This window comes from Saimiri boliviensis, chromosome 8 (assembly GCF_048565385.1).
Source record: "Saimiri boliviensis isolate mSaiBol1 chromosome 8, mSaiBol1.pri, whole genome shotgun sequence".
In the NCBI taxonomy this organism is placed as follows: Eukaryota; Metazoa; Chordata; class Mammalia; order Primates; family Cebidae; genus Saimiri; species Saimiri boliviensis.
Genome location: NC_133456.1, coordinates 3,576,983 through 3,641,306, shown reverse-complemented (window position 1 = coordinate 3,641,306; position 64,324 = coordinate 3,576,983). Strand labels below are relative to the sequence as shown.

At 45.6% G+C, this 64,324-nt stretch overlaps 1 protein-coding gene across 8 annotated transcripts; it reads left to right on the top strand.

Moving 5' to 3' along the window:
• Positions 1-4,836: 4,836 nt before the first annotated feature.
• ABHD6 (abhydrolase domain containing 6, acylglycerol lipase) lies at positions 4,837-54,459 on the top strand. 8 transcript variants are annotated; one of them, XM_010346978.3, is made up of 10 exons: positions 4,837-4,950; positions 17,287-17,337; positions 23,948-24,091; positions 35,603-35,759; positions 38,084-38,197; positions 39,691-39,823; positions 43,765-43,922; positions 47,729-47,783; positions 47,978-48,078; positions 53,310-54,459. In XM_010346978.3, the coding sequence occupies exons 3-10, from the start codon at positions 23,973-23,975 to the stop codon at positions 53,484-53,486; spliced, it is 1,014 nt and encodes a 337-aa protein (XP_010345280.1). In that variant the 5' UTR covers positions 4,837-4,950; positions 17,287-17,337; positions 23,948-23,972; the 3' UTR covers positions 53,487-54,459. The 8 variants fall into 8 exon arrangements, with proteins under 8 accessions (XP_010345280.1, XP_010345278.1, XP_010345279.1 ...); XM_010346976.3 differs by having other exon boundaries at positions 17,273-17,337; XM_010346977.3 differs by having other exon boundaries at positions 4,837-5,241.
• Positions 54,460-64,324: the final 9,865 nt, after the last annotated feature.

The following is a 64,324-nucleotide window of genomic DNA, read 5'->3' as shown; positions in this document are numbered from 1 at the left end:
CCTAGCGCTATGCTTAACTGCTATTTTCTTTTCTTTCTTTCTTTCTTTCTTTTTTTTTTTTTTGAGACGGAGTTTCACTCTTGTTGCCCAGGCTGGAGTGCAATGGCGCGATCTCGGCTCACCGCAACCTCCGCCTCCTGGGTTCAGGCAATTCTCCTGCCTCAGCCTCCTGAGTAGCTGGGATTACAGGCACGCGCCACCATGCCCAGCTAATTTTTAGTATTTTTAGTAGAGACGGGGTTTCACCATGTTGACCAGGATGGTCTCGATCTCTTGACCTCGTGATCCACCCGCCTCGGCCTCCCAGAGTGCTGGGATTACAGGCTTGAGCCACCGCGCCCGGCCAGTTTTTTTTTTTTTTTTTTTTTTTTTATAAAGACGGAGTTTCACCGTGTTGGTCAGGCAAGTCTTGAACTCCCGACCGCAGGTGATCCGCCTACCTTGGCCTCCAAAGTGCTTGGATTACAGGCGTGAGTCACTATGCCTGTCCTCAACTGTTATTTTCAAAGAATGAATCAATACAGTAAGAATGGCAATTCTAGAACTGTCCTTTCTATGATCATATACTACGTATGACACATGTTGACATATGTTGACTTGTCTTATGACATGTTCTTATTACGTAACTCTTGCATGGATGTTCTTTTTTCCAGTGTACATAATTTAGACTGTTCTCCTTAAAGGAAGGAGTAAAATTGTATCTTCCACAGCTTGAGTCCTAGGCATAAGTAAATGCTTGATAAACATTTCATTCACAAATAAATGAATATGCAATATTTTGAGGTATTTGGAAAGAAGTTTTTTTAGCCTAAAATGTTATTATTTTATAAAATGCTGGGTACAAGTTTTTCAGGTGAGATTTTGTTTTATCTTTCTTATTTAATTCCATTACATGTCATGACAGCAGGTGGCTGAATGGTTAGAATATAGATTTTGTGCTTAGACATGTAAAACTTCGTTTGAATTCCTGCAGTATCACTGACTAGTGATTCACAGTGTTGGGGGTGGACCTAATGAGGTATTTGGGTCATGAAGGCAGGCCCCTCGTGAATAGATTAATGCCCTTTGGTGGAGAGGGGTGGTGGGTGAGTGAGTTCTCCATCTATTATATTTTACAGGAGAGCTGGTTGTTAAAATCAGCATGGCAGGTGATTGGATCACAGGGGCAGATTCCTCATGAATAGCTTAGAACCATGCCCTTGGTGATGAGTGAGTTCTCAGTCTGGCAGTTCACATGTGATCTGGTTGTTTAAAAGAGTGTGTCGCCTCCTTCCTTGCTCCCTTTCGCTCTCACTCTCTCTTGCTCCTGCTCCCTCTTGATCCCACTGTCTCGCCTGGTGACATGCTGGCTCCACTTCACCTTCTACTGTGATTGTAAGCTTCCTGACGCCCTCACCAGAAGCAGATGCTGGCACTATGTACAGCCTGCAGAACTGTGAGCCAATGAAACCTCTTTTCTTTATAAATTACCCAGTCAGTTATTTCTTTGCAGCAATGCAAAAACGGACTAAGAGGCCAATGTGGGGAAACCCCACCTCTACTAAAAATACAAAAATTAGCTGGGCATGGTGGTGAATGCCTGTAATCCCAGCTACTTGGGAGGCTGAGGCAGGAGAATTGCTTGAACCCGGGGAAGCAGAGGTTGCAGTAAGCTGTGATCTTGCCACTGCACTCCAGCTGGGCAACAGAGTGAGTGAGACTCCGTCTCAGCGCGCGCACACACACATACACACACACAAAAACAGACTAAGATATTTAAGTAGGTTATTGAACACATTTGGGTAGATTTGAGGCTCACAAACTCTCTGAGCCTCAAAATTTCCCTCATTTGTAAAATAGAGCTAGTAACAGAGTTGCTCGAGGGAGTCCATGAGATAATGCTTGCAAAGCACTGAGCGCAAGGTGAGGAACACAGGAAAAGCTCTACACGTGGGAGCTAATTAACATTTGCCTGCTCTGTGCTACTCATCATGCTTTTCCCTGGGGAGGTGGAAGTGGAAAAGGACTTCACAGCTCCATGGAGTTGAGAGTTGCCTAAATAAATAAATATATCCTCATGTGTAATGTGCTACAGGAGTGTAGACGATGGAAAAATTAATTTTGCCTGGATAGTCAGGTAAGGCTGCTGCGAGGCACTGATACTGGAGTTCCATATGGGACAGAGGGCTCACTCATTGGCTCAGAGTTGCCACACAGCAAACGCTTGGGGAATGGATGGTACGAATGACTGATAAGCTCAGTGGTGCTGCCCAGCTGGTGTCTGTGTACACATGGTATCCTGTGTTTTTTGCTTTTCTCCTGTATACATTTCCATGTGCTGACATGGCTTCTGTGTGATTCCATCATAGCTTGTGTGTGATTCCCTGATTAAATAGCTTCTAATATCTTTTTATTACAAATAGATTCGAAGTCTTTGAGGGCAAGAAGTGTATCTCTGTTCATCCAGACAGCACCTAGTATGTAATAGGTTCCCAGTAATGTTGGATATATAAATGAATGAGTGAACTCTTTTGACTGCTGGCCCTGCCATGTGCTGGCTGTGGGATCTTGAGCGAGTCCGTTAACCCCTCTGCACCTCGGTGTGTCTGTAAAGTGGGTTAGTATTATACTCACAGGTGGGTATATTTCACTGTGTGTCGTGAGGACTAAGTGATTTGATGCCCCATGGCTGAAGGTAGTAAGTGCGCATTAAACAGTGGCACCCTTCAGCTCTGACAGCTGTGCTGCCACATCCAGGAGTCTGCAGAGTCTTCATGGCAGGCTGAAGCCTGGAGCGTTCTGCTGCAACTGCTGGCAGAGGAGACATTTCAAAACTCTTTCTTCATACTAGGGTGAGAGCTGCCCACCGATAAGGAGTTTCTATTTGGGACGCCCTCTGGAAAGCACCAGGCCCCTGGGACGATGGCTCACTGGCCGCCCACGTACGCCTGCTTCCTCAGTGGCTACACTCAGGGGCATCGCTGACTCAGGGAGTGGCCAGAGGTGAGTTCCCTTATCTTCTCTTGACTCCTTCACTGTAAAACTGGAGCTAATAAGGCTTCCTTCCAGTCAGTCATCCAGTGGAGAAAAGTCACTCAGAATGTGACTCCCACATGGGGCTCAAAAAGGTGTTTTCTAAATATAAAACTCTGAGGAAAAAAACCCTCCAGATATAGAAATTCCAGATCCTTGGAGACTCCCAGGGTCATGGGCTATGAGTTAAATAAAAAACCCACCAAACTGATGAACTCCCCATTTTTGAGGTTTTAGAGAAGGAAAATTAAAAGACTAAAGAGCAATTATTTTCAACTTCAGACCAGGTACTGTATTGACGGCTTCCAGGCTGGGACTGTCCAGGAAGTCATTCATCAGTTTCATTCACCCGCTGGACTCCTGTTTTGGTGAATGTTCCTGAGCCCAAGATGCCAATCCAAAGGCTGGCCAGTAGTGACTGAAGGGCATTTAATCCCCACATTTCATGCTGCCTCTGTGGACCTGCTCTGGGGATGTTGGTGGACTGCTGGCTTGGAAAGGTTCTGGTTCCGCCATGAGAGAGAAAGCCAGAGACTGGGCAGCCCACTCTTTGGGATTAAATTGCCACTGAAACTCTGGGGCCATTCCCTGAAGTGAGTCACATTCCCTTGAAGTCTGAGTGATAAGGCAGCCAGCACTTTAAAGGAAAATGCTCCAGCCCCAAGCCAGGGGGACTGTCCCAAAGCCAGCTCAAGCCAAGGGGGACTGTCTGAAACTTCGGATGAATTCCACCTGGCAGGGTTTACAGGCATGGGGCTTACTCGTGGCTTCAGAGATGTCCCTTTGCCACATCTCTGGGACTTCTTGATCGTGTCCTATTCTTAAAACCCAGGACCTGCCCCACGCAGCCAGACTCTACCAGCGTGGAGGCCTTGGCAGGCTGAGGCCCAAAGGCTGCCTTTGTGGGGGATTTAAATGGCCAAGAGAGTCCTGCTGGGCCCTGGCCCCTCAGTGTCTGGAGTGGCAGGCAGACAAGCGGGCCAAGGACTCACTGCGGCAGGAAGACCTGGGTGCTACGGCCCCTAACAGGTGTCAGTAAGTATCTGTTAAATGAACGAATACATGCTTTGATGGAAGAAGCCCACAGTGCAGTGTGAACCCAAAGGGGGCTTATTGAAGGCTTCCTGGAGGAAGAGGCAGCTAAACTAAGACACGGAACACAGGGAGGACTAGCCTGGGTTTAACTGTCCCTAAAAGAAACGACCATAGCTGGGGTTTAACCAGAGGTGGCCGAAGGCCTTTCCGGATATCCATGTCCCCTGTATAGCTGTATAGCTTTGGAATCAGACGATCCTGAGTTAGAATTCTCAGTTCTGTCCTTACCGGGTGACGTCCTACAAAACCCGACGCTGGCAACTGTCTCCAAGCACCTGAGAGCCAGGGCGAGAACACTAGCGCCTACTGTATCCCCCCATTTATCTCATTTCCTGGACTGTCCAGGGCAAGCCCTGCACCTCCCTGAGCCTCGGTATCTTCTGAGAAAAGAAGCCGATCCCAGTGCCTACCTCATAGGATTACGTGAGACAACAGATGTAAAGCGGCGTTGCCTTGCCTGCCTGAGAGCCCCTGCCTGTCCGTTTCTCTCCGATGCCTTTCGGGGCAGAGACCCAGAGATCCTGCCTGAGTCACTTTGGCGGGTGTGATGCCCAGCCGCGCCAGGCACACAGTAGGTGTTCAGTAAGTGAAACGGTGCCGGGCGGACTTCGGGCCGGGGTTGTGGAGCTGAGGGTGGCTCCGTGGGCTCAGAGGCCCTCCCCGCGCCCCGCCCCACTGTGCGCTCCCCACGGGGCGAGGGTGGGGCCGGGCGCTCGGGCTCCGCCCCCGGGAACCCAGTAGGCGCTGACGTTTCCGCCCTGGCTCTCGGGGACTTGGAGAGGGTTGCCGGCTGCTTGCATCTGCTTGTGCGGGACGCTAACTTTACCCTCTGCGTTTACCGCGGTGAGCACGCACGCGGAGGAGCTGGGGATAAGCGCCCCAGAACCCCCAAACCCAGCGCGTCCGCCGGGGGACTGCGCGCGGCGCCGGGTGCGGGCGGGGCCGGCTTTTCTGTCGGAGGACGCGGGCCGGCACGCCGCGCCTTTAAGGAGTCCTCCAGACCGGGCGCCGGAGCTGGGAGCCGCGCGGGTGGAGCGCGGCGGCGGGGCCGAGCCCGGGGCTAGGGATCGAGGGCCGGGGTCCGGGTCCGGGTCCGGGTCCGGCGGCGGAACGCAGGCGGCTGAGGGCGGTCAGGTGAGCAGGGGCGGACGGGCGGGGGTTACCCCTACGGGGATGGGGCGCCCCGATGGCCCCGTGACCGTCCCCGGTTGCCTCCAGGCAGCGGCGCACCGGGCAGAAGGATTCAGGGACCTGCCCCTGGCTTTCCACGCCGCTCCCCGCGCGGGCGCTGCCCCCACCTCCTGCTGCCTGGAAGGGTTTGAGATGCTCGAACCCCGGCGCCCCCCTTCCCAGGTCCAGGCTGCCAGTCTCTTGAAGCCGGAGGGGGGGCGGGGGGTGGACAGAGTGAGTGAGGACGGGTCGGGACCTGCACCGCCGGTCTGCTCCGCCTCCCCGCCCCCTGCTCCCGCTCCAGCCCTTAGGCGCCCCTCGCAGTGCCGAGAGGATCTGGGGGCTCCTGCACCACCGTTTCCTCCGTGTCCCGGAGGACTGCAACTCGCCCTCGCAGACAGTCTCTTGCTCCGTGTCACGCGCTGCCCCCGCGTCGCCCCCAAGATCTCTCTTCGCTGAGACTCCCCTCCCCCAGCAGCCTTTCAGCTCCTCTTTCCTCAGCCTGCCCCGGCTCCCGCGCCCTTGCGCCCCCTCCTAGTCGGCACCCTTGAGTCTGGATGCTGTCCGGCGCGGTCCCCGCCTGCGGCGACACAGGATTCCTGGTAGCCTGGAAATGCGGATTGTGTAACGCCGGCTGCAGGGCAGTGCACGTGTAGGGTTTGCGCCCCTGAGCCCACAGTGAGGCCCCGTGACCGAGTGAGGGGCACGGGAAGTGTGTGGGAGGAAGAGGGTGCCAGAGGGTCTAGATACTGTGCATGCAGGGAATGTGTATTTTGAGCCCTTTTTATGCCCCGGGATCTGGGTGGTTAAGAAGAGGAAAGGTCTTACTTCCTCTGAGACTTGGAGGCCAGCATTTGGCTCAGCGCGCTCCCCTCCCCGCTGTTCCCTCTTCCCGCCTCAGAAATCCCTGGTGGCTGCACCTGGCTAGGAGTTTAAAATAGTTTATAATGAATAATTGCTGACATTGAATAAGCCAGTCTTGTGTGCCAGACCCTATCCTAAGCCCCTTAAAAGAATTACCTGCCATACTTCCCCCAACAGCCCCTTGAAGTAGCTACCACCGCTGTGCCCGCTTCTGAGAGCAGGAATATGAGGCTTCCAGAGGTGGTCCCTTCCCGGGACAGGAAGTGAGTCTGACCTTAGAGCACCCCCGCCCCTGCGAACCACTAGACTTTTTACCCAAATTCAACAAATTCTTATGAAGAACATTGTTATAATATAGGAAATTAGAAATAAGAGAAATTAATCACTGTGTTTTTAGCACCAACTTATTTTTCTAATATTAGGTTCTCAGAGCAGCAGGGGCCTCTCAGCTTCTGGTAATAGTACCCACTTTAGAGGGTAGTGGCAATATTTAGATAAAATAATTCACAGGGCCCAGCATGTGGTAAGCACTCAGAAAGTAGCAGCTATTATTATGAAGAGTGGTAGTTGACCACTACCTTGAATTTCTGGAAAAAAATCATTAATAAATGGCTCACGCTGACTCTGCAGACGTTAATTAAGCATTTTTTGTGCTCAGAAAGGCCTATGAGACTTTCTTCAACTCCATTTCAATCTTTATTATTTTTATTATTTTGCTTGATTTCAACACATTCGGTGGCTTTCTTTGACTCTAAATTATCAGTTGTCTTTGTAGTTAGAGACAGAATTGCCCTTCTATTTTTTTTAGCTTTTAAAATGTATGACCTTTGAGTTCCGTGAGCATCTGCAAACCTAGAGTAAAAGATGAGAATGCAGTTTGTGCCACTGGAAGTAATTCTGAAACTTGATATGAGAAAAAACCTGTCCTTAGAGGTGATCCTCATTTGCAGTATGTGTTGGGTGAGGTCTGTCCTGTGGGCGAAAGGTTAGACTCAAAGATTATCTTTGGGTTTGGAGGGAAGAAAACCAAGCATGAATGTTCTCGCTGGGTGTAGTGTGCTGACACCTCAAAGTAGCCAGCACTTTGAGAGGCCAAGGCAGGAGGATCACCTGAGCCCAGGAGTTCAAGACCAGCCTGGGCAACATGGCAAAACCCCATCTCTACCAAAAAAAAAAAAAAAAAAAAATTAGCTGGGAGTGGTGGTGTGCACCTGTAATCCCAGCTACTTGGGAGCCTGAGGTGGGAGAACTGCTTGAGCCTGGGGGGTTGAGGCTGCAGTGAGCTGAGATTGTGCCACTGCACTCCGGCCTAGGTGACAAAGTAAGACTCAGTCTCAAAAAATAAAAAATAAAAATAAGTAAAGGATGAGTGTTTATCCTAGTAGGCTAGCAGGCAGCTAAGAGTGGAAATCAGCTTCACTATGTCATATTCTTTAAAAAAATTTTTTTAGAGATAAAGTATCACTGTTTCCTACCTAGGCTGGCCTGGAACTCTTGGGCTTAAGTGATTCTCCCACCTCAGCCTCCCAAGTAGCTGGAACTACAGGTGTGCACCACCACACCTGGGATACTCTTTATGAAATTCCTGGTTATTTTGGTGATTAATTATTACCGTGATGAGTCTTCAAAAGAAAAGGGGTAAGGATGTCCCCCTCGAAGCTAAGTGTTTGGAAAATGCCAGGAAGCTAGTTCTGCAAGTTGAAAAAAAATTCATTTAAAAATTTCTTCTAAGAGTCTTAATTTTTTTTTAAGAGACAGGATCTCACTCTGTTGCCTAGGCTGGACTGCAGTTGAGCAGTCATAGCTCGCTGTAACTCTTAACTCCTGCAAGCAATCCTGCTACCTCAGCCTCCTAAGTAACTGGGACGACAGGTGTGCACCACCAAACCTGGCTAATTTTTAAATTTTGTTGGTGGTGGTGGTTGTCACAACTTGTAGGTAACATCAAGTGAGTAGAGGCCAAGGATGCTGCTAAATGTCCTACAATGGACAGGACAGTGCCATGACAAAGAATTATATGGCCTCCAGTGTCACTTGTGCCACAGTTAAGAAACTGATCCAGACATGATTTTTACATTAAAGTCCCTTCTGACCTTGCGTGTAGTTGCCTCTTCCAAGAAGATCGAGATATTCTTCTAAACCGGACCCTCAGAATCCCTCTGGATCCTATTTGACGCTTCCCCACCCTATAGACCACTGAGGCTGTTGCTGCCTGTGGTTGGGTGGGTGTGGGGTCTGTCATGAGCTTCTCTGCAGCTCTCTGCTGCTGTACCAAGGAAACTGCTGATTCAGGGGAGCAGGACAGCACTCAGGAGGTGTGGGCAGAGATTCTCACCCTGCTACAGGTTGGGATCCTCCTCTTTTTAAGCAGTAACCTGAATGAACAGCAGCCTTTGCTCTTAGGCATTTTTCCAGAAGCTGTGGCTGTTTGGCTATTGGCATTGGATGTTTGCCTTGTGGTATACCCAGAAAAGGATTCAAACTTTACACATGATGAAGTCTGGGGATGGGACTGAGCTATGGTCTGAATTCTGAGAGTATAAAGATGGCAATGCAGACCCTGCCCAGAGACTCCTCAAGCATCTCCACAGACCTGAGCAGTGGCCGTGCAGGGTGGTGGAGGTGTGGCAGGGCTGCCTAACTGCCTGTGAAGTCAGGCAAGATCCCGGCAGTGCAGAGTCATTGCTTAGTATCTGCCTGTCACTTGAATCATCTCATCTCATCTCATCCCTACACCGAGGTAGAATGCCAAGAGGTTAGGCCACTTGCTGCAGTCACATGGCAAGCATGTGACCAGAACAGAGTCCCAATGGTCAGTGGCAGAGCAGAGATTTGAACCCAGGTTGTTGAACTGCAAAACTGAACTGTCAGAGGAGCATTTACAGAGAGGGGCAGTGCTTTCATAGCCAAGACTTTTAGGATGGGCTGGAGCTCACCAGGCAAGAGGGAGAATAGGTGTGCCGGGGAGAGGGGAGCGGGTATGCTAAAGTCCTGGTGGTGTGGGAGAGCACGGCATGCTGGGGGTTGCAGATCATTAAGGGAAGGGGTGGCGGGCAGGTGCTAAGGAGTGATGGAGGAAGAGGATTCTTGAGAGATGGGCAGGCACCAAATCCTAAGTGGCCTTCAACATCATGCTGAGGGCCACTGCCAGCCACTGGTGACTTAGCAGAGAGGAAGAAGCTGTGTGACATTGAGCAGCTTGCTTAACTTCTCTAGGACCCGCTCCCCATCTGAACTACCACCTCTAAAACTATACTGCCCTGATGAAGGTTTCTTTCATTGGTGGCCTTGTGAGCAGGGTGAAGAGATGACCTGTGTTGACACTGGTGGGACACCCCACCAGTTGATTGATGACTTCTTCCCGCAAGGCTGTGTGATGGGTGCGGGGACTTGTGTCTTCTCAGTCTGAACAGTTGGTTCTGTTTTGACTCCCCAGCTTATCATTTGTCATTGACCAAGTGCCCAGCAAGGACAAGCGACAGTGGGTGCTAAGTATCGTGACAGAGGCAAAGATGTGGTCAGACTTGTTTTTGAGGAGCTTGCAGCCTAGTGGAAGGTCCAGCCAGTGTTCTCATAGCAAGATACAAATCACAAGTGTCTTGAAAGGGAAATATTCATACCAAATACTCTGGGGCATGGAGGATGAAACAGAGGTTACTGGGGTACTGAGGAAAGGCTAAGTGAAGGAGATAACTTCTAGCTCTGCCAGAAAGATTTCTTTACAGGAGTACTGGGGGAAGGCAGAGGATGTCTTCAAGGAGGTAGAAGATGTCTTAAAGTGGAGAAAATCGAGAAAAAAAAAAAAACCAGAAAGCCAGTGCAGATATAGTCATGAGAAAGTCAGATTATTAAGTGTACCTAGAATCTGATTCTCCAGTTTCCAGATGGTGGATGGGAAGCAGAAATTTTGTTTTCTTTCTTTTTTTTTGGACAGAGTCTCGCTCTGTGGCCCAGGTTGGAGCACAGTGGTGCAAACTCAGCTCACTGCAACTTCTGCCTCCCGAGTTCAAGGGATTCTTGTGCCTCAGCCTCCTTAGCAGCTAGGACTACAGGAGTGCACCACCAAGCCTGGCTATTTTTTTTGTATTTTTAGTTAGAGACGGGGTTTCACCATGTTAACCAGGCTGGTCTCGAACCTCAAGTGACCCGCCTGCCTTGGCCTCCCAAAGTGCTGGGATGACAGATGTGAGCCACTGCACCTGGCTGGGAAGCAGAAGTTTTCATAACAAGAAAATATTCATTAATGGCTTTGCCATGTGTAAAATTAGGTCCTACTTCATCATCCCTCCCTTTGTCTTCAACCCTGGCAGTTAGCCGGGCTCCAGGAGCATCCGTATTTTAGCTCTGGGTCTCTCCCTGGTGGTCAGATGTTTTGCAAATATGAGACAAACAATGGAAAGTATAATTGCAACTCTTAAGAGAGGCAATATCTCATGAAATCAAAGCCAGTGATGTTGAAGAACTGCTTAAATGACATGTCAAAGCAATAGCAGGATCTGGCAATGTGAGATCTGTCAACAATTGATGAAGAGAAAGGATGAACGCTCCTTCAGGGGAGAGACTTGAAAATCAAAGAGTTGAGAAGCCCTCCAGAAATCAGTGAAGCCAAAAGATATTTTTGCAAACATGGCTTCTCTATGATAGCACAGCGATGACCAAATGTTGATTAGAAGGATTTGCCATACTGTAAAACAATCTCCATGAGATGAAGTCTTTGTTCTAAGAACTGACACAGGGCTGAGCATGGTGGCTTGCGCCTGTAATGGCAGCACTTTGGGAGGTCAAGGCAAGAGGGTTGCTTGAGGCCAGGGGTTTGAGAACAGCCTAGGTAACGGAGAGACCCCATCTCTACAAAAAATGAAAACTTAGCTGGGTGTGATGGTGCATATCTGTGGTCCCATCTACTCAGGAGGCTGAGGTGGAAGGATTGCTTGGGCCCAGGAAGTTGAGGCTGCACTGTGCCACTACAATCTAGGCTGGGCAACAGAGCAAGACCCTGTTGCAAAAAAAAAGGCACAGAAGTGTAATTATAGCCTAAATTTTGTTTAGCCTAAAATTTGCTTAAAATTTACTATTGCTTTTAAAATGGATTTGATTTTTGTTTTGTTTATTTGGATAAAGCACTAAACAAAACTGTATTTTACTCTTAACAATGATATTCTGAGTGTGGCTTTACCACATATCCTTTTTTCTGGTGCTTATCTTTTTTAGGTCCTGGGGAGGAGATTCTGGCAAGAAAGAACATGGGCATGAGTTCACGAGGGTCCTGAATGCTGGGGTCCTAGACTTTGTGTTGGGAGTAGGAAATCTGGTCCTGCTAAAGCTTGCCAGTGTTTATTAGCAGGGCTTTTTTGTTTGTTTGTTTAACATTAACTTTGTTCCTGCAGTTGGGAAGTACTGCAGACCAACTTCACCTTTTGGAGATGGAGTCTTGCTCTGTCACCCAGGCTGGAGAGCAATGGCATGATCTCGGCTCATTGCAACCTCCGCCTCCCAGGTTTAAATGATTCTTCTGTCTTAATCTCCCGAGTAGCTGAGATTACAGGCACCTGCCACCATATCTGGCTAATTTTGTATTTTTAGTAGAGATGGGATTTCACCGCACTGGCCAGGCTGGTCTTGAACTGCTGACCTGAGGTAATCCGCCCACCTCAGCCTCCCAAAGTGCTGATATTACAGGCATGAGCCACTGCGCCTCCTTTCGAAAGGCAAAACACTGGGCAGGGCATGGTGGCTCACGCCTGTAATCCCAGCACTTTGGGAGGCCAAGGCGGTTGGATCACTTGAGGATCACTTGAGGCTAGGAGTTCGAGACCAGCCTAGCCAACATGGCAAAACCCTGTCTCTACTAAAAACACTTAGCCAGCGTGGTGATTCACATCTGTAATCCCAGCTACCTGGGGAGGCTGAGGCAGGAGAATCGCTTGAACTCTGGAGGCAGAGGTTGCAGTGAGCTGAGATCGTGCCACTGCACTCTAGCCTGCGCGACAGAGAGAGACTCTGTTTCAAAAAAAAAAAAAAAAAAAAAAAAACAGCTGGGCACGGTGGCTCAAGCCTGTAATCCCAGCACTTTGGGAGGCCGAGGCGGGTGGATCACGAGGTCAAGAGATCGAGACCATCCTGGTCAACATGGTGAAACCCTGTCTCTGCTAAAAATACAAAACATTAGCTGGGCATGGTGGCGCGTGCCTGTAATCCCAGCTACTCAGGAGGCTGAGGCAGGAGAATTGCCTGAACCCAGGAGGCGGAGGTTGCGGTGAGCCGAGATTGCGTCATTGCACTCCAGCCTGGGTAACAAGAGCGAAACTCCGTCTCAAAAAAAAAAAAAAAAACAAAAAAAACAAAACATCTTTGATCTACCTGCTTTTCCTCTTTTTTTTTTTTTTTTTTTCTTTTGAGACAGAGTTTTGCTCTTGTTGCCCAGGCTGGAATGCAGTGGTGTGATCTCGGCTCACCTCAACCTCCACCTCCCAGGCTCAAGCGATTTTCCTGCCTCAGACTCCCAAGTATCTGATATTGCAGGCATGTGCCACCACACTCAGCTAATTTTGTATTTTTTGTAGAGATGGGGTTTCTTCACGTTGGTCAGACCTATCTTGAACTCCCAACCTCAGGTGATCCGCCTCCCTCAGCCTCCCAAAGTGCTGGGATTACAGGTTTGAACCACTACACCGAGCCTATTTCCTCTTATCTAAAAGTGCAAGTTTGGGCAACAGAGAATGTTTTGGGTGCTGAGGTTCTGTTTTTGCCCCCTGCTATATAGCATACCAATAAAGGGCTATTTTAATTCCTATCTGTCCTGTGGCAAATAGTCACTTACATGATGCTCCTTCTAGCACTTTACCTTTGAGGGGTGACCTGGCTGATGACAGTATGTGTATTCGTGCTAACCCAGTGAGAAATGTTCAAAGCTATTCTGGGCTCCACTAGTGCTTGAAGACTGGGCTTCTTGAAGGTAAAGAGTCAAGTGGCTTTTGGCTCCTGTTTCATCCAGCGGGAGACTGGCTTATAGTCCTGTAGGGTTGTCTCATTTTAAACACATTCAAACAGGCGGTTATTCCAGGCTATCACCATAGCCCACATCTTGACCAGAGGCTGATGTTGCTGGGTGAGGTCAGGGCATGTGTGACATGTTTCATCGCCTTGCTTCTTGGCCAGTGTGATTTGTTAAAAGCTGTACCACAGGATGCACAACCCCCTGCCTTCCAGCCGAGCCTCGGACTGATCTGCCTGCCTGTCCCTCCTCTGGCTGTCACTTCTCTAGAGGATCAGGTAGTGAGGCTTTCTGGTTCTCTCTGATCCTCCACCCACAAGACCAGCCTGGCTTGGCTGGATTCTCTTTCCCACAGTGCTGCCCAGGTGGCCAAAGCAGGGAGGGGACTGTGGGCTGGGCTGGTTCTTCATCAAGAGCCCCCATGTGGAACCAGTTGTCTGAGCTTTGGTGCAAAGCAGGAGAGAGCGAACCATCTAATCAGTACCTCTTCCAGAACCACAAAGGAGATAAGAATGTAAGGTTTATGGACCGTCATGTGGTTCCAGGTTAGAATGATAAGAACGTTTATCATTTGATAAATTCCTATTCTCTATCTTAGAGTAGTGGACTTGGAGTCTTAAGGACGAAAGTTCCTGCCATGGAGGCGTAACCTTTGGACAGTCACGTGGGCAGTAGTCCCCAGTCATTGAATGTTAATAGAGTGGGCTGCTAGGCTGCGTAGAGTGGGTGGAGATGGAGGGAGTTTCATCCTTCCAGCATTCATGTTTGTATTCTTTCCCCTTATAATGGGAAGCAGTTAATGTTTGGTGGCTGTCTCTAGTGGGCATTTATTTTTCGTTTAGGTGGAGTCTTGCTCTGACTCCCAGAGCAAGAGTACAGTGGCACCATCTCGGCTCACTGCAATGCCTGCCTCCCAGGTTCAAGTGATTCTCCTGCCTCAGTCTCCTGAGTAGCTGGGATTACAAGGCATGTGCCACCATGCCCAGCTAATTTTTGTATTTTTTTTTTTTTTTAGTAGAGACGGGGTTTCACCATGTTGGTCAGGCTGGTCTTGAACTCCTGACCTCATAATCCGCCCTCTCGGACTCCCAAGGTGTTGAGATTACAGGCATGAGCCACCATGCTTGGCCTTTTTTTGTTGTTTTTGAGACATAGTCTTACTCTGTCACCCAGGCTGGAGTGCAGTGGCATGATCTTGGCTCACTGCAACCTCTACCTCCCGGGTTCAAGCGATTCTAGCTGGGACTACAGGCATGCACCACCATAACTCATTTTTGTATTTTTCGTAGAGATGGGGTCTTGCTATGTTGCCCAGGCTTGTCTCGAACTCCTGGGCCCAAAGTGATCCTCCTGCCTCGGCCTTCCAAGGTGCTGGGATTATAGGTGTGAGTCATGGTGTCTGGCCTCTTGAACTAGTGTAGAGTCCGGGATGGGCCACTAGAACTTTTGTGGTAAGGGAAATGTTTATATTTCTGCTGTCCTGTATGATAATCACAAACTACAGGTGGCTATTGAGCATTTGAAATGTGGCTAGTGCAGCTGAGGACCCAAATTTTTAATTTTATTTAATTTCAATTTAATTTTAAGCAGCCCTATGTGACTAGTGTTAAACATGTGCTGAATGAAGAGGACCCCCCCCGCCCACCACCACCACCACCAAACAAACAGGCTTTGTGTGAGCAACATGGCTGTTTATTCACCTGGGTGCAAGTGGGCTGAGGCTGAAAATGGCATCGGCAAAGGATGGTGGGATAGGAGTGGTTTTATAGGTTTGGGGTGGGTAGTTTTTTGCAAGCTGGGAGTGGAGGGTCATAGGATATGGAGTCAACATTGGTTACAAAGTCCAATGGCCTTATCAATTAGGGCAGGAATAAGGAATAGAGTCTGGCTCTGTCACACAGGCTGGAGTACAATAGCAGTCTTGGTTCACTGTAACCTCCACCTCCCAGGTTCAAGCGATTCTCATGCCTCAGCCTCCTGAGTTGCTGGGACTACAGGCGTACACCACCATGCCTGGCTAATTTTTGTATTTTTAGTAGAGTTGGGGTTGCACCCTATTGGCCAGGCTAGTCTTGAACTCGTGGCCTCAAGTGATCCTCCCGCCTTGGCCTCCCAAAGTGCTGGGATTACAGGCATGAGCCACAGCCTATATTGTAGTTTTTAATTAAATATGCGCATGGTAGCACTTCAAAAGGGAGAAAAGGTATCAGGGAAAAGTCTCCCTCTCATCTTTGTCCCCAGCCCTGCAGTTTCCCTTCCAGTGCTAACTATAACCGTGGTCGATTTCTTCTGTGTCCATTCAGAAGGATTTCACACATATGTAAGCATAACAAACATATTTTCTCTCTTATTCTCTGTTTTTCAGTGTTAGAGGTATTACTCTTATTCTTCTGTTCCATGCTTTCTTGAGTTAATGTACCTTGAAAGTTGTTACCCATAGCAACAAATAGGACTGTTTCATTATATAAAAGGTTTATATCTAATTTCTATTTGTATTTAATGGCCATATGTGTTTCTTTGTAAAGCTACGCCATCATTTACTTAACTATAAATTTGCTATATGTGAGCATGTGAATTATTTCCAATCGTTTGTCATTATGAATACTATTGTAATACTCTTACACAAACATTTTCACACCTAATCAGGCATAAAATAAATGAAGTCCTAGAAGAAGAGAAGATCATTAGGTCAAGGATATGTGCATTTTACACAGCCACAGATTTTGCCAAATTGCCGTCTGTAGAGTTTGCTGATGAGAATGCAAATTGGTACATTATATGAGAGCATCTATTTTTCCATAGCCTCAGCAGCACTGTCTGCATTAAACAACTTATTCTTTGCCAGTATGATAAAGAAGGATCACCATCACCCTGTAGATTTAATTTGCATGTCTCTTATAATAAATGAGATTGAGCATCTTTTTATATAGTTAAGAGTCATTTGTATTTCCTTCCTGGTAAATTATCTGTTCAGATCATTTGCTCATTTTTCTATTAGGTTTTGTTGGTGGTGGTCTTGATTTGTAGAAACGCTTTATAGATTAAGGAAATTACTATGTTTCCTCTGATACGTATTGACAAATTTTATTCTTACTTATGGTATCTCTTTCCATGTGGACATTTAAACACTTTTAATGCAATTAATAATCCTTTTGTTATGGCCTCTGGATGTTAGACATTACTTAGAAAGCCCTTTTCTATGGAGATACTTTAAAAATAGAATTCTCGTGTTTTTTTCTTAGAACTTAATGGTTTTGGTTTTGGTTTTTGAGACAGACTCTCAGTCTGTTGCCCAGGCTGGAGTGCCGTGGCACAATATCGGCTCACTGCAACCTCCGCCTCCCGGGTTCAAGCCATTCTCCTACCTCAGCTTCCTGAGCAGCTGAGACTATAGGCACCCACCACTAAGCCCAGCGAATTTTTATATTTTTAGTAGAGATGGGTTTCACTATGTTGGCCAGGCTGGTCTTGAACCCCTGACCTTGTGATCTGCCCACCTCGATATCCCAAAGTGCTGGGATTATAGGCATAAGCCACTGCACCCAGCTGATGGTTTTATTTTTTATACTTAACACTTTGATTCATCTGAAACAATTGAGGGGTTTTGCTCATTTCATTTCCTTTGCTCCTCTCATTCTCTTGCTGCTGAGCAGTTGTAGTGCCTCCCTGCTTCTGCCCAGCTCCAGTTTTGGAGCTGTGCAGCCCCCTGGCTGTCCCAGTGCTATCACTCTGGTAACAGTATTATCCTCACTTGCCCGTTGGTTGCTGCTTTGCTTCCATTCCTTTCTGAACAGTTTAGGTAAGCCCTAATCGCGATGGAGGAGAGCTTTAACTATCATGCAGCACATTCCAGGCTTGGCTACTCACCAGATTTCTTCTTTGAGCTCCTTCAATCCTTTATAATCCTCACTTGTTATCTGAGATGCCTGCCCTTTGTGCACATTTGCCTAATTGCCTTATGGGGGGAGGTGACCTGAACAAGAGGCGTCCTATAAAGCCACAAGCTGTTTGTACTTTGTGCTGAGGAAGAGAGTGCTCCACCTTCACTGAAGCTGGCAGTCTGGCCGGCTGTTAGCACCTCATTCATATTCCCTAGTATAAGTTAATGCTTTGTCATTTTATTTTGTGTGATTCCAGAATCTCATTTGCAGCTCCTGCCAGAGCCAGTAGCAGTTGGGAAAGAAGGCTGTGCTCTTTGAAGAGTGAGTATGGATTTTTACCACCATAGATTTCCCCCAAAAGTCTGCCTTTAATTAGACTGGGACTGCTGTTGTAAGCCCAGCAGGCCAAACTGTGCTGCCTGATTTCTCTGATCAGGTCTAGTGGGAAAGGATTCGGCACATGAAGGTTTTCAAAGCTCTGATGCACACCCTAAAAGCCCCCTACAAATAGTTCTGAAAGAATATGCAGGGAACCTGGCTCTGAATTTGAAGGGGGTCTGGAAGGCCTGCACTCATGGGCCCCGATGTTTTCTTGGGAAGGGGACACTTCTCCCGGCCTTGAAGCCAGGGAAGAGCTCACCAGGCAGCCAAGATGTGTTCCACACCAAGGGATCGGCAGGAAGGAAGACACAATGAAGCTGTATGGGGCTTGCCTGGGGGCTGGGAACTGCTTATTTGGAGTGCAGGCAAAGACTGCGAGTCAGGACTGGGAAGCTGAGCTGGGATCACATCGGGTGGTCAGAGTTCACATTTTATTTGGCGGTCATGAGACCAGCACAGCCTGATTCCTGGTGTGAATTCAGGAGATTCCTCTGGCAGCTGGTGGTGGGAGGACTATGGAGCATGAAAGAACAGCCTTGACAGAAATAAAAGGGAGAGGAAAGGAGGCTCTGGAGCCAGTGTGGTGGCTGAGGGGAGCTGTGGTCTGACTCCTACAAAGTTCCACACCTGGTGATAATTTTTCTTCTTACCTTACATTCATAGTAAATGTTGAACCCAACTGGCCTAAGGGATTGGTGTTTAGGGATGTAAGTCCCCTAAAGCTGTGCTGTCTAATATGGTATTGCTTATCCACATGTAACTGTTGAGCACTTGAAATGTGGCTGGTGTGACTGAAGAATTGAGGTTTGAATTTTCTTTGGCTTTTATTAAATTACATTTAAATTGCCATATATCGGGCAGCGTAGTTTGTTTAGATTTGGACAAGTTGATTCCAGTGCTGGTACCTCTTTACCTTTGCCTAACAGAAGGGGTGAGCAAGTAGGACAATGAAAGATGCATTGGCATCTAGGAGGTTAGACTGATGCAGTTACTGTCGGCAGACATCAGTAGGTTGGCTGAGTGCAGTGTAATCCCAGCACTTTGGGAGGCCAAGGTGTGCAGATCACCTGAGGTGAGGAGTTTGAGACCAGCCTCTGAAACCCCATGTCTACTAAAAGTACAAAAATTAGCTAGGCATAGTGGCAGACACCTGTAATCCCAGCTACTTGGGAGGCTAAGTCAGGAGATTGCTTGAACCCAGGAGGCGGAGGTTGCAGTGAGCTGAGACTGTGCCATTGCACCCCAGCCTGGGTGGCAGAGCAAGACTCCACCTCAAAAATAAAAAAAAATAAAAAAAAGAAATCAGTAAGTCTGGAGAAGCAAGGAGAGATGTGTCTATGAGATTCTATGAAAGTGTTTTACATTGTTTATTATTGGATTTTACTTTATACCCTTAAGATTAAGATATCGGAACTCAAGATCCCACCTTTCAAAATCAGTGAGAACATTAAAAGAAAATAGTCAGATGTGCCTTACTCCTAACCCCAGATTAAACTTGATTTCCTTGGTGCAGTGTTTATCTGGATCCACTGACATGTCCCCTATCCAGTTAATCTTTGCCACTGCGTTCAGACATAAGAGCCCCCAAATGCACAGCTTGGGTGTTAACCAGTGGCAGAGGACCCTGAGCCTGGGATGTGAGAGTGTGTTCTCCCTGGTGCCATCCTGGCCAGCTCTCCTTCCTGGCATTGTCTGCTTCACATTGTGCCACAGGGCCACCGATCACTGTCTTTAACCCTTGGGTGCCTCACTTGACATGATAAATAGATAAAATGTATTGTTTTTCAGTTTATTAAGTCAGACAATAAATATGATCAAGCACCAAGTCTTTGCCAGGTGATGTTTTAGGTTCTGGAAGCTCTAATAGGGAAGAAGATGCTTGTGGGGGCGAGCCAAATCCTACTCTTTCAATTGCCTGTCATAATTCCAGAAATGTTTAAATAACCAAAGGAAGAAAGAACAGACATGACTATTTGAATGTTCTCGTTAAATAGATGAGGAAACCAAGGTCTCCCAGCTGATGTGTGGAAGAGGCAGGTTGGAGAGGGCCAGCTGCCACACTGGTGCCCCAGCCTGGTGCCATCTATCGCACGAGTTTGCCCCTCAGTGGCAGCCATTCATGTGTAACCATCACGATTTTTGCTAGATTCATGTATCACCTACTGAGCATTTTTTCTTTAAATTGACTTTTTTCCCCCCTTGTCTTTTTTGAGATAATCTCCCTCTGTTTCGTAGGCTGGAATACAGTGGTACATTCTCAGCTCACTGAAACCTCAGCCTCCCGGACTCAAGTGATCTTCCCACCTCAGCCTCCTGAGTAGCTGGGACTACAGGCACATGCCACCATGCCCAGCTAATTTTTGTATTTTCTGTAAAGATGGTGTCTCTCCATGTTGCCCAGGCTGGTCTCAAGCTCGTTTGCTAAAGCAAGCCACCCACCTCAGCCTCCCAAAGTGCTGGGATTACAGGCATGAGCCACCATGCCCAGCATAGAGGCTGTTTACCACCACCACCCTGAGAGTTTCTCTTTGACCCAAGTAGGACTGAAAAGGACTGAAAAGGGATGACTTTCCTAGTATATATGTCAGTGTTATCTAATGCTATGTGACCCTGAAACGTTCTTTAGTCCTCCTGCTTGCAAAAGTCATCTTGCAAACTCTCAGTTGTATGGGTCCCCTGCTTTGGGAAACTCAAGTTACACTTCTTAGTTGAGCTCTGATACTTGGCCATTGGCAGTTCCTGGTTCTTAATGCTTCAGTTTTTCTGCTTCCAACCTCTCCCCTAGGTACACAGAGTATTTAGAAATAAACACCAGTATGGCAGGGGAGCTGTCTTTTTAAAGGAAAGCTGAAGCAAGTCCTTTGTAAAATGAAGGATGTTGTAGAGATAGGAATAAACTGCCTACTTATCTGTACAGAAAATTCAGAATCGTGGTTTCTTCAATTAAGGTCTGGATTTATTTGACCTTGTCAGGGAGAGTGTGCAGGGTTTTCTGTAATAAGTCCAAACATTGCTAAATTAATCATGTTCTATAAAAGCTCCTTATGGAAGACTTTATTTTGCTGCTAAACAGAAGATGGAGCCAGATGAAACCTTTGCTGAAACTGACTGTGGCATCATGGCAGGCACTGACAGAGCAGAGAGGGTTTTTCGTTGTTGTTTTTTGTTTTTTAATGATCATGCCTTCATTTTGGGGCTGTCATCTCCAGTGTCAGAGTCTATGATATTATGTGGCTTTGGGCATAAACTGTTCTAATTCTTAGTCCAAAGGACTCCCTGCTGCTCAGTAATAATTCACAGTGGCCCTCAGCAGTTTTTAAAGACTTTGTGGAAAAGTCTTCTCAAAGCTGACAGTTCCCATCTTTGTCAACTCATTCACAGCCCACGGTGTTCAAACAGATCTGTACAAATTCCCTTCAGTCTACAATTAACTTGCATACCCCTTGATGGTGATGCCTTTTAGCAGGGTAAATTGTAGCCAGTGTTAAATAGGTGAATCATTCAGGGATTTAGGTGTGCTGGGAAAATTGTTTACAGTGACTAAGAAACTGAGAGGGCAGTTGCATCAGAGACAGACAGTGCTTATGCCCTGGGAAGATGGCAGATTTCATCACTGTAGATGCAGGACTGCACTCAGAGTATGTCTATGTAATGAAAAGAACCATCTAACCCACCTGTGGATGCATCTGTCTCCTTTAGGCTGGGAAGTACTTGCTAGGCAAAGCCACTTGAAGATGGAGAACATGTATCTTCATGGAGAAATTAGGGATGATGAATGTAGATGCCTAACAGCAAAGAGGTTTCAGAGACTGAGGAAAGGCCATTTGAAAAATATAAAAAATAGACAAAGTCAAGCTTGGTGCAAAGGCTTGGAGTTAGAAACCTGTTTGGTAGTCATGACTACCAGCTGAGTGACCTTGGGCAAGTTATTTAGCCTCTCGGAGCCTCGGTTTCCTCAGGCTATAAAATAGGATGAAACACCTGCCTTTCCTATGTGAAAGGGCTGATGTGCTGTATCAAGGGTTGGCAAATTACAGCCTTCAGGCCAAATTTGGCCTACACCCTATTTCTGTGAAGTTTCACTGGAACATAGTCATACCCATTCGTTAACGTATCTTCAATGGCTGCTCTCTCATCCAGTGGCAGATTGAACAGCTGTGATAGCGATTCTGTGGCCCACAGTGCTGAAACAGTCACTGTCTGGCCCTTTACAGAAAAAGGGTGCTGACCCTTGTGCTCAGTGGATGTGAGGTTATACTGTGCTGCCATGAACTTGTTATAAAATTGAATTAAGTATCAGTTGATAGAAGCATATGGGAGAGATCACTCCATTTCCCAGGAAATGTAAGGAAAGCCATGATTTGTTAGATGTTAATGCTTTTTTCTGTGTTAACGTTTGGTGAATCCTACACACTTAGCACAGATGGCTGGGAATCAAGGCAGAGGGCCACACCAGGCTTACAGGTCCTCTCAGGTGTTTTCTGTATGGGGAGAATGATGGGACTTGAAATATATATTTATGATGTATTTTATTATATATTTATATTTGTATATTTTATGATATATATGTATGCGTATATACATATATATGTGTATACACATGCATACATACATAAAATAGAGATGAGGTCTTGTGATGTTGCCCGGGCTGGTCTTGAATGCCTAGCCTCAAGTGATTCTTCCACCTCTGCCTCCCAAAAGTGTTGAAATGACAGGCATGAGCCACGGCACCCAGCCTGAAGTATTTTTCATTCCGTGCTAGAATGAACTGTATTGCAAGCTCATAAGACAGGACAGGGCAGGGCTTCTGATTCATCTGGGATTCTAGTGCATCTATTATGTGTCAAGTTGTAGTCGGTGCTGGAGACACCCAGTCCTCATTTTTATGCATCCCACATTCTAGTCTTCAGATGTGTAAGTCTTTAGGAGAACATCAGAAAGTACACTGAAAACTACCTTTTTGGCTTATATCCCCCTAACTTTTTATTGTGTATTTATTTTTTGAATTGGTGATTGTCAGTGTTGCCCTACATTTGGGTGCCACTGTCAGGGTCACTACATTGCGGGGGTCTGTCTTGCAGACCTTGACTCAGTGACAGATGAATAAAGTACACTGACACACAGATATTATGCTTTGCTAGTTTGTCTGAGGGTCTGTGCGGCTTCTTATAGACTCCTTAGAGAGTGCTATAAACAGTTGTGACTACCAGCCCTCCCCAGCGAGTGAAACTTGCATTTATTTAGTAAAGTTTAATTGATAAAGCCTTGAGTCAGCACTTCTAGAGTGAAGATTAAAGCACAGGTTCTGATGCATAAATCAAACACTGTTAGAGGGTATATCCTTGGTCAGCTTCCTCTTGAGAGGACCATCTGGCTTAAAGGTTAATTTTGAGACTACATGAGTAAACATGTTAGTTAGGTAAACTTTTTCACATACTTTAGCTATTTGTTTTACTTATTAACTAAATGTGAAGGGGATTTAGGCTCCATTTAGCCAAAACTTCTACTGAAACTATGAAAAAAACTTTTAGGCTTTCTAAAAGGGTTTGAGACTATATTCTGTAACTTTCTCTACTATTTTTCCCTTTATATTTTTTGATACTACCTTGAATGAATTCACACAGGTTATATATTTACATAATAACTTAAAAGTTTTAAAAAGTGAAAAACAAGTTTCCTATCTATTCCTCACACTTAGCTATCTAATTTCCCATCTTAAATGGAATCACTGTTACTGGTTTCTCATATCCATGTGTACATGTACATGTTCATTGATTTCTTTAAAAGTCTCTGTCTTTTGTTTTTGTTTTTGTTTTAAAGAGGGTTCTCACTCTGTTGCCTAGGCTGAAGTACAGTGGTGCATCATGGCTTACTACAGCTTCAAACTCCTGGGCTCAAGTGATCCTCCTGCCTCACTCTCCTGAAGTGCTGGATCACAGGCATGAGCTACCATGCCCAACCTGTCCTTTTTTATTTTTAAAAATTGCAAGCCTACGGAAAGATTGAAAGGTTAATATCATATAACCTTCACCTGGATTCCCCAGTGGTTAGCATTTTACCATATTTGCTTTATTTCTCTTTCCTTTCTTCCCACTAACACAAATACACACATATTACTTTTTCTTTCACAAGTGTTTTAAAGTGAGTAGCAGATAACATTATACTTTACCCCTTACAACCTCAGCATACATCTCCTAAGAGGGAAGATACTCTCCTACATACATACGTAACCACATTCTCGTCATCATACTCAAGAATTGCAACACTGATACAACAATGTTGTCTAATACCCAGTCCTTACTCAGATTTCCACATTTGTGCCAACAATGTCCTTAATAGTGTTTTTTATAAATCCAGGCTCCTCTGAAAAATTCCTTATTGCTTTTAGTTGTCACGTCTATTTGTTTGTTTGTTTGTTTTAAAGCATTTACCTGCTTTGCTTTCCTCCTGATCTTTACCTTCATTCTGGGAACTTCACTTTTCTTGTCCCCTTTGCTTCTTTGCCCTTAAGACAGAGTTTTAAAATTATCATTCTCTTTGGCCCCTGCAGGTGTGAGCCAGCCTGAAAGAGCAGGATGGATCTTGATGTGGTTAACATGTTTGTGATTGCGGGCGGGACACTGGCCATCCCAATCCTGGCATTCGTAGCCTCATTTCTCCTGTGGCCTTCAGCACTGATAAGAATCTATTATTGGTAAGCCAGTTTTATAATTGATGTTTTCAAGAGTATCATAATATCTGCTTGTTCTTTTTGTGGTTGTCCAATATTTTATTAGGAAATAGTTCAGACATACAGAAAAGTTAAAAGGTACTCATCCTCTTCTGAATTTTGGGACTGTTCTTGATCAGATCAGTTATTTCCGATTTTTTTTTTTTTGAGACAGAGTTGTGCTCTGTCACCCAGGCTATAGTGCAGTGGGATGATCTTGGCTCACTGCAACCTCCACCTCCTGGGTTCAATCAGTTCTCCTGCCTCAGGCTCCCGAGCAGCTGGGATTTTACAGGTATGCGCCACCATGCCCAGCTAGTTTTTTGTATTTTTAGTAGAGATGGGGTTTCGCCATGTTGGCTAGGCTGGTCTCGAACTCCTGGCCTCAAGTGATCCTCCCACCTCGGCCTCTTAAAGTACTGGAATTATAGGCATGAGCCATCATGCCTAACCCTTTCAGGTTTCTGATAGCATGTTTCCCCACCCACATTCCCAAAGTCAGTGATTCTGTCTTCAAGCAAGGATTGTACATTTTTATGGGAACTGCTTTGGTATCTTCTTGATCATTGGATTTTTTTTTTTTTTTTTTTTTTTTGAGACATAGACTCCCTCTGTCACCCAGGCTGGAGTGCAGTGGCATGATCTTGACTCACTGAAACCTCCACCTCCTGGGTTCAAGTGAGTCTCCTGCCTCAGCCTCCCGAGTAGGTGGGACTATAGGCATGTGCCACCATGCCTGGCTAATTTTTGTATTTTTAGTAGAGACAGGCTTTTGCCATGTTGGCTGAGCTGGTCTCGAACTCCTGACCTCAAGTGATCCTCCCAAAGTGCTAGGATTATAAGCGTGAGCCACCATGCCTGGACTTGATCATTGGATTCTGACCCTGTGATGTCCTGACAGGTACAGCAATGTCACTGCAAAATGAACAGGAAAGAGCAGAACCATTGAGATGGCATGTGTAGGACAGAATGCTTTTAGAGTTGTTCTAGAAGTATTCATTAGTAAAGAAGTAACAGAAAGGAAAAGAAGTTTCCAGAATATGTCATTCTTGGACCACTGTTATTATTCTTGCCCTATCTGGATACCACCTGTCCTTTTCTTTTGTATTTCCTTTAGAGTGAGCCATGTTTTTTAAAAAATCCTTAAATCAATTGCTTAAAAAGTGATATAATTATCACTCCCTTAAGTGGAAAGCTTGCCATAGATAAAATTAATATCAAAAAGTAAAAATAAACAAAATGACATTAAACAGTCTTGTTAAATTGTAGCCTAGATACTGTTGCCTACAAAGGGCTCTCAGTCTCCTTTTACTTTGTTACAAAGCATGAGCAGTGTGAAAGATGTAGCAGCTCTGAGTTAAGCCTTTCTCCTCGTTGGAACCAGAAGGTTAACAGTCAAAAAGAAAGTGACTCTCTCATTATGTGCTTCATTGCCTTTTCATGCCACTGTCTAGTTATCAAATGAAATCGCCCTTCCCACCCCCATGGTGTACATCCCCTGATGAAGGGAGCACCGAAATAGACCTGGCTCCTCTCTATGCCATAGGTAAGCCCATTAAGATCTGACTGGGACTTTGGAAAGTCAGAACTCACTTCTGTACATAGAAGAGGGCAGGGAGGGTGTTATGCCCTTTATCTGCCCTCCTTTCTGGCTCCCTTTTGTTTCACTTGAGTGTGGAATTTTCCGCCTGCCAGCCAGGCTCTGATCCTTGAAAGGAAACTAATTGAATGGAAGGGAGTTTTTCATCTTTCACTCTTGCTCTCTGGGGGCAGGGTAGAGAGTTGTGACCCCTTCCCAGAATCACCCGGGACCCACCTTCTGCATTGAGAAAGCGAGACTCACTCTGAAGCTGAAACGCCGTTGCCCCTGCAGTGCTGGTAGCAGGAGTCTGTGCTTTGTGGGTTAAGGCTCCTGGATGGCCCCGACATGGAGAGGCCAGAGTTGCGTGCCCCTTCACATGGTCTTGCCAAGGCATCATGGACTGCCACACACTAACGCCGTTTTTATTAACTATATGAAATTGAAGCAGAGAATGCAATTCACTGATGTGGCTCGTAACCATGGATATGGCCGTATACAGAGGTGTGATTATATAAAGGCTAATTTTTCCCACCTCGTTTGGAAACCAGCCCCAATGCTGCATGGTCCCCCAGCAGTTCCCTGGGCAGTTGAGGAGAGGGCTTTCAGAGTCACGTGTCAGGGTAATGTTGATGTTTGATTTTTAATGTGAAAAATAAGTTGATGGCAAATAATTTGCCTTTTTAATTAAGTTAAAATCGGTGTAACATAAAAGTCACCATTTTAAAGTGTACAATTCAAGGCTGGGCACGGTGGCTCACACCTGTAATCCCAGCACTTTGGGAGGCTGACGCCAGCAGATCACTTGAGGCCAGGAGTTCCAGGCCAGCCTGCCCAACATGGCAAAACCTTGTCTCTACTAAAAATACAAAAAAATTAGCTGGGTATGGTGGCATGTGCCTGTAATTTCAGCTACTTGGGAGGCTGAGGCAGGAGAATCCCTTGAACCTGGGAAGCGGAGGTTGCAGGGAGCTGAGATCATGCCACTGCACTCCAGCCTCGGCAACAGAGTAAGACTCTGTCTAAATAAATAAATAAATGAAATATAAATAAATAAAGTATATAATTCAGTGGTTTTAATATATTCAGAGTGTTGTGCAACCATTACCATGATCTAATTTCAAATACTTCCACCTTCCCAAATGAGTCCCTGTACCTAGTAGCCATTACTCCCAGTCTCTCCCTATCTTCAGACAGTCACTTGTCTACTTACTGTCTCTTTAGATGTGCCTTTCCGGACATTTCACATAAATGGTGCTATACAATGTGTGACCTCTGTGTCTGGTTTCTCTCGTTTAGCATAATGTTTTCAAGATTCATCCATGTTGTAGCATGCATCACTTTTTTACTTTTTGTTGTGGTTGAAAAATATTCCATTGTGTGTATATAGATATTTTGTTGATCTATTCATCTGTGAGGGACACTTGGGTTGTGTCCACCTTTTGGCTATTATGAATAATGCTGCATAGCAAATAATTCACTTTTATTAACAAATAATACCACAAAAAAAAACCCAGAGAAGCCCCACAGCACAGAGCATTCAGACCTTCTTTAATTGGCAGTTTGGATGCATGGGGTCTTAAAGCCTGTCACCCGGCTCAGAGCCGTGTCTGAAAGACAAACACAGTGCTCTATTTTGTGAACTCAGGCACACAGGCCAAGAAGAAAACCCAGCTGGTTGGGGAAGATGAAAATCCTAGAAAACCTTTCAGATCATGCCAGGTGGCATTGTGACACGGGGGATTATGATTTTAGTAATAAAACCCATGATGCCATTGCAGAGAGCTGTCGGCAGTCCTGTGAGGCACTTCCTCTGCATCACCGAAATGCAGACTGTTTCTTCCAAATAGCCTCACTGCAAGTGACATTTACACGATGGTTGTTATAGGACGAGCAGCATCACCATGAGTCACTCATATCCCTAAACCACAGCGACTCCTCCAAAGGCCTTCATTTGCTTGGCTGCCAATGATGACCACCAGTGAGTTCACCTCGCAGACCTAGGTAGGTCAGGTTAATTTTCAGGATTGCTACACAAACAGGAACAGCAGGCAGTAGAGGTAGCTTGGCACCTAGTCCCTGTTCCCCGCTGCCCTGCCATATGAGCGTAAGGGTTTGGTGAAGACATCACATTGTGCAAGCTCCTGGAGTTCCCTCTGGGATCGTCTCAGCTCCTCAGGGAACAAGAACAAGTGTCCCCAGTAGGCCACAGCAGGTCTTCAGAGCAGCTCTCTCTGGGTCTAAATGTCCCTGGAGCATGACCAGCACATTTCCACAGCACTGTGGACTATGGCCGCTCCTGCAGGAGGTACCAAATGCTTCAATGTGAGTCAACAGAGAGCCACAACTGGGGATGCTGTGGCCACTTGCGGATGATATTAGGTCTGATTTTCATTGTGTAATGAAAATATCAGGACTTTTCACAAGATGAAAAAGACTGAGATTTTCTAAGATTTTTGTTTTCCCAAAAAAACTCAGTTGTAAAATCAAGGTAAGAAATCATAGCAACCAGTTCACTTCTATAAATATAATAAAGAAAAGGGAATAAGAATCAGAAAAGAAGAAATAAAACTGGCATTGTTTGCAGACGACACAATTGTGTACATCGAAAGTACAAAAAAATCTATAAATAATTTGTTGGAATTAATAAGTGAATTTGGAGCTGGGCGCTGTGGTTCATGCCTGTACTCCCAACACTTTGGGAGGCAGAGGTGGGCAATTGCTTGAGCCCAGGAGTTCGAGACCAGCCTAGGCTGCTCACTGCAACCTCTGCCTTCCTAGCTCAAGTGATCCTTCCACCTCAGCTTCCAGAGTAGCTGGGGCTACAAGTGTATGCCACCTTACCAGCTAATTTTTACAGTTTTTTGTAGAGACAGGCTGAAGTCCTGGGCTCAAGCATTCCACCCACCTCAGCCTCCCAAAGTGTTGGGATTACAGCTGTGAGCCACCACGTCCAGCCTGGTTTGTTTCTTTTTATTGTGGTAAAATATACATAACTTTTAAAAAATGGAAAATAAGTGTTGGTGAGGATGTGGAGAGATCGGAAGCCCCTGTGCATTGCTGTTGGGAATATAAAATAGTGTAACTGCTAAGCACAAGTTTGTTGGCTTCTCAGAAAGTTAAACATTTAACATATGATCCAGCAATTCCACTTTGAGTATCAATCCCAAAGAATTGCAAGCAGGGTCTCAGTGTGCACACCAATGTCCATAGCAGCATTCTTTATAATAGCTAAAAGATGGAAATAACCTAAACGTCCCACAGACAGGTCGATAAACAAAATGTGGTATATACACACAATAAAATATGATTCAGCCTTAAAAAGGAATGACACTCTGATGCATGCTATTAATACAACATGGATGACCCTTGAGAACAGCTGTGCTAAGTGAAACTAACCAGACACAAAAGGACACATTTTGTATGATTCCACTTTTACCCAGAATAGACAAACTCATGGAGAAATAGAACAGAGGTTGCTAGGGGACTGAGGGAAGGGAAGATGAGGAGTTAATGTTTAATGGGTACAAAGTTTCTATTTGGGATGATGAAACGTTCTAGAAATGGATAGTGGGAATGGTTTTACAATGTTGTGAATGCACGAATGTCATTGATTGTACACTTAAAATGGTTAACATGGTAAATGTTATGTTATGTCTGTTTTACCACAATATAAAAAAATCTATAAGTATTTTTCTTCCGAGGTTCCTGTTAACTAGAAAAAGTGACTTACAGAATGAGGGCTGAGGAATGAGGGCTGTGGAGTCCGGGAGGCTTTATCAAAGAGGAGCCCTGGGGCTTTTCTATTTAGGTCAATAGAGCCTTCAATGACTTCTGTCCCTGAAAGAGAAGCAATTTGGCTCTTGTACTGAGATTGTAAAAGATCTTACTCTTGAGACATCTATTCATCCCACCTTAATTCTTCTCTTTGTTTCTGTTCTGTAAGGTTCTGCTTTTGTGAATTAGAGGTAATCTGTTCTCTATTTTCTATTAGCATTAAACCAAAGAAATTGTTTTTTCCATCTGGGCCATTAGTCCTTTAGAATTTTTCAGCTGACCTGGTGTCTTCCTACTCTTTCCTTGAGGGGATCATTTGAAAATATTAGTTCTCTGGGTCCGCCTGTAATCCCAGCACTTTAAAAGTCTGAGGTGGGCGGATCATCTGAGGTCAGGAGCTCAAGACCAGCCTGGCCAACATGGTGAAACCCTGTCTCTACTAAAAAAAAATACAAAAATTAGCTGGGAATGGTGGCGTGTACCTATAATCCCAGCTACTTAGGAGGCTGAGGCAGAAGAATTGCTTGAACCTGGGAGGCGGAGGTTACAGTGAGCCGAGATGGTGCCACTGCACTCCAGCCTGGGCAACAAGAGTGAAACTCTGTATTAGTTCTCCAGCTCCTTGTTTCTGGAGCCTAAAGTTGTCCAGTGGATGTACCAATTTAATGAAAAATATCGAGTGGTACCAAAGAGCTCCATGTGGTAATGAAGAAACCCTCAATTCCTGAGTCTGGCAGTCTGGCCACCTTCCAACCCTGTGTCTCTTCACTCTGGTTCAAGTCTTACTTGGCTCTCCCCCAGGCCCTTGCCTCTGCTGTCTCTACGTCCTGGCACCTCTTTTCCAGCCTCCAGCTGATATATGTTGAGTATCCTGTAGTCCGCTGAAGTTTCATCTTTTCCACTAGGTCCTTCCAGCTCTTCTGTGATCTTGCACTGTACTTTTAGTTATAGAGAATTTGATGATTATAAAAACGTAACCTTGGCTGGGTGTGGTGGCTCATGTCTGTAACCCCAGCATTTTGGGAGGCCAGGTGGGCGGATCACGAGGTCAGGAGATTGCGACCATCCTGACCAACATGGTGAAACACTGTATCTACTAAAATACAAAAAATTAGCTAGGTATGGTAGCACGTGCCTGTAGTCCCACCTATTCGAGAGGCTGAGGCAGGGGAATCACTTGAACCCAGGAGGTGGAGGTTGTAGTGAGCTGAGATCCTGCCACTGCACTCAGCCTGGCAAGAGAATCAGACTCCATCTCAAAAACAAAACAAGGCCGGGTGCGGTGGCTCAAGCCTGTAATCCCAGCACTTTGGGAGGCCGAGGCGGGTGGATCACGAGGTCAAGAGATCGAGACCATCCTGGTCAACATGGTGAAACCCCGTCTCTACTAAAAATACAAAAAATTAGCTGGGCATGGTGGTACGTGCCTGTAATCCCAGCTACTCAGGAGGCTGAGGCAGGAGAATTGCCTGAACCCAGGAGGCAGAGGTTGCGGTGAGCCGAGATCGTGCCATTGCACTCCAGCCTGGGTAACAAGAGCGAAAACTCCGTCTCAAAAAAAAAAACAAAAACAAAAACAAAAACAAAAAAAAAACAAAACCAAACAAAAATGTAACCCATTTGAACCCCACTCCGGGTACCAAAAATAATAAATGAAAAATTATTTTAAAATAAAAAGGTAACACAAAGAAAATGTAAATTACCCGTAATCCCTGGAATAATTTTCTTAATTGATTCTTTTGTTCTTCCTGCCTCTCCCCAACGACCACTTCATCTGTGGATACTTAACAGTTTTGTTTTTTTTTTTAATGGAATTGGAATCCATACTATTTTTAAAAATTGGGTCCTGTTTTTTCATTTGACATGTCATAAATATTTTCTCATGTTATTTAATATTCTTTGAAAACTCAGTTTTAAATAATAACAAAATATGACATTGCCTAGCTATATGGTGGTTTATTTAATGTATTTCCTGTTTATGGACACTACGGTTAGTACTGATTTTTTTTTCTAATTTAAATAACACATAACACTGGCTGGAACAGGTTTAAAAATTTTTTTTTCAAGGTTTCTGCTTATTTCCTTGAGACAGATTATTCTTGGAACTATAATTACTGGGTCAACAAGGGGCATGAGGTTTCAGAGATTCTTGATATTTTATGCCAGATTGCTTTCAGAAAGGCTGAACTTTATAACTGGTTATATATAAACACACACACACGCAGGCCATGTGCAGTGGCTCAGTGGCAGGATCACTTGAGCTTGAGACCCAGCCTGGGCAACACAAGGAGACACAGTCTCTACCAAAAAAATTTTAAAATTAGCCAGTCATGGTATATGCACCTGTAATTTCAGCTATTCAGGAGGCTGAGGTAGGAGGATCAGTTGAACCCAGTAAGGCAGGGCTATAGTGAACCATGATTGTGTCACTACACTCCAGCCTGGGTGACAGAGTAAGAGCCCATCTCAACAAAAAACCCCATCACTTTTCTAATTTAGAAGCCCATAGATGGTATTAATATTTTTAATAAATTTTTTATTAAAAAATTTGGGGGGCTACATAGTATATATAAATGGGGTACCTGAGATGTTTTGATACAGGTATGCCATGTGAAATGAGCACATCATAGAGAATGGGGTATCTGTCTCGGTAAGCATTTATCCTTTGAGTTACAGCCAATCCAGTCACATGCTTTAAGTTATTTTAAAATATACAACTAAGTTATTATTGACTATAGTCACCCTATTGTGCTATCAATAGTAGGTCTTACTCATTCTTTCTATTTTTTTTTGTACCCATTAACCATCCCCACTTCTCTTCTACCCCCAGCCACTCATCTCAGCCTCTGTTAACCATCCTTCTACTCTCTATGCCCATGATCTCCACTGTTTTGATTTTTAGATCCCATAAATAAGTGAGAACATGTGATGTTTTGTCTTTCTGCCCCTGGCTTATTTCGCTTAACATAATGATCTCCAGTTCTGTCCATGTTGGTACAGTATTCATATTTTTAATTACTAGTGAACTTGAACATGTTTTCTATGTTGGTTAGTCATTAATATCTTTTCTACTCTGAGGTACCTTTTCATTTATTTGGCCTAGTGTTGAATTGGGGTTTTAGCATGGTTGAGATCAATTTGTAAGTTTTTTATTTATTAAGGATATCAATCTGTAGCTGTCATATTCATTGCAAAAATTTCCCCTAATTTTTCCTTTTAATTTTTGGCAAATGATATATTTGGAAGGACAACATCATCTTTACATAATGCTAATAACTATAATGTATTGAATACTTACCATGTCCTGGGCATTGAATAAAACTTTGTACATGGATTACCTCACTTAATCTTTGCTATGTTCTTAGTGGAATGCAGCATTTCCTCATATTATAAGATTACATAGTGTCTTATTCCATTTTGTGTTGCTGCAGCAGAATACCCCAGACTAGGTAATTTATAAAGAAAAGAAATTTGTTTGGTTTATGGTTTTGGAGGTTGGGAAGTCCAAGAGACTGGTGCCAGTATCTGGCAAGGGCCTTTCTGCTGTGTCATTCCATGGTAGAAGGTAGAAGAACAAGAGACTGTAAGAGTGAGCCAGAGGTAAGAGGGTGCCATACTCACTTTTATCAGGAACCCACTCCCTCAATAATGGCATTAATCTATTTATGAAGGCAGAGCTGTCAGGACCTACCTCTTAACAGTCCTACCTCACAATGGCAGTCAAATTTCAACATGAGTTTTGGAGGGAACACTCAAAGCCAGTAAGTAATGAGCTGGGATATGAATGGATGGACAAAGTCATGTTATGATGTTTTGATTAGAATTTTGAAATATACTTGCCTTGTTGTAAGAAGAGCTTTTAAATTAGCCAGTGCTATTATGTTCTTTACATTTTGAGTAGGCAGTGCAGTAATTACAAAAGTTTCAAAAGAAACTGGCCAGGTGCGGTTTGACTGGCTGGATACCTGTAACCCCAGCACTTTGGGAGGCCGAAGCAGGCATATCACTTGAGGCCAGGAGTTCGAGACTAGCCTGGCCAACATGGTGAAACCCCATCTCTACTAAAAAATACGTAAAGTAGTGGGTTGTGGTGGTGCGTGCCTGTAATTCCAGCTTCTCAGGAGGCTGAGGCAGGAGAATTGCTTAAACCTGGGAGGCAGTGAGCCGAGCTCATGCCACCGTGCTCCAGCCTGAGTGACAGGGTGAGACTCCATCTCAGAAAAAAAAGAAACCCAGTAAAAGTCTGCCTTCCATCTCTATTCTCTGTCCACCTATTCTCATCTTATTCCCTACCTCCACTCCAGATATTCATCTTAATAGTATCTTGTGGCTGGACGTAGTGGCTCACGCCTGTAATCCCAGCACTTTGGGAGGCCAAGGCAGGCAGATCACTTGAGACCAGGAGTTTGAGACTGGCCTAGCCAACATGGCAAAACCCCATCTTTACTAAAAATACAGGAATTAGCCAGGCATGGTGGTGGTGTGTGCCTATAATCCTGGAAACTCAGCAGGCTGAGGCACAAGAATTGCTTGAACCCTGAAGGTGGAGGTTGCAGTGAGCCAAGATTGCCCCAGCCTGGGTCACAGAATGAGACTTTATCTCAAAAAAACAAAAAACCACGCCAGTTAGAACGGCGATCATTAAAAAGTCTGGAGACAATAGATGCTGGAGAGGATGTGGAGAAATAGGAACACTTTTACACTGTTGGTGGGAGTGTAAATTAGTTCAACCATTGTGGAAGACAGTGTGGCAATTCCTCAAGGACCTAGAAATAGAAATTCCATTTGACCCAGCAGTCCCATTACTGGGTATATATCCAAAGGATTATAAATCGTTCTACTATAAGGACACGTGCACACGAATGTTCATTGCATCACAGTTTGCAATAGCAAAGAACTGGAACCAACCCAAATGCGCATCGATGATAGACTGGACAGGGAAAATGTGGCACATATACACTATGGAATATTATGCAGCCACCAAAAACAATGAGTTCGTGTCCTTTGTAGGGACACGGATGAACCTGGAACCCATCATTCTCAGCAAACTGACACCAGAACAGAAAATCACACACCGCATGTTCTCACTCATAGGCAGATGTTGAACAATGAGAACACATGGACACAGGGAGGGGAGCATCACACACTGTGGTCTGTGAGGGAGAACTAGGGAAGTGGCAGCGGGGAGGGGGTGGGGAGTAGGGGAGAGCGAGCACGGGGAGCAATGCCAGATATAGGTGAAGGGGAGGAAGGCAGCAAATCACATTGCCATGTGTGTACCTATGCAACAATCTTGCATGTTCTTCACATGTACCCCAAAACCTAAAATGCAATTTAAAAAAAAAATTTGGCCACCTCAGCCCACAATTAAATCTCACTCAGACAAGGAAACAAACAAACAACAACAACAACAAAAACCCAACCAACCAAACAAAAATATCTTATGTATGCTCCCACGGTTTTTGTATGCAGATAAAAGTAAATATGAATATGTATTCTCTCTCCCTCTCTGCTTATTTTACACAAAGAGTTAAGACCAGTCAGTTTAGGTTATTTGCTATTGCAAGACTTGGCTACTTCTTAGTGTAAAGTAGCTTACAGAGTCATCTCTGATTGAATTAATTATCTCTCATCTTGGAGAGATTCACCATGCAGAGGGTTCAATTTGTTTAGATGGTAATTTCATATTGAAATCGATTTGAGGCCAAAGTCCAGCACTGCCAAGTCTTATGTAACCAGCAGAAGCTGAGCTTTCAAGCAGCTGCCATATGTTACAAGGAACAAAGCCAGAGGACCAGTGCAGATGGTTCTCAAGAAATAAGTTATCACTCTCAAAATCTCTAGAAAGACATAGTGTCAAAAGGTTATTATGTGTGGCATGCTTCTTAAGAAAACACCACCTTTCCCATCGTAGAGTGATTAGTAAAGCATATACCAAAATAGTTCATTTAAGGCATTCTCTGGAATGGTCTGGCTTGATGTTTCCTGAGGTTGAAGCTCTGGCGACTGATGGAGGACAAGGGCTGGAGAAGTGTTTGTTTCCACTAAGTAAGACTTACAGAGAGGACCTGTGCCTTTCTTGAAGCCACTCATCCAGAGCTGACTGATTTTGCTTTGTCTTTATTTCCCACCCCTTCCAGGTACTGGCGGAGGACATTGGGCATGCAAGTCCGCTATGTTCACCATGAAGACTATCAGTTCTGTTATTCCTTCCGGGGCAGGCCTGGCCACAAACCCTCCATCCTCATGCTCCATGGATTCTCTGCACACAAGGATATGTGGCTCAGTGTGGTCAAGGTGCAATTCTAGATTCTTCTCTCTCAGAAGAAAAGGGAGTTGGGTGTGGTAGCTCATGCCTGTAATCCCAGCACTTTGGGGAGCTAAGGCAGGAGGATTACTTGAGTTCAGGAGTTTGAAACCAGCCTGGACAACATAGAGAAACCCTGTATCTACAAAAAATAAAAAATTAGCCAAGTGTGGTGGTGCAGGCCTATAGTGCCAGCTACTCAGGAGGCTGAGGTGGAAAGATTGCTTGAACCTGGGGGGTCAGGGCTTCAGTGAGCCATGATTGTGCCCCTACACTTAGCTTGGGCAACAGAATAAGACTCTGTCTCAAAAAAAAAAGGAAAAAAAGGGTTTCCACTAGGACATGATGTCATCAACAGTGGTGGAAAGCAAAGGGAACTCAGAACTGTGATGGTTCAAGTCATACGAGAACTAATGCAGTGTGGCCTGGCACAGTGCCTCACACCTGTAATCCCAGCGCTTTGGGAGGCCAAGGCGGGCAGATCACTTGAGCCCGGGAGTTTGGGACCAGGCTGGGCAACATAGGGAGACTCTGTCTCTACAAAAAAAAAAAAAAACAAACAAACAAACAAAAAACTTAGCCAGGCATGGTGGCATGCACCTGTAATCTCAGCCACTTGGGAGGCTGAGACGGAAGAATCACCTGAGCCTGGGAAGTCAAGGCTGCAGTGAGCCAAGATCATGCTACTGTACTCCGGCCTGGGAGACAAGAGTGAGACCCTGTCTCATAAACAAACAACAACAACAAAACGCTAATGCAATATGTTACTCTTTCTTTGGTCAGAAAAAATGTATTGTGTTGAATATTATATGTAAAACCTATGGCTTAGAAATCTTTTCACCTCATGGATACTTCTTTGGGGCGGTTTCGGACACAGCTGTATCTCAGAACTGCTGTGATGATCAGAGTTGGCAGAGTTGGCCTTTTCAAGAGTCCTTTGCTTTTTTGTACTCCAAGTTTCTTCACTCCCTTCCCCTCCATCTTCTTCCTTCACTCCTTTGCCTCTCCTTCCCACTCCCTCTTCTACACCCGTTTTTTTCTTTTCCTTTGCCATTTGATCTGGCAGCTTCCTGGAAGAGTTCTCCAAGTCGCTTTTTGTCTTGGTTTACTTGGCTGTAGCAACTTGCTGCCCTTGTTAAGCGTGATCAGCTGTGAAGGTTGAGGCTGGCGGAAGTCTTGAGCAGAAAGCACCCCTGGTTCCCACCTCAGGCAAGACCATACCTGAGGGATCCCAAGTATCATCTCCAGGAGGAAAGGACTCACCCAGCCTCTAGTTACTTGGGTTCTTATTTCCAAATTTCACTGTAAGGACAGTCATCTTCATGCCTTGATGAACCCCTTACTTTCTGCCCCCTCCTCAGATAAGCATCTTTCTTCTAACTGGATGTTCATTTGTTGGTAACTTATGTTTCTCAGTTTCCTGGTAAAAAAGTGGTGCATATCTAAATGGAAGAAGGTGTTTTAGGATAAGAATATTTTGCGAATTAGACCTTAATGTAAAAAGAAACCAAACAAACCAGAATTGGGGTAATCAGACGTGATTCTTGGGGAAAACGTTGCTTCTGTTGGCTCTGGAGCTGGCCAGGATATGGGAAAACAGAACCATCCTTTCCAGTTTCAAGTCAGCAGCTGCATGGCTGGAGTAAGTGTGGAAGGGGTGGGGGAAAGGTGGAGGTAGTACATGTCAGTAGTACATGTCAGCTGGTAGGGAGAAACAGCAAGAGACTTAAGCCTGCTGCCCTGACTTTGTCTCTGTTTTACAGGTATCTCCTAAGCCTGCTTCCATCTATGTATTAGTCTTTGGGGGCCTCTGCTCCCAATGAGGATACTGGCAATGCTTATTCACATTACTGGGGGAAAACACTTAGTGGCCAGTCACTTGCAGTGGGACACCCAGGCAGGCGGGCAGATCATGAGGTCAGGAGTTTGAGACCAGCCTGGCCAACATAGTCAAACACCATCTCTACTAAAAATGCAAAAAAAAAAATAAAAAAATTAGCCAGGCGTGGTGATGTACACCTGTAATACCAGCTTCTTGGGAGGCTGAGGCAGGCAAGAGAATCGCATGAACCTGGGAGGCAGAGGTTTCAGTGAGCCAAGATCATGCCATTGCACTCTAGCCCAGGTGACAATGCAATATTCCATCTCAAAAAAACAAAAAACAAAAAACAAAAAAAAAGCACTGAGTGGCCAAGACTCACACATCCCCAGGGATGCTGTCCAGGTCACTGAGTACATGGGGCAACCTCCCAAGAACATGGGCAGACGTGTTTGGCATATCACATACTGACTCTTTGGGTCTGTGTGTCCTCAGTTCCTTCCAAAGAACCTGCACTTGATCTGCGTGGACATGCCAGGACATGAGGGCACTACCCGCTCCTCCCTGGATGACCTGTCCATAGATGGGCAAGTCAAGAGGATACACCAGGTAAGCAGAAGGTTCCACCAAAGATTACCCAGACTGTCTCAGCCACCATTGCATGTCCAAGGCTGGAGAGCAGGGAAGAGAGTCCCATGCTACCTCCTAACCGGTCTCTGGTATAGTCTGTCTCCTAGTGATGGAAGCCAAATGGCAACCTGATACCTCCAGTTGGCAATGGAAGGCCAGGGTCCATTACAGACTGTTCAACTCTAAGCCTATTGGCAGTTGTTTGTAACGAAATACAATCTGAGCATTTTCTCAACTCTTTGGAAAGGGGTTTAGAATTTCTTAAAACCAGTTTCCTCCCTAGGGATCTGTTTTTCTGTTTACCAGCTATATGATAACAGTAATAGCCCCTCTGCCTAGCTGGGGAGGGTGTTCTTCACATTATAACCTGCTTTAGTATCTATTGCTAGTACCTCTTTTAGAATCGAGCTCTAGCCTCTGCTGGCTGGGTCTTCAAGGTCGTAGGAATTTATGAGCCGTTTCAGAATGTGGTAGCCCATAAGTTTCAGGCTGACCTTAAGTACTTTCTCCAAATGAGGATATTTAATATCTGCTTCCTCCAATAAACTGTTCTTTAAATTAGGCCAGGAACCTTGTCTTTTTGGCTCTTATGCTGTGTTTTCAACATCTGATCATAGTTTCCTACACATAATAGATAGCCGATAAATATTTTTTAGATGGGTGAATAGTTGGGTAGATGGCTGATTGGATGATTGGATGGATAGAGGGATGGATGGCCGGATGGATGGATGGTTGAATAGACAAATGGATGGTCAGATGGACGAGAAGAGCTTTAAATTAGGGCAGGAGCCCTCTAAGTACAGCCCATGAACTATGTTTAGCTTGTACCTATTTTTGTAAACTAAATTTTATCGGAACACAGCTACACTGATTCATTTATTTAATACATATTGCCTTTGACTGCTTTTGTCTGCAACACCAGAGTTGAATAGTTGCAACAGATTATATGGCTCTCAAGGAAGAAGAAAATATTTACTCTCTGGACCTTTATAGAAAATTTAATCAGCATGGGCAATATGGTGAAACCTCATCTAAAAAAAAAAATTAGCCAGATGTGGTGGTACATGCCTGAAGTTCTAGCTACTCAGGAGGCTGAGCTGGGAGGATCTCCTGAGCCCCAGAGGTGAAGGCTGCAGTGAACCTCGGTGATCACGCCACCGCACTACAGCCTGGGCAACAGAGTGAGACCCTGTCTCAGAAAAAGAAAACAAAAGTTTACTGACTCATTAATTAGCAGAATCCCTGTTGATTTCATATTTATAAATGACCTCTCAATCTATTGTGCCAGATTAAGAGAAGTCTGTACATGCCACAGTGCTCATCTTATAATAGATCCAATAGAGTTTCAGACTCTCTTTAAACAGTAGTCATTTTCAGTTTTCCATAGGAAGTCCAGGGGCCTTCTATGCTATAATCACCATTGCCATTGTCTACAGCTGTGTAACCAAGCCGCTTCTCATTTCCTTTCCTAGTTTGTAGAATGCCTCAAGCTGAACAAAAAACCTTTCCACCTGATAGGCACCTCTATGGGTGGCCACGTGGCTGGGGTGTATGCTGCTTACTACCCATCAGATGTCTCCAGCCTGTGTCTTGTGTGTCCTGCTGGTAAGTTACGAGGCTGAAACGTCCCTCCCCAGGGATGAACTCCTGAAGAAGCAGGTAGCTAGTCATAGCAACTCTGCTGTGACTATTTTTTAGAATCATCTTTTTGATGTATGCTTGAGAGATATGCAGTGTTTTATTGATAACTCTAACCAACCAATAGTTAGATAATCATAATCATAACCAGACTGATTTTGAAAATATAGAACCAGCCTTGTTCCACCAAGATTTTGAGGTGGGGCCAGTCACAGTGGCGCATGCCTGTAATCCCAGCTACTCAGGAGGCTGTGGTGAAAGAATCGCTTGAACCCAGGAGGTGGGGGTTGTGGTGAGATCGGATTACAGACATGAGCCACTGCACTCAGCCTCTCTCTCCCTCTCCTTTGGTGCTTTATTGGGGTATTATTTACACGTACATAGTAAATTGTCCAAATTTAAATGTGCATCTCAATGACTTTTTACATACACAGTTACTTCAACCTGGGTGACAGAGCAAGACTCCGTCACAAAAAAAAAAACCCAAAAAGTCAAACTTTGGTTTCTCTATTGTTATATGTAAGTACGTCAATGTGAACTGAAACATATTCTCAGATATTACCATTTGAAGTTGGATTTTTAAATTTATCTTTCATTAAGTCTTCAAACTTGTGTTTATAATATATAATAGATAAAAATTGTATTTTTTCCTCTTTCCCCTCTATCTCCCTCCTTTTTTTTTTGAGACAATCTCACTCTGTTGCCCAGACTGGACTGCAGTGGTGCAATCATGGCTCACTGCAGCCTCAACCTCTCCTGAGTTTAAGCAATTCTTGTGCCTCAGCCACCCACCAAAGTAGCTGAGATTACAGGCGTGTGCCACTATGCCCAGCTAATTTTTTGCATGTTTAGTAGAGGTGGGGTTTTACAGTGTTGGCCAGGTAAACTTGAATTCTGTTGGCCAGGATCCTGTTGGTAGGAATCACTTGAACTTTTGGCCTCAAGTGATCTGCCCACCTCTGCCTCCCAAAGTGCTGGGATTACAGGTGTGAGTCACCATACCCAACCTCTCTCTCCCTCTCCCTTTGGTGCTTTATTGGGGTATTATTTACATAGTAAATTGTCCAAATTTAAATGCGCATCTCAGTGACTTTTTATGTATGCAGTTACCATCCAGGTCAAGATATTATGCCCATTTTATAAATGGGAACATTGAGGCACCAAGAAATTCGTTAATGCCAAAACCACAATAGGATCAAGAGTCCAGACTGCCTGACTCCAGAACCCAAACTGTGATGTTTGGAAGTCCTTGCGTATTTACTGCCTCCTTTATATGACTCATATCCTCTGCTTCCTCTGTATGATTCAACTAGAATCCAGCAATGAGTTGAACGTTTAGTGACTTTTACTGAAACTTAACTAAATTGACTTTTAAAATCTTTCTACTACTCTGAAAGCTCGTCAGTTTTGAAATGTAAAGGACATTGAAATTGAAGATAAGCCACCAAAGGGTCTTCTCCTCTCTTTTTTTTCAAGTACCGTATCTGAAATTATTTGATTTTATAATAAGAAGTTTGAGAACTGAAGGAACAGCATCTATGGAAGGTTTTTAGATTTTAAATCATTTATGGGAAGTAAAATCTAACTGGCTTTTTCAAGTACAGGTTTGTTTGCTCAGAGAAAACGTTTACATCTGAATTGCAGTTGGAAATTTAAAATTAAGTTTATATGTGAAAATGAAAAAGTAGAAATAAACTCAGGATTATATTCTACCAAGGGTTTTAAAATAAACTTTCCAAAAATTTTGAAATAATTTTAAATTTAAAGAAAAATTACAGCGATGGTATAGAGAGCCCCATGTAACCTTTACTCAGTTTCCCCGTTGTTAATAGCTCACATTACTACAGTAAATTTGTCACAACTAAGAAACCAGCATTGATATATTACTGTTAACTGAACTCCAGGCTTTATTTGGATTTCATTTAGTTTTTCAACTAATGTCCTTCTTCTGTTCTGGGATCAGTCCAGGATACCATGTGACATTTAACCTAGGGTTAATTTTAAAGAGAGAGGAAATAGATAATGTCATCTGCTTCATGGCACCATGAAAGCCATACATCATACCTGTGTTAGCTTTCAAGGGTTTGCTGTACATAGTTTTATAAAGTGGATTTCTGCATCACAACCAGTATTATTGCTGCTATTGCCTTTCTTTGTGAAATCTAGCTCTTTGAGAGATTTTGCTGGGCGAGATAGCTAACATCTGTAATCGCTCACACTTTGGGAGGCTAAGAGGTGAGGGCCGCTTGAGGCTAGGTATTCAAGGCCAGCCTGGGGGAGACCCCATCTCTACAAAAATATAAAATTAAAAAAAAAAATCTAACCTGTACACATATGTTTATTACAACACTGCTTATAATAGCAAAGACTTGGAACCAACCCAGGTGCCCATCAATGATAGACTGGATAAAGAAAATGTGGCGCATATACACCGTGGAATACTATGCAGCCGTTTAAAAAAACGAGTTCATGGCCGGGCGCGGTGGCTCAAGCCTGTCATCCCAGCACTTTGGGAGGCCGAGGCGGGTGGATCACGAGGTCGAGAGATCGAGACCATACATGGTGAAACCCCGTCTCTACTAAAAATACAAAAAATTAGCTGGGCATGATGGCACATGCCTGTAATCGCAGCTACTCAGGAGGCTGAGGCAGGAGAATTGCTTGAACCCAGGAGGCGGAGGTTGCGGTGAGCCGAGATCGCGCCATTGCACTCCAGCCTGGGTAACAAGAGCGAAACTCCGTCTCAAAAAAAAAAACAAACAAACAAAAAAAACAAACGAGTTCATGTCTAAAAAAACGAGTTCATGTCGTTTGCAGGGACATGGATGAGGCTGGAAGCCATCATCCTTAGCAAACTAACACAGAAACAGAAAACCAAATACTGCATGTTCCCACTCATAAGTGGGAGCTGAACAATGAGAACACATGGACGCAGGGAGGGGAACATCACACACCGGTACCTGTCAGGGGGTGGGGATCAAGGGGAGGGAAAGCATTAGGACAAATACCTAATGCAGGTGGGACCTAAAACCTAGATGACAGTTCGATAGGTACAGCAAACCACCATAGCACATGTATACCTATGTAACAAACCTGCACCTTCTGCATGTGTATCCCAGAACTTAAAGTGAAAAAAAAAAAATCTAATCATTTGGCTAAGCTAAATGCCTAGAACCTTGCTTCATGCTGGAAGTGAACATGAGTTTTGCCCTCTTGCGCACTTCTGTGGACTCTGGTGTCATGCCCTGAGGTGATGGGAGATAATGAGCAATCTCAAGAGAATCCTTCTCAACAGTGGCCTAGTGCTCTCCTAGAGGAAGAGCGACTCTGGAGAAGGCAGCAGGGTTGCTGCCCTGAAGCAAGGAACAGCTAGGAAGACTCCCAGTTCCCCTGTGTTTTGTCATTGACCCCAAATAAGAAAGTACCACCTAAGTCCAGACCAAAGGAAGGAGTAGTCATTCGTACCAGCCCTGTTTTTTCTTCCAGTCATGTGTTTCCTCACATTTCCCATCAACAATCAGATGTGCTCAGGCAAGTTGTCTTCAAGGCTAATCCTTCTTAAATTCTATCAGACATATGAATCCCCTGGCAACTTGTGAGAATGCAAATTCTGGTTCAAGAGGCTCAGGGAGGGGCAGTGTCTGCATTTCTTACAGGCTTTCAATGCTCCTGGTCCACGGACCACAGTGTGAGTAACCAGTCCCTGAAATATGTGGAAGGGTTTTTTTGTGTGTTTCTTGCTGTGGTTTTGATTTGAGCAAGGATGGCAGTACCAACAAAAAAGAAATTTACTCATGAAAGAAACCTGAAATGTATTAACTCAGGGCTCTACTGGAAGTTCCCTATATAAAATGGGGTTGGTAAGAAGGTGGATGTATTGTCAAACCATTTGGGTTTGAATCTCACAGGCCTGCAGTACTCAACTGATAATCAGTTCATACAACGGCTCAAAGAACTGCAGGACTCTGCCGCCGTGGAGAAGATTCCCTTGATCCCGTCTACCCCAGAAGAGATGAGTGAAATGCTTCAGCTCTGCTCCTATGTCCGCTTCAAGGTGCCCCAGCAGGTAACGTGGTTGCAGCAGTGACACAACTACCCTCCCCAGAGGCTTGGGGGCGAGTGCCAGCTTCCTCCACATTCCCTCCTTCACCTACTCATTGACTCCTCCTTGTCCTCTTCTGTGTATATTCGGAAGTGTCTCTGCAGTCCCTGCAACATGCCAGGCACTGTGCTGGCACAGTGGTCAATAAAGACAAGAAGCTCCCTGGGCAGACACTGTCCAGTGGGGGAAGTAGACGATGACAAGTAAACAATTACCAGTGGTCGTGAGTTTTATAGAGGAAATGAAGATGGTGTAGTGATTGAATAGGAAGGCAGGGGTGGCTTTGATAAGCCTCTTTGAGGAACAGCATCGACAGAGGTGGAAAAACATGTATATTCAAGATGAAGGAGGCTGGGATGGCTGGAGCCCCAAGAATAAGAGAATGGTTGAGATGGAGTTAGAAAGGGAGGCAGGGGCTAATTCAGAGATACTCAATTGAAAAAAAAATCTTAGGACCTCTTTACACTCTTAAAAATTATTGAGGAACCCAAAGGGTTTTTATTTATGGGGGTTATATTTACTATTAATATTTACCATATTAGAAATGAAAACTCATGCCAGGTGTGGTGGTTCATGCCTGTAATCCCAGCACTTTGGGAGGCCAAGATGGCAGGATCGCTTGAGGCTAGGAGTTCAAGACCAGCCTGGTCAATATACCAAGACCCCATCTCTATTTAAATACAATTAAAATAAATGAAAACTCAGAAGATTTTAAAATGCAACGAATGTACAAGCACTCATTCCAGTAGCCAGGAGCAAGGACATCGTCCCACATTATATAGGCTCTGAAAAACAGTGTACTTTTGAGAGAATGTAAATGAAGAGGCGAGTAACATTGAGTATTAGGAAAGTAGTTTGACCTCCTGGGCTCCCAGGAGCCACTTTGAAAAATGCTGGACTAGATCCTGTAGGACGTTATAGGTTATGGAAAGGAGCCAGGGGTTTTTCTAAGTATAATCCCCCACTGAGGGATTGTGGGAGAGTACAAATAGAACAAAGGAACCCATCTGGGAAGTGTTGTGCCTTGGAGACGATGGTGGTGTAGACTAGGGTTGCAGCAATGGAGATGAGATTTGAGGAAGGACAGGATGTACAGGCGAATTGGGAATGGGGGCTGGGGAAAGGGGAGGAGTCACAGGTGACTTCCAGCACTTGAGGTCCTGGATGGATAAAAGTAGTATTTTCCTGGCTGGGCATGATGGCTCACACCTGTATTCTCAGCACTTTGGGAGGCCAAGGCAGGTGAATTGTGTGAGTGCAGGAGTTCAAGACCAGCCCGGGCAATGTAGCAACACCTCATCTCTACAAAAAAATTTTAAAAAATTAGCCAAGTGTGGTGGCACACACCTGTAGTTTCAGCTACTCAGGAGGCTGAGGTGAGAGGATCACCTGAGCCCAGGAGGTGGAGGCTGCAGTGCGCCAAGATCATGCCACTGTACTCCATCCTGGGCGACAGAGTGAGACCCTGTCTCAAAAAAAAAACAAAAACAAACAAGAGAGATAGTATATTCTGAGGAGGGCAGGCAGGTTTGGGGAGTATGCCAAGGGCTCCATTTTTCATGTAAGTTCAGGTTGCCTGTGAGGTCTCCAAGTGCAGAGGTCAAGGTGTAGCTGAGAGAAGTCTGGCCTGAAGCTGTATGTATGTTGGCACCATCAGCAGACACTAATATTGAGGGTCATGGGTCTGAATGAGGTCATCTAGGGAGGTGGTGTGAAGAACCAAGAGACGAGAGTTCAAGGCTGAGGCTTCATGACCCCAAATTATCTCCCTCTGTTGTAGGAGCTGAACCCTGCCTGGGGGTGGACGGGTCCTCCTAGGACTTGAGAAAATGGGTCCTATTCAGAAGTTGTGAACATGACTCTATAGATGTGGCCTGTCCCTATGGAAACACCCAGAATCATTCTGTGACCTGTTCCAGCCCTGAAATCCTTTTTTAGCTCTGAAGTTGCACTCCTTTCTCCCAGTACTGCTCTTCCCAGAACACAGTGGCCAAATGGTGTTTTAGAAAACTCCATGTTTTGAGTTGTCAGGGATATGAAAACACCAAGAGAAAAAGAAATGGCAGCTCCAAAAGCCTTTCCTTCCTAGGAGAGAAGGAGCACCTGCACACTCAGCCCACCATGTCATATTGTGTTGTGACTGTCTACACATCTGTGGCCTTCGCTAGGGACTTTGTCTTAATTAGCCGTTCTGTCCCCAGACTGTAGCACAGTGCTCGCATGAAGTAGGTCCTACGTATAGATTGGATGGATTGATGGATGAGCGGATGCCTGGATAATGCCGTGACGGAAAATGGATGGGTGGGTATTTGCAGGATAGATTTTTGCATGAATGATTCATGTGCCAGTGCACAGATGATTTAGGTCTGCAGGATGGAGAGATGGCTGAATGGTTGGATGCATGGATGGGAGGATCTCTGGATAATGCAGAGATGGAGGTTGGATGGATTGGTGTATGCAGGAGAGATAGACAGACAAATTGCATATGTGTTTCAGGATGGATGGATGGATTGAGCAGAGGTGGAGGATGGATGGATGCAAGACAAATAGGTATGTGTGGGTACAGGATGGATAGCTGAACAAAGAAAATGTCTGATGCTGAGCACAGTGTTGTTACTCAACAAATTGTGATTGTTCTTATCTCCAGGCTGAATGAGTTAGTCTGGTGATGCTCCAGAGGGTTGACTTAGTCCTTAGCAGCCATGGCTGGGTCTTCCCCACTTTCGGGCAGTGCACAGGACTCCTAAGAGAGTGCACTGAAGGGTTCAGACGTTTCCAGGTAGAGAAGAGGAGTAGAGTACAGCCACTAATGTGAACCCTGTACTCTACCTCAGGAGTCCTGAGGCAGGAGGAAGAGAAGGACTGTTTCTTCCAGCCACCGCTACCTCTTTGGGTCAGTAGCCCAGGTCCAGGAGATCAGGCCTGTCCACGTGGGCTGCAGCCCTCAGCAGGAAAGGCAAAGGTGCTGTCAAATGATTAACAAAGGACTGTGGAACTCTCCCTAGAATCTTCTCAATAATTTATTTCTTCATTGTTTAACAGACCTATCATCCCCAGTGGCTGAATTTTTTTAATATAACTTGTTCTACATTTGGATATTACTGGCTAATTACTTAGTATTATGATCATCCTCATTATGTCTTTTATTTTTTCTTTCTTTCTTTTTTTTGGCTCTGTCACCCAGGCTGAAGTGTAGTGGCGCCATCTCAGCTCACTGCAACCTCCGCCTCCTGGGTTCAAGTGATTGTCCTGCCCTCAGCCTCCCCAGTAGATGGGATTACAGGCCTGCACCACCACATCCGGCTAGTTTTTGTCTTTTTAGTAGAGATGTGGGTTTCACCATGTTGACCAGGCTGGTCTTGAACTCCTGGCCTCAAGTTATCCGCCCACCTCAGCCCCCCAGAGGGCTGGGATTACAGGCATGAGTCACCGCGTCCGGCCCATCCTGATTATGTCTTAAGTGAAGCAGAGAAGCTCTCAAGCTAAAGTTGCTGTCAGGCTATCTCAGGTGCTGTGGGGTACCTCCAGTTTCACGATATTACCCAAGTTCCTTTATAATTAAAAAAAAAAAAAAAAAAAAAAGCTTCTTGGAAGCCTAACTCCCCATTAGACTATGTGCTGCATCATAGGAATTCAGAGGGCCAGGCTCTAAAGACCTTGACAGTGCAATAAATTGCTAGACCTCATTCTCATTCATTGTCCCAGAGCTATGAGAGGCCTGAGCAAATGAGTCTTCTCTTGCTTTCTAACGCTGGGTTCTTTATCCTTAGATCCTGCAAGGCCTTGTTGACGTCCGCATCCCTCATAACAACTTCTACCGAAAGCGTAAGTAGCCCAGCTTTCAGCTTGGAGCTCTGGATGCATGGCTTTTATTTCTTAAATCTCTGACACTGTGAATGTTTCCATGGGCCCCTGAAGAGAGGAAGTGGTGACCTGGACCCAGTGACTATCCCATGACCCTGCAGGGGTGCCAGAGGCACAGTCTAGCACATGCTCACTTTGTTTTCCTTTTCTGCAAGTGTTTTTGGAAATCGTCAGTGAGAAGTCCAGATACTCTCTCCATCAGAACATGGACAAGATCAAGGTCCCGACGCAGATCATCTGGGGAAAACAAGACCAGGTATGTAACATGTGCCCGTGGCGGTCTGTGCTTGTCACCAGGGCCTCAGGAAAAACGTCCTTGAGGAAGAGCAAGTGGTTATTTACGGAGTGAGCTGATAGCTGCTGTCAGGGAGACGGAGAAGGCACGTGTGTCGGGTGCCAGTGTTGACGGGGCAGAGTTCTGGGAGTTAAGAGCAACAACATTTGGTCTGGTAAAAGAAAAGGCAATGTTAAATCATTTTCAAAAATCATTTTTATCAAAGCCATGCAGTCACGTGGTATTAAAAAATCTTCAAAAAGCACCAAAAGGTTTATAATAATGAAAACTTGGTCTTTTTCACATCCCAAATCCCAGTTTCCATTAATATGAGGCAACTTTTACTGTCTTATATATATTTCTTAGATTTTTTTTTTTTTTTTTTGAGACAGAGTCTCGCTCTGTCACCCAGGCTGGAGTGCAGTGGTACAATTTCAGCTCACTGCAACCTCTGCCTCCCAGGTTCAAGGGAACCTCCTGTCTCAGCCTCCCGAGTAGCTGGGATGACAGGTGCACACCACCACAGCTGGCTAATTTTTGTATTTTTTTTTTTTTTTTTTTTTTAGTAGAGACAGGGTTTCACCATGTTGGCCAGGCTGGTCTTGAGCACCTGATCTCAGGTGATCCACCTGCCTCAGCATCCCAAAATGCTAGGATCATAGGTATGAGCCACCACGCTTAGCCTAAATTTTTTAAGCTAGAAGTTGGCAGCTGTTTTCTGTAAAGGCCAGATGGTAATATTTTCTTTCAGCTTTGTGGTCCAGTCTCTGTCATAACTGGACAGAGTTGAGTAACTCTGATGTTATAGTTTAAAAGCAGCAATAGGCAATATGGAAACAAATCACATGGCTGTGTTCCAGTGAAGCTTTATTTACAAAAACAGGCAGCGAGCCATTCTTTGCCTACTCCTATTCTAAGCACACATGTAGTAGATACATATGCAAGCCTATATATATCCAAGCTTTCAAACATTCTAGATACACTGGCATCTAAGATGCATGTTTGAAAGCTTAGATATGTATAGGTATGCATATGTAAGATATATATATATATATATATATGTGATTATATATGTGTGGGTACATATATATGATATTCACATATATATATAAAAGAAGTATATATCTTGGAAATCATTTCATATCAGCCCATACAGATCTATTCATTCTATTTTTAAAAATATTTTATCTTGAAATAATTTCAAACTTAGAGAAAATTTGAAAGAAGGCTGGGCATGGTGGCTCATGCCTATAATGCCAGCACTTTGGGAGGCTAAGGCAGGAGGATCGATTGAGCCCAGTTTGAGACCAATCTGGGCAACACAGTGAAATCCCATCTCTATAAAAAATAAATTTTTAAAAAAGTAGCCAAGCATGGTGACACACACCTGTAGTCCCAGCTACTCTGGAGGGTGAGGCAGGCGGGTCACTTGAGTCCAGGATATGAGGTGGCAGTGAGCCATGATTGCTCCACTGCACTCCAGCCTGGGTCACAGGGCAGGATCCTATCTCAAAAAAAAAAAAAAAACAGCGGAGTATACCTGCATACCCTTTACCTAAGTCCATCAATTTTTAACTGGCAGGAGGTTACACTGTGGCCACAAAGACACACAAGTGCCTTAGTGACCCAGCCAGGAGAGAATGGGGAGGAGCAGCCGGGCTGTGCCCATGGTGTGTATGCAGAGTCAGGGGTAATGGTGTTTTAGATCAGCCAGGCGTGGCGAGGATTCACAGCGTGGGTTTGTGGACGTGGAAAGGAGGGGATCTCATATGCTCTCTTCTGCAGCAGCCAGGAACTGAAAGCAGCTTTATTTGTCCCCTGGGCTATGCCAGCAGAGAGTCATTTGATCGGGAATCAGAGCCAGAGCAGTGAAGGCCTTTTGTTGTTCTAAAAACCTCAATGGTGATTTGGGGCTCTCAGGAGCCAACAGGGAGAGGCTGTAACCCATCTTCCTGTGGAGACAGTGCAGAAGCGAGAGCACTGGCCTTGGAGTCTGAAAGGCTGTGTTCCAGCCCTGCTTTTGTCCTTGACCAGCCCATGACCTTGAGCCAGTAATTTCAGCTCCTCTAAATTGAGAGTTTCTCTTCTAGTACTGGGGTTATTTTGAGGCTCACATGAAATAATATGTATGAAAGTAATCTTCCCATTGGAAAAAAAAAAAAATAAATGATTAGGTTAGCTGATAGTAGATGAGATTGTTCATGTCCTTTGCCTCTGATGGTGGCCTCAATGCGTGGTTCAGAATTTTTTTCCAGACTCAGAAGTCCATGTTGTTCTAGTAAAACAGCCTGCTATAAATACGATCAGATCCTTCATGTGTTTTGTGGACCGTCCCTGGGATAGAGGCCAAATAGCAGAGGCTTTAGGGAATCTTTCATTTCACAGCCTTTTGCCTCCCAAGCTCGCTGGCTCTTTTCCTGCTCCGTCACCAACATTTAGTGTCACAGCACCCGCCCCCTACCAAGCCGAATTCAGCCTCCTTCTTCTTTGGACCCCTTTAGGCTGGCTGCTATACCGCACAACTGCAGGGGGAGCCATGTGCATCATCATCTATGTGAATGATGGATTGGGACAGTATACAACCTGTACAACCAAACATGGTAGCCCTTCCTCAGAGGGTTTCTGCATGCTTCAGTTCATGCATCGCACCTCTATGTTCAGTTCACCGAAGTAGGAGGGCCATCTAGAGACAAACAGGATATTACTCTTTATGTCCCTTCTCCCTGCCAGCACTGTGCCTGGTATGCAGGAGACCCAGGGTACACGGTGAGTGAGCAAACAAGTGAGAAATTGAGCAAACCGACTAGTGAAGGGATAAACTCACAACTGACTACCTACACATTTAGCCAGTTAACAGGAATTTATTGAGCGCATAGTATGTGCCTAACACTGTATTAGGCCCTGAGGATACAGTAGGGACAAAGACAGCCAGGATCCCTGCCCTCTGGCAGTTTCTCATTTACCTACCCCTATAGTGTATAGCAGGGCCTAGACGAGGCTGAGATGAGAGAGATGTGCCTCCCAAGCAGCTGGGACTACAGGCATGTGCAACCATGCCCTGCTAATTTTTTATTTGTTATAGAGATGAGGCCTTACTGTGTTGCTCAGGCTGGTCTCGAACTCCTGGATTTAAGAGATCTTCCCACCTGGGCCTCCCAGAGTGCTGGGGATTATAGGTGGGAGCCACCACACCCAGCCCAGGACAAGTTTTTGACCACCTATATGAATATTCTATCCAGGAAATAGCTGATGTGGTTCCCACGGATGTGCCTATCTCATCAGGGGCTGTTCTGTTAATTGCGCTTACCTCTGAGTGGCCATAGGTAATGATGGATTTGTAATGCTAACCAGCAAATAGTGCCAAAGCCAGCAGCTCATATGGGTATTTTTGCCTGGGAGTTGTGGTTTCTGATCTCTCTGCAGGAGAGACATTCATTTTGGCTGGGCATGGTGATGCGTACCTGTCATCCCAGCTACCTGGGGGGCACTGAGGTGGGAGGATCACTTGAGCCCGGTGAGGGGAGGCTGAAGTGAGCCGTGATGGCATCACTGCACTCCAACCTGGGCAACAGAGCAAGAGCCGTCTCAAAAAAAACAAAAAAAGACACTCAGTTGGGAGTTTCTGCTTGTTCATGCTTTTTTCACCTGTTGACTGCATCGGCATTTCCTCTGGGTGTTTCCACAGTAGCTGGGTGTTAGTCCTGCTCGGTGGGTTGCCATGGCAACCTTAGCTGTGAGTGAGTGACAAGGCAGAGGTTTCCAATTCCTTGGCTGGAATTAGCTGTTAAGCTCCCCATCAGCTGTTCCATTTCCTGGTCCAGTGATGCCCTGCAGTGCTCCATTCCTTGAAGGAGGCATCCTCTTGCCTTAACTCCCCAGTGGGCAGAAAATCTTGGTTTTAATGATTTGAGTTGGTGAGAATAGAGCAAACACAGAAGGCACTTGAGTTTGTTTGGGCATTTACTTTTGCAGTTAAGGATGGGGAGGAGGCGCCCACTTGTCCGGGATGAATTGAAGGTAAAAGTGACTAAGAGAAGGGGAGTGACTGCAGATCCACTTCCGAGGGCAGATGTTGGAGAAAAAGACAGAGGTGGATTGGCATAGTAGCTGGGACCCGGAGGAAAATGAAAGGAAATGAGTTGCTTGAAAATGATCAGCCCTGGAAAAGTTCTGACTTTCATGTTGGAAAAGCATTCCCCATTATCCACAGATGTCAGGGCTGGGAAATACACAGCTCCAGGGATCCCTAGAGGACCTTCAAAGATATACCCCCAGCCAGGTGTGGCGGCTCACGCCTATAATCTCAGCACTTTGGGAGGCCGAGGCAGGTGGATCACCTGAGGTCAGGAGTTTGAGACCAGCCTGGCCAACACGACAAAACCCCATCTCTACAAAAATTAGCCAGCCAAGGTGGCAGGCACCTATAATCCCAGCTACTGGGGAGGCTGAGGCAGGAGAATTGGCTGAACCTGGAGGGTGGAGGTTGCAGTGAGCTGAGACCACACCACTACATTCCAAACTAGACAAAAGAGTGAAACTCCTCAAAAAAAAAAAAAAAAAAAAAAAAGGAGATACCCCCAGCTTGTGATAATTAGCTTTCCCCTCTTGCATCTTCCTCCTGTTCACCTCCCACAGCTTGGGCTCCCCTAACCAGCCGCAGAGCCAGCCTGATCAAGTCACTCGCCTTAACACTCCCCATGGTCCCTGTGTGGCTGTAGGAACTGCGCCCTCTTCTCTCCCCACTGCCCACGTGCTCGGTGTCTCAGCTGTCATGCTCCTTGATGGCTGCTGCACTCGCCATGACCTCCCCCACCCCATGCCATTCCCATGTCCATGAATGCTCCCCTCTTGTCCCCTCCCTACTCTCCTGGGACTCAGGAACAAGGTCTTCCGTCGACCTTGCTCCCCCCCTGTGCCTCTGGCTTCCTCACCATACCATAACCTCCTCCAGGGAAGGGAATGTATGTTTTCTACCTCAGTGTTACTGACAGCAGCCCAGCTCCTGGCACAGAGTTGCAGAATGAAATAGGAAGCATCATGGTCACTTTCATTCAGAGAGCCACAAGCCCCAACACCAAAGGGACTTGGTCCTAAAATTCACATCCTCCTGCCCCGCTGACCCCTCCAGGCTGTGGTGGAAGTTCTGTCCATGGAGTGCACACGTGGGTGTCTGAATCTTTGCGTATCATCCAGCTCCCTCTCTTGCCCGGCAGGTGCTGGATGTCTCTGGGGCGGACATGTTGGCCAAGTCAATTGCCAATTGCCAGGTGGAGCTTCTGGAAAACTGTGGGCACTCGGTAGTGATGGAGAGACCCAGGAAGACAGCCAAACTCATTGTCGACTTTTTAGCTTCTGTGCACAACACAAACAACAACAAGAAGCTGGACTGAGGCCCTGACTGCAGCCTGTATTTGGCACACAGCACCCGCTCCCATCCCCCAAATCTGACGCAGCCACCACTCTCAGGGATCCTGCCCCAAATGCGGTCAGAGCGCCAGTGACCCTGAGGAAGCCAGTCCCTTATCCCTGGTATCCATGGTTCCCCAGAGCTTTGGGGACCATGAGAAAACCTCCAAGATCTTTTTCACAAAGTAGAAGAAACTCATAGGGAACGAAAGAAGAAACCCCAGCCATGAAATCTACCATGAAGTCTTCAAGTTCATGTTACTGACAAGCTTGTGCAAAGTAGCCACTTGGACCATAATGAAATCGAGGACGTTTTCTTTGGGACATTCCTTATAGACGGAGACCCAAGATATTTTTGTTGCTTCAGGTGTATACCCTTGCACGGGCAGTGGCTTTTATAGGAGCGTTAGTCCTCATTCGCCAAACCCTGTCATTTAGGTCGAATTTAAGTTTTACATAGAGACCCATGTATGACTGCAGCCCATTGGCTGCAAGACCAGGGAGGAAAGTGGCAAGCAGAAGAAAATGTTTACACGCACAGAGGGGCATTGTTCCAGTCCTTGGAGCGGCCGGAGCAGCAGAGTACATGGGTGCGTGGTTCATTCAGCACCCATGGAGTCAGATATGTTTGGAGTGAACCCACAACAGTCACAGAATGAACACCTAGCAGGGTAGGTTTCCTAGGAATAATTTATTATTTAAAAAAAATAGGACTAATAAAGCAATAATGTTCTAGACATCTGTCTAAGTAATCAGACTCAGGTTCCACACACAAGCAACAGCTCGTGGGCCTCTTTTCTATTTCGGTGTGCTACTGAGAACCCCTGGATGTAAAATACTAGTTTGTTAATGAATTCTGTGAATTCTGTGAACAGTAACGTGATTGAAAATAAGTCTAAGCAGCTGTAAAAGTGACCACAATGACATGAAATAAATGTAATAAGTTTAGATCAGCAACATGCAGGTGGTTTCTATTTGTGAACTCTAATTAGGTGCAATGTTGGCAGAGTTTCCGTTAACTTTAAAATGTGTTTTGTAGGCTGGGCGCGGTGGCTCAAGCCTGTAATCCCAGCACTTTGGGTGGCCAAGGCGGGTGGATCACGAGGTCAAGAGATCGAGACCATCCTGGTCAACATGGTGAAACCCTGTCTCTACTAAAAATACAAAAAATTAGCTGGGCATGGTGGCGTGTGCCTGTAATCCCAGCTACTTAGGAGGCTGAGGCAGGAGAATTGCCTGAACCCAGGAGGCGGGGGTTGCGGTGAGCCAAGATTGCGCCATTGCACTCCAGCCTCGGTAACAAGAGTGGAACTCCGTCTTAAAAAAAAAAAAAAAAAAAAAGATGTTTAAAATGTGTTTTTTAAAGTAAGCCTTGTTCAACAGGCTTTGGAAGTCTTTGCATGGATGATTTATTAGTTTTAAGGAATCATGTTTGCAATTTTTATTCAGTTGAAATTGTATATCTAAGGCCAGGTACAGTGGCTCACGCCTGTAATCCCAGCACTTTGGGAGGCCAAGGTGGGTGGATTGCTTGAGACCAGGAGTTCGAGACCAGCCTTGCCAACATGGCAAAACCTTATCTCTACTAAAAATACAAAAATTACCTGGGTGTGGTGGCACACACCTGTAATCCCAGCTACCTGGGAGCCTGAGGCATGAGAATCACTTGAACCTAGGAGGTGGAGGTTACAGTGAGCCAAGATGGCACTATTGCACTCCAGCCTAGGCAACAAGCGTGAAACTCTGACCAAAAAAAAAAAAAAAAAAAATTCACTGAAATTGTATATCAAAAGCAAAAAGCAAGAGTCATCAAACTATTCTTTTTGACTCTTCTGTGGCATTTAGGAGCCCTAAACTCCCCAGGAGAGAAGTTTCATTTTTTCCAACCTTTTTTTTTTTTTTTTTTTTTTTAAACAGAAAATCTGCAGCCAAGTCATTCTGGGAATAAAGTGAGATAAACTTTATAGTTTAAATTGGAATTCAGGACAGTGTTTGAATATTTTAGTTTACCAGAAAAGAATGGAACTTAGAGCTTAAAAACAAGAAGATATGAAGCTGTGACATCAAGCTGGGATGCAGCTAAAGCAGTGCTTAGAGGGAAATTTTTATAGACTTCAATATGCATATTAGAAGAGAAGACGCTAGGTGGAGTGGCTCACACCTGTGGTTCCAGCACCTTAGGAAGCCAAGGCAGGAAGATCGCTTGAGCCCAGGAGTTTGAGACCAGCCTAGGTAACATGGCAAGACTCCATCTCTTAAAAAAAAAAAAAAAAAAAAGAAAGAAAGAAAAATCAGTAAATTAAGTGTCTATCTCAAGAAACAAAAAAAGAAATAATATCAAAGCCAGAGAAAAATGGAAGGAAGTAATACAGATGAAAACAAAACTCAGTGAAGTAGAAAAGAAAGTAGCTATTAGACATTTTATTTGTTCCAGTTTCCTATATTCACTGAGAATTCTGAGCACGGTGGGAGAGGGATTCAGTGTTGGTGGGCCTAGCTGATGAGAGATGGTTTCCTCAGGATCATGAAGAAGCCCCAGACCTGGGATAGTACCTCAAATCAGAAACCGTAGTGGATATAGGAGTTTCTCTGCGCTGGGTTGAATACCAGCTAAAGATGACATCAAAAGCAGTCTCTGAACTGTGCCCACCATGGGGTCATTCAGGCAGGGTGTGTGCCGTTTATCCCAGCCCGGAGGGACAGTAGGCAGGTTCCGCAGCTGGACACAGCTTCCATCTCCTCTGCTGGCACCAGAAAGCATTGACTACAAGCTGTGAGCAGAGAGGATGAAAGAGTCATTTTTTACTGTAAGGTGGGTTTTCAGGTTCTCGCTTGGTGCTGCAATTCTGGCCACACCTGGAAGACCCTGTGCCTCACTTCCTGCCTCTGTGACTATAGGAAGCCTGCTGGTTACTGCCAGCTCTGAGTCCCCTGTGCCACACCCCTCTGGCCCCTATGGTGTGTGCCTTTGATGATGCTAGGTTGGGAAGAAGGAAGACTCATTCATCACCCCTCTCCCTGAAAGACTGCGAGAAACTTCTGAAATGACAGTGGAAAGGCCCGGAAATCACAGCTGCAGCTGGGCTCTCATCCTACTGGCTAGAGCTGGGGCCTTCTGGGCTGCTGTGGGCCGACCCTCCTGGTGAGGTGTTGAAGAGGGACAGGCAGCAGTTAGAACTCAGTTTGCAGTCAGTCTGAGCTCCTTGTCCCGGACAGAAGTAACACTAGGAGTGATTGATGTAACAAATGCATCGGACCGATGGGCTGCCTGTGTAAGTTTGCATTGTCCATTGGAGCCCCAGTGAGTACTCCCCATCCTAGAGAACCTTACTTGTTGCTTTGCCCACAGGAAATTCTTGGGCCAGGCTGGAGGACTAAACCTTGTAACTATGTGCCAGGGGCTATTCTGAGTCTTTTCACGCAGCCCTGTATGTGTGACACCATGCCAGTTTTGCAGCAGAGGGACCCAGGCATGGAGCAGGGAAGTATCTTGCCCAAGGTCACAGAGCTTACCGGGAGAGGGAAGCCTCTCGGTGTATAACTGAAGGTAACTTGCAAAAACAATGCTTTCACCTATTCAGGCAGGAGCTCTTCCGCCTACCTTACCAGTCTGCCTTGGGCTCCATTGGCTCACCCAGATCAGGCCAGTGGGTGGCAGCTTCAGCGGTAGATTGCTGGGGCCATACCTCCTGGCTTGAGCCCCCATTGAAGAAGGTTACCCGGTTGTTGATTCATCATAGTTAAGGACTTCCAACTGCCCAGCCTCCTGCCGGACGGGAAACAGAATTCACCTGGATTCCCACATCATTCTACTAAGGACACAGCCAGCGACAGCTTGCCCTCCCCACTCCAGCCTCTTTAATAACCACGACTGGTGAAGGGCTCACTCACCTTACTGATCCCCTCTTCTGCCCCCATACTCTGGAAACGAGTGTTGTTTGTCCTCAGCAATATTCTGCTTTGGGAGAAGTCTCAGCTCAGTCTCGCTGTCTCTCTCGGGTCTGGCACGGAAAGCAGTGGAGAGATGTGGCCTGGCCGGTCGAGGTGACTCATGCCTGTAATCCCAGCACTTTGGGAGGCTGAGGTGGGTGGATCACCTGACGTCAGGAGTTTGAGACCAGCCTGCTCGACATGAAAAAAACCCTTTCTTTCCTAAAAATACAAAAAATTTGCCGGGCGTGGTGGTGTACACCTGTAGTCCCAGCTACTTGAGAGGCTGAGGCACGAGAATCATTTGAACCTGGGAGGTGGAGGCTGTAGTGAGCCAGGATTGTGCCACTGCACTCCAGCCTGGGCGGCACAGCAAGACTCTGTCTCAAAAGAAAAAAAAATAATGTGGCCTCCTCCTAGCTGCGGCTTCAGAAGCCAGCCCTGAGGCTCTGCTGGGGTCTGTCTAGGCATCCTTTAAAGGGATTGCTTACTGGCCAGGGGCTATACCTGCCTTCAGACACATTTTAGGCCTAATATTTAGACATAAATGCTGAACTTAGGCCCCCTCATTTACTTTCCAAGCCCTAGATATTGGTGGGTTGCTTAGGTAACTAACATCGTTCCAAAATGGTGGCTGCAGACTTTAACACGTGCAGGCCCCAGCCTTCTGCTTGGGAGGAGCCATCACCTTTCAGCTCTTCCAGCATCACTCCTTTAACCACAGACTGGACCTTCTCATCAGCCTTTTCTCCCTCCCTAACCCCAAACTGGGTGCTGTTCTTACAATTTCTCCCTTTCCTGAAGGAAAGAAGTAGAGCATTTTTTTTGGAGGGGCGGGGCTCATCACAGATAGGGCAGGGGAGATACCCTCAAATTACCTGCCAAGGCCAGGACCAGCGGGTGATAGTCCTGGGTCTGGCTCTTCTCGTGTCCCTGGCTACCCCAGGGCTCTGGGGTCCAGTGTCTGCTCCCTGGGGCTGGTAACAACCAGGGTGTGGACTTGGGGTTGCCTGTGCCGGCAGTGGGAGGAGTCTTGTGACCATCATCATACCTAGTCAGGCAGAGGGAGAGGATGAGGACAAGTGACTGCTAGGGTCACCTTTCAGCAGCAGGACAGTCTCTCCCTCTTGGCTCCTGGAGGAACCTTCCCTTCATTGGTTTCTGGATCTTTGGTCTTTAAATCTTTAAGACAATGAACAGGATCTGAGGCCACACCTAGGAGGCCAGGAGCTGCAGCAGGGGATGGAAGAAGGAAGGGTTTGTAGGGGCAGTAAGCAAGTGACAGTTCCGATGACCAAAGGCCAAAGCTAGCTGGGTTGGAGGGGCAGGTGACTTCCTGAAGGACAACTGGAAAGGTGGCTGCTGAGACAAGCCTTCCCCAAAGCTCTCAGGCCAGATGTGATTCGAATTCAGAAGTGTTCCGACCTGGAAAGGTATCACAGTGTATGTACCATGTATCATGTGATGCCCTCTGCAGGGTCTGGGGCCACCACACATGACAAATAAATGCATTCATATTTCCGCCACGCAATGTACGTCTAGCCACAGTACGTGGGACAAAAGCTGTAAGCCTTGCCTTAGTTCAGATTAAGCATTGATGCTCGATGAAGATATTTGGTTTTCCGGGTTTTCTTTGTTGTTGTTTTTGTTGTTGTTGTTGTTGTTGTTTCAGGATTGCAGATAAGGGATTGGGAGCCTGCTTTCCGGGTCTTGTCTCTTGCCTTAGGGGTGGGCTTAGGAAGCATTTTTTTTCTTCACACGTGGAAGGAGCAGCATACAGATAGGTGTGGTCCGCAGCTCCCTCTTGTGGCCTAACTATGTAAGTAGCAGGTCCTGATTTCAGTGTTTACAAAATGATGCTCTAATTATTAGTGTTAACAAAAATCATGCTTTGCCGCCTTAAAAGAAACCAAACAAAAAGATTTCCTAAAAAAGGAGAGTCTCCTAGACCCTCTGCATGGCCCCACCGGGAAGGTCATCAGTCAGTCCCTTGGGATTTCTGTGCATTTGCACCCATACATACAGGTAAGCAGTGTGAAACTGGTTGGTTTTGTGGATTTTTAAAAAATGTAACACAAACGGGGCTATGCTGGACATTACTGTTGCCCACTCCTCCTCCTGCTCTTTTCCCTGGAGCTCTTCTAGGTCCAAACTCACAGAGCTCTCAGGTTCCTAGAACAGGGATGCAGAGTCCTCCAGAGAAAGTGGGGTGCGAATCATTTTGTAGGGACCTCTTCGAACCCCCAGGAGAAGATCTCTGAATTTGAAGAAAGGATGTAAGACCCCTCCAGAAACAAGCTGATTAATTACAGGTTGGTTATCCCCTCCCCAGATTCTCCTTCCTGGGGCCCTGGAGCAACAGTCTTTTAGGAGAGAGGCTTCTAAGATCACTTCCAAAGAAAGTTTCCTCCATCATTTAAATACAGTTCAGAAATGAACTAGGTGAGACAAAATTAAACAGCTTGACACCAGCTATGACCCCCAGACAAGCAGGGGAATGACCGAGGGAGAAAAGACATCCTTCAGCAGCTGCTGGCAGAGGGGTTGGGTGCTGGGGCAGAGGACCAGGCTGTCTTGCTGTTCCCTAGGTGATGGGGGTCGTTTGGACTTGGTAAGAGCTTCCAGTCTTTTTTACCATTGTCTGGTGCACTGCCCCCAGAGTTCCTGCCTGAAAAGGGTGTGCTTATGTCCTTCCCGGGTCCCCTTTACTAACTGCTGCATCCACCCTCCACCTGCTGTGTTGGCTGCCATGTTGAACAGCCCTCAGATGACTGGAGATGCTTGCGAGGCTATGCCTATTCTCCTCTCACGTCCAAGTGTTGCCATATAAAATACGGGATGCTCCATTAAATGTTAATTTCAGATAAACAACAAATACATTTTTAGTATAAAGATGTCCCACTCATTTATCTGAAGCTCAAATTTAACTGGGCATTCTGTATTGTTGCTAGTTTTTGCAGAGAGAAAAACAGGTAGGTGAGGGCCACAGGTCCCTCTTGTGCCTAGCTATGTAAATAGCAGGTCCTGATGGTTTTTTTTTTTTTTTTTTTTTTTTTTTTTGAGACGGAGTTTCACTCTTGTTACCTAGGCTGGAGTGCAATGGCGCGATCTCGGCTCACCGCAACCTCCGCCTCCTGGGTTCAAGCAATTCTCCTGCCTCAGCCTCCTGAATAGCTGGGATTACAGGCACGCGCCACCATGCCCAGCTAATTTTTTGTATTTTTAGTAGAGACGGGGTTTCACCATGTTGACCAGGATGGTCTCGATCTCTCGACCTCGTGATCCACCCGCCTCAGCCTCCCGAAGTGCTGGGATTACAGGCTTGAGCCACCGTGCCCGGCCTCTGATTGTTATTTAATAATTATTAGTATTACCAAAATGATGCTGTCACTAAACGAAATCAAACAGTCAGGTAAGGTGGTTCACATCTGTAATCCCAGCACTTTGGGAGGCCGAGGCGGGTGGATCACCTAAGATCAGGAGTTCGAGACCAGCCTGACCAACTTGGAGAAACCCCATCTCTACTAAAAATATAAAATTAACCACGCATGGTGGCGCATCCCTGTAATCCCAGCTACCCGGGAGGCTGAGGCAGGAGAATCACTTGAACCCAAGAGGCAGAGGTTGCAGTGAGCCGAGATCGCGCCATTGCACTCCAGCCTGGGCAACAAGAGTGAAACTCCATCTCTGTCTCACACACACACACACACACACACAAATCAAACAAAAAGACTCCTTAAACGATGAGAGTCTCCAACACCCTCTGCACAGCTCCACCCTTCCCCCCGTCAGTCCACTGGGATTTCTGTGCATTTGCACACATTCGTATGGGTAAGAACTCCTGGGCTCAAGCAGTCCTCTTGCCTCAGCCTTCAAAAGCACTGTGATTACAGACACAAGCCACTGTGCCTGGCTTATCCTGTATTTTTATTTGCTAAATATGGCAACCCTATAGTTGGCAGCCAATGACAGGAGGAATATGAAGGCTTGGCCCCCTCACCTCAAAACTTGGAAACTTCTTTGGTATTATTTATGCTCCAGGACTCCCCATGGGATCCAGCTGAGGCGAGACTGAGCCGAATCTGTTACCGAAACACTAGGGCTTGCATCTAGGTCCTTCCACTCACGAAGAGAAAGCTAATCACTGAAACAATGAATACTGCCAGGGAAGAAGGCTTTCTGTGGGTGCTGCTGCTGTGGACATCGGAGATCAGTCTTAAATCCATCTCCCTGACTAAAATTAGGAGTTTATACAGCAGATATATAACTACATGCAGGAAAACGGGAATCAGGGAAGGATAAGAAAGGGGAGTTGGTCAACAGGAAGCAGGTTCTAGGATAGGCAATCATGAAGGGTGAAAGATCTAGCCTCTCATTGTCCAAATGCAGTGATCTTGTAAGTTTCAGCTCCTTGATGCTATCTGGGAGGCCTCATGGTTGGTTTCCTGAGAAACGAAAATGTAGCTTTCTGAAATTTTAAGACCGAGAGGGTCAATTTCTACATTTACTCAAAAGAAGCCATACGCATCAGTTCTATGTGATGATTGGACCGGTTCAAATCCACATCTTTGCTTGGCTTCTTCTCCTGCCCTATCCTGCTTCCCTCCTCCTTTACAGATTTCACTTGGGGGCTATCTCTCAATAAATCACTTCCACGAGGGTCCCTCTCTCAGGCTTGGCTTCTAGGGATTCTCAAGCACTGTCTGATTTTCAGAGTTTCTTGTTTGGAAATGACACCTGAGTTGCCTCAAAGGAGCCGCTGTTAGCGTGGTCTTCCACATGGGAGGGATTGAATGCAGCTTTTTAGGTTCTGGAGCCTCTTACCACCTTAGATAAATGACTTGGCTTCATTTTCTTCATCTGTGAAAAGTGGTAATAATAGTGACATTGCCTGATTGATGGAATAATGTGAGCAGGTTATCTGGTACTTGGCAAACCTCCCTGAACTATGTGATCGTGTTCTCTAAATGGAAACAATGGCTACAGTTCCCTAGGTTTTAACTTCTGATCATTTTCACTTCCTTTGTCCTGTCTCCACAATCTGCTGACATAAGGGGATATGTTTTCCATGAAATCAATGGAGAACAGGGGGACTGGAATATCACTTGGACCCCTCTCTCTTGCCTTTTCTTCCCCAAGTTGGGAGGGCTTTGGCAAAATCCATTTGGCACCAGTAAGCAAGGCAGGGAGGGGAGCCATACAGCAGAGGAGAAGTGTGGACCTAACTCCTTCTTGTTGCATACCTTTCAGGAACATAAAATACAGACCTGCCACAACAACTTTGCTCTGAAACACAGAGGGTGCCTGAAATGGTCCTCTTAAGAGCCAACTGGCTCCACCCAATGCAGTACAGGGTAACTTTCATAAAGGCTGAGCAGCTAGCCTGGGCAACGTAGCAAGATCTCCTCTCTAAAAATAAAAATTAAAAAAAAATAGCTGGGGGCTGGGTGTGGTGGCTTATGCCAGTAATCCCAGCACTTTGGGAGGCCAAGGCGGGTGGATCACGAGGTCAAGAGATCAAGACCATATGGCCAACATGGTGAAACCCCGTCTCTACTAAATGTACAAAAAATGAGCCAGGCGTGGTGGTGCATGCCTGTAGTCCCAGCTACTTGGGAGGCTGAGGCAGGAGAATTGCTTGAAACCGGAAAATGGACGTTGCAGTGAGCCAGGATCACGTCACTGCAATGCAGCCTGGTGATAGAGCAAGACTCTGTCTCAAAAAAGAAAAGGAAAAAAAAAATTAGCTGGTTATGGTGACACATGCCTATAGTCTCAGCTCCTCTGGAGGCTGAGGCAGAAGGATCACTTGAGCCCAGGAGTTCAGGGCAGCAATGACCTATGTTTGCACCACTATACTTCAACCTGGACCACAGACTGAGACCCTGTCTCTAAAAAAAGTAAAAAAGACTGAGGCAGCCTTGTGTGTTTTGATTTAGAGCAATGTGTAGATATAGCATCAAGAGGGAAAAGCCCTCATATCATATTTCTCAGGGGACACTTAAGAAACTCATACCAGGGCCGGGCGCGGTGGCTCAAGCCTGTAATCCCAGCACTTTGGGAGGCCGAGGCGGGTGGATCACAAGGTTGAGAGATCAAGACCATCCTGGTCCACATGGTGAAACCCCGTCTCTACTAAAAATACAAAAAACTAGCTGGGCGTGGTGACGCGTGCCTGTAATCCCAGCTACTCAGGAGGCTGAGGCAGGAGAATTGCCTGAGCCTGGGAGGCGGAGGTTGCGGTGAGCCGTGATCGCGCCATTGCACTCCAGCCTGGGTAACAAGAGCGAAACTCCGTCTCAGAAAAAAAAAAAAAAAAAAAGAAACTCATACCAGTGGTTGCTCCTGGAGAGGGGAGGGGCTGACAAGGGAAGAGGTGAAAGAGAGACTCACTTTTTAATATTTATCCCTTTATGTCATTTGAAATATATGCTGTAAGCCTACAGTACCTATTCAAAAAATAAAATTTAGGTACGGTGAGGTGGCTTACACCTGTAATCCCAGCATTTTGGGAGGCCAACCTGGAAGACTGTCTTGAGCCTAGGAATTCAAGACCAGCCTGAGTAACATGGCAAGACCCTGTTTCAATAAAAAAATTAAAAATTAGCTAGGCATGATTGCATGTGCCTATAGTCCCAGCTACTTGGGAGGCTGAGGCAGAAGGATCGGTTGAACCTGGGAGGTTGAGGCTACAGTGAGCTGAGATCACATCATTGTACTACTGTCTGGGTGACAGTGAGACACTGTTCAAAAACAATGTTTTTAATAAAATTTAGTTGAAAAACAAATTTTTTTTTTTTTTTTGAGACAGAGTCTTACTCTGTCATCTAGGTTGGAGTGCAGTGGCTTGATCTCGGCTCACTGCAACCTCTGCCTCCTGGGCTCAAGCAAT

What these genes read in the sequence shown, in the direction of transcription:
- ABHD6 (XM_010346979.3), top strand. Translation starts at nt 23,973, where the DNA reads ATGGATCTTGATGTGGTTAACATGTTTGTGATTGCGGGCGGGACACTG. An exon ending in AAGTCAAGAGGATACACCAG is followed by an intron (nt 38,198 to 39,690) that starts GTAAGCAGAAGG and finishes TTCCTTTCCTAG; the next exon opens with TTTGTAGAATGCCTCAAGCT. An exon ending in GCTTCAAGGTGCCCCAGCAG is followed by an intron (nt 43,923 to 47,728) that starts GTAACGTGGTTG and finishes CTTTATCCTTAG; the next exon opens with ATCCTGCAAGGCCTTGTTGA.